Source organism: Vigna umbellata, chromosome 4, assembly GCF_029865625.1.
Source record: "Vigna umbellata cultivar VRB3 chromosome 4, Vumbellata_1.0, whole genome shotgun sequence".
NCBI lineage: Eukaryota > Viridiplantae > Streptophyta > Magnoliopsida > Fabales > Fabaceae > Vigna > Vigna umbellata.
This window is the reverse complement of record NC_142168.1, coordinates 32,276,162-32,346,671: the sequence shown is the minus strand read 5'-3', so window position 1 is coordinate 32,346,671 and position 70,510 is coordinate 32,276,162. Positions and strand designations below refer to the sequence as shown.

Genomic DNA, 70,510 nt, shown 5'->3' with positions numbered 1-70,510 from the left:
ATAAAACACTGGAAAAAGGAAAATCTAGGAACATTACCTTAAAAGCCATGCCATTTCAACGGGTTCTTATTTGTGTTGATCAGAAACAGCAGAATATAATATACCCTTGCCAGTGCAAATAACTACGCTGTTGCCACTGTCCAAACGAAAGAATGACATCGTTTTGTCTCATTGCCGAAAATATGAAAAAAAATTGTCTTGAAAACAAGAGTTGATTTTTAGAAGAAAAGAACGAACATAGGATAATGTTGGTCTCCTGGAAGTCTCACATCGGTTTGGATTTTATTTTTATATAGTTGAACTTATGTTGAGCCCAATCTAACATTTATTTACATGGTTTCTCTCATGTAAATTACAGTTATCATTACTTAATATAAGATTTTTAATACACTTTTTTCAAAATATATATATATATATATATATATATATATATATATATAATATATATATATATATATATATATATATATATTATCATTCCATTACCGACTTACAAAAAGAAAACTCTCCTACCAAACATGTCAACGAAAGCCATTGAGATCAGTGTGAAAATAACAAGTTAAGTTTAAATCTAATTCATTTCTATAAAATTTATATAAAATTGCTTATTATTTGTACCGTCCGGTTAAATCTAATTCATTTCTATAAAATTTATATAAAATTGCTTACTATTTGTCGGTCCTCCTGATTCATAAACCGAGCGTCCACCCAGGTCGGTCTTCCAGACCGAGCGCCCACCCAGGTTGGCTTTCCAAGTGACGCTACCCGACCACACATGGACTGAACGTCCACCCAGGTCGGCCATCCAGACCGAACGTCCAAGTAACATTGCCCGACCTGTCCAAGTAACATTATCCGACCACACATGGACCGAACGTCCATCCAGGTCGACCATCAAGATCGAGCGTCAGTGTGACCGATCAGGTGGCCGCCCACCCAAGTTGACATCCTTGGCCGACCACCCTTCATACCAGCCGTCCCGACCGACCCTCACTAGGTCACCGTTAAACACTAATGACTCATTAAAGCCCTTAATGAAGATTAAGGTATGATTGGGCCGTTATCAGGTCCACGAAAGGTAAAAGTCCATTAGAATCAGTATAAATAAAGGTTCCAAGTATGATTTCTAGACAGATTGCTTACGACGCAATGTATATATGCATTACAGACCACCCGGTCATGTTACTAACTTAAGCATCGGGGTGTCTTTGATAGGTACTGACCGCCCGGCTTGGAGAATGAGGACCAGAGCAATCCGAATCCGAAACACTATTGTTTTTTATCATAATTTTTTACGATTTTGAAATAAAAAAAATAATGTTTTAATTTCTTTTAGATTTTTTTATTATGATTGTACCTTATATCGTAAATTTTAAATTTAATTCTATTTCACAAAAATCAGTTTATAGTATAAATGTAATATAAATTAATTCATCTTCTCCAACACCAATCTTCCTTTGTGAATTCTGTTGTGTTCCACAAGACTTTGGGTGTCTGATAATGTCATAAACATCCTCCAATGTTAAATTGTACATAATTTAGATTTATGATTCTCATTTTTTTTTTAATTTGATACCTTAAATACTTTATTCATGTTCTATTTTAATAAATTTTGTGATTATGAAATTAGAAATCCATTGACTTTATTGTTTGTGCAATAACAAAATCAAAAGTATATTTCAACTAGGAATAATAATAGATTGAGTTAGGTACTCACAGTATTTACCAACTATTCGATCTAAAAAAAATTATCTTTTACTTATTTTTGTTATAAGTTGAATATCCTTTTAAAAATTATCTCTCAATATTTTTATACTCGTAGATATTTATAAATACACGTAAATATTCAAAAAAGATATTTATAAATTTAAAAAATATATAAAAAATAAAAATTTAATTTTAATTAAATTTAATCTAATAAAATATAAATCATTTTTATTTTATTTAAATTTAATTTAATAAAATATAATCTTTTAAAATTTCTTTTTTAACAATGGATACTTGCTTATACTACACATCCTATCTATTTATAAATATATATTAAAATACATAATAGATATATGTGAATACTAATTATATTACGTGAATTTAACATGCTTATTCGAGGAAACAAACAATTTTGTAATTTTAATTTCACTTAGTTAGTGTTATTAGTGTATTGTTTCTAAAAGATATTATTCAATTTTTTGTGTAATTCTTTATTGAAGGAACCTTTTTTGTGAAATCTCATAAAATTTGTAGATTAGTGAAAATAATAATAATAATAGTAGTAATTTATTATATGATAATAATAAAATAATTTCATTAATATTACATTAATTTTTTTTATAACATTATTCCTTCTGACTGATTTAAAACAATTCCATTTATATACTAACTATTTCCTTATGTAATTGTATTCTACATTATATAACCTTTTTCTTTACATTTCTCAAACCCTTTTTAGCTTGACTTTTGTATATCTTGTTTCGGTAAAGGAAATTTTATACAATGGATTTTAACATGCAAATCTTTCTTGCAGTTTTTTTATGGTTTTTTATTTTATTTCAAAATTTGGTCTACATAAATTTTAAGCAACTGTGCTATATTATTTCCTTGGATTAATTGAAAAATACACATAATTAATTTATGTATTCTCAACAAATTTTTTTCTCACTATACATATATAACTTAATGCTTTTCATTATTAAAAGACAATTTTAGAAATGCATAATAACATTTTCACATTCTTTTGTTAATTAATAATACTATTTAATTATAATAAAAATAAGTTTAAAATCATTATTAATATGAGAAAATAAAATGTATTTTTTTAAAATTTCCAAAGAGTAATAAATGCATGTGTGTGTATGACTTTTGTTTAAAATTTTCAAAGAGTAAAGTTGGATGGTTTTATTATTTGTAAGAGGGTAGAGATAAAAAAATAAAAATACATTTTTCGTTCACATTTTTTTTTTAATTAGGAACTACTGATAATAATAGTCGAATTATCCAACTATATATAGAGATAAAATTATATTCATAACTAAAACCAAGTGTAAGTCATATTTAACTTTATATTTACTACTGTATTATATATAATTAAATGCGTTATACTTTCATTATGTTAATTTGTATTATATTGCATTATGCATCGATACTGTCATAATATTAACTCGTAATAAATATCTTTTAGTCAATGCTAAAATCAATAAATAATGTACATAGTGTAATAGCTAAAATAAAAAATGTAATATAATAAACCGAAAAAAATAAAGGAAAATATAAAAGTAAATAAACATGTCTCATCTACATTCTGAAATAATTACTTATGGGTAAAAATGAAATACAATGTAAGTTATAAGAAGTTAAATACTTGAGATATCTTGTAAAAAAAGACTGCAAGTTGATAAAAAAAAACAATTGTATATAAAAACCTACTAATATACTGAACAAGTTTTCAGTTTGTTAAAAAAAAGGTTAAAAAATAGTTAAAATATTTAACCAATATACTAATGAATTATTTCGGTTCTTATTAAAAAAAATATGTTTTTTTAGTTTTTCTTATTTTGTAAGCATATCAATTAATAATATTTCTATCTTGAATATATTATAAAATACGAAATCAATTGAACAAAATTTTAGTTTAAATAATATAAATTTAAAAGAAATTAGTATTATATTAATCTGAAGAAACTACGCATTATGTTGATGCTATTAGTCTCTTCACTCCCCTGCCTATTCAAAAATAAAATCAAATAAGGTTTTTAAACTCTAAAGTTGGTCCATATATTTAAATTAATTAACACTTCTAATTTTGTTAACATTTTTATATTTAGCATTCAATAAATAATAATTTGATCTTTACCATTATCTTATTATCGTTCACATAATTTTAACATGTTAAATGTCCATTTTTATTGAATTAAATTATTTCCTTAAGAAAAACATTAAATTAATATTTGACTCATAAATTCATGCATTTAAATTTTTATTAAAAAAATTGCAATTCGAGATCTCCTTATAACAAATATGCGATCTATGTTATATGTGAATGAAATGAATTACTCTTTTTTACATGTGATATTGAATGAATTACAAATAGAAAACAATTTAAAGTTATTTAATTATTAAAGTTTAATTAACAATTTTGAAAATCAAAACTAACCTAAAAAAAGGATGAAAAATGTTTTAACATCTCAAGATTTATAAACACTGCCCAATATAAGAGATAAAATATGACAAAAGTATGCCATTAAAATATGATTTTTATTTTTATATAAAACTAATTTTCTGCTTAATAAACAGGGTCATCTTGTTGTTTCAAACTTTTTTAAATGGTATTATTTTTTTACCTCCAATACATTTTTACATACACTTTATATTTACTATTGATACTCTAATACATATAAATCATATAAATTTTTTACATTTATTTTACATATTATTTTCTTTTTAAAAAATATAAAAAAATATTTTTTATCATCATTTTATCTTTATGTATTAAACAAATGTAAATATGTATTACTTTTTAAAAAAAATTGACAACGTTCATGCATAACATTAATTATCCTGAAGGTTAGTCAAAACTTATATAGGACGAACATTACAACATCACAATATCATTTATTAATACACAATATACCTTTATTTGATTGTGTTTCTTGTTCAGTTTTTGACAAGTGCATGTTTCTAGATTTATAAGCTGATAAGGAAAGACGCATATCAGTTGGCTGGAACAGAATCTACCAATGACAAGATATTGATCAAACACTAAAAGTGAGAGGTAGATCATGTATATATATGTTGCCAATGTTCCACAACCTACACATTGTTTCACCAAACACTTGTGTTTCTCTAAGAAAACAATGGCAGAGGGTTCATCAAGTGATGCAGGGAAGGGGAAAAACATCGTTGAAGACAAAGATTATGAGAGAGAGTTTCAGTACAAGGATGAGATGCAGTTGGAGTTCGTGTTCAATGTTGGCCATGTTAAAGACTTCGAGTTGAGCATGCCATATAGGGCACAATTGACCAACGACAAGTGGAATCTTTTTCTACGTGGGCCCTACTTCGAAGATATCCTCCTGCAGTTCCTCAAAGAGGAAGAAGATGTGAAAGAGGGACTCCCAGTGACAGTGTATGACAAAGGGGGACATGAGTTCCCAATGATGCTAAAAAAATTTGACAAAGATTCCATCACTTACTATGTGCTCAATCGAGGGTGGTTCAACTTTTGCGACCAAAAACGGTTGCAGGAAAACGATGTTGTTGCACTGCGAACTTTTCGACATGCAATAACTGACGAGTTATCCTTTGTTGTTACTTTTACAAAAATGAGGTGAGAAACCAGAAGAATCTTATGGTGTATTAGGGTTTTTGCATTGCACATTTTTTAGTTTTTTAATAAGCCATGTGACTCTTTATATAAGAAACATGCTCAAGTGTATTGTTACAAGAAGGTGTATGAATAAAATAACTGAAATGTGATTGTTTTCTCCATTTTCGTTCTAATCACCTGCATATGCTTATTATAGTTTTTCGATTTGTTTAAGAATGTCTTGATATTGGATACAGGACAAATTTTCAATAATGAAATAGTTTATGGTCTGCAAATTACAAAAATGGAGTGATTGACTTAAAAATTACAATCTAAAGATAGTCATTATATATGAGTTACGACGATTTTTCAATTGAAGTCATTATGAGTACCGACCACTTCTTCATAAAATTTTAAAAAGTGAAATCGTTGAGTCATGATGACTTCTTTATAAATATGTTTAGTTTACAATCTAAAGATAGTCGTTATGAGTTATGACGATTTTTCAATTGAAGTCATTATGAGTATCGACGAATTCTTCAAAAAATTCTAAAAAGTGAAATCGTCATGAGTCATGATGACTTCTTTATAAATATGTTTAGTTTGAAAAATTGTGCACAACTGAAATCGTTACGAGTTAAAATAACTTTAGTTCGATTGAAAGTCGTTATTACTATGGACGACATTCTATAAATTAAAAATCGTTACCACTCCTAACAAGTTTTGTTCAACATATTTATAAAGAAGTCGGTACACACGACGACTTCATCTTTTCAGAATTTTATGAAAAAATCATGAAAACTCAAATGACTTCAACTGAAAAATCGTAAGAATTAATGACGATTTCAAGGATATACTATCTTATTTTTAAACAAATTTCACGATGTAAACTACCTAGGTTTATGTTTTTTAAGAAAACTTCCATGGTTTTTTTTGAAAGGTGAAGACTTGTAGGGATTATTCATGTTTTGACACTGTAGAAGCCTTCATATTCAGTGGAATCCTGTTTTTGAATTCCGTGATTGGAAGTCAAAGTTCATGAGATGAATAATAAAATGTAGGACAAAGTCTAAAACAATGTAAAACATCAATAAATAATTTATTAGATATTAAGTATATTCAGAACACTTGACTGTTATCACATTTTAAAATTTATGAAGATTTAAAATCAAATGAATGCAATCAACTATATTAAATATGAAAACTGAAAAAAGAACTTGAAATTAAATGAAAATTTATCAAACCAAATAATGATATGGAAAATATTAGAAAATTCAATCCTCAGTCAGTAATCAAGAACTCAATATGATAATTTCAAATTTAAAAGATGTCTTTTTTGTCGTTGCAACTTCTAGTCCAAAAATAATCAAATATTAATAAACATCTTCAATTGTGTCAAGATAACTTGACATTTGAAAAAGATTTTTTTTATTTTACTTTTATGATAACCTCTAATCAGAAAAATGTATGAAATATATATTCAAAATTTTGATAACTAATCATTTCGGACTTGTTCTTTTGAGTGGATTTAAAGATAATTTTTTTTGTCGTTTATTTGAGTGAATTTGGAAGTAAATGAGAGTGAATTTGAAAATAAATGTTTTTAATTTATCACGTCAATACAATTGTATACTAATTCTCACAAATTTTATTTCCAAATTCACTCTCATCTATCTCCAAATTCACTCAAATAAACGACAAAAAAATTTATCTTCAAATTCTCTCAAATCCCCTCAAATCTACTCCCTCAAATCCATTCAAAAGAACAAGGCCTTCAAGATTTCTCAAGGGATTACATTCAAAAGCTTGTGTTCTTCTCTTTTCATTGATGCTATAGTTATAATTATTATGGAATCTCATATTATTATAGATTATATCCTTCTAAATGATCTCATAAAGTTATAACGTTTTGATGAAGAAAGTAATTAATTACTTATAATAGTGAATAAATTGTGAAGATATACGAGTTTGTATGTATGGTGTTGAATAACAATATATTTATGAATAAAAGGTTGGATAAACAATTATCATATATGTGGATCTCCTTTTTATTTAATTAATAATATTTATTTTCGTTCAAATCCAATCTTAAAAACCGATATAGTTTAGATAAACTTCCAGTTTTAGACTTATTTTTCTTTGAATAGTATTTAATAATGACAAAATATATAATAGATTCCACAACAAATTTAAAGTTAACCTATATCATTTGTAAGCCATTGAATAGTCCTAATCTTTTTTTAATATATATAGTTAAAATGGCTTTAGTACATTTGACCCAATCAATTTTTTACTCTCTAAAATAACTAAATTTCGTATTTAATACTTCATACAAAAAATAGTTATTCAAAAAAGTTCCATCTTCATCCTCAATCTAATTTGATTAGTTGACATAAGAAAAAATATATGTTTTATTTATAATGAAATCATTAATTACACGTGTACGAGAAATAGACATTTATATTAATTAATTTATGAATAAAAAATCTACATATGATAACATTTTTGTAAATAAAATAAAATAATTATGTCATATATATATTTTTTTCCAACATAAAATAAATAATGTTATGTCAAACATTATAAAGCTTGACATAAATAATTTTTTTTACGTATTCCAAAATGATGTTTGACATAAATGTTTTTCTATATATCATAAAAATGTTCCTCCTCATTCTTTATTGACTTTGTTTAGTTGTTGAGGTTTTTTTTTTTCATTTGTGATGGTAAGTGCGTAGCAAAACCTTTATAGAAATATATAGAAACTTCTGGATACCAAATATATAACATATATTAAAATAAAATAAAAATTAAATTATACATTAATTGCATCAACGTCTCATTTGTTTTTTATTTTGCGATTTTTAGTTATAAAAGTATGTAGGCATTGTTTGTAAAAACACATTAATAAAAAAAACTTCAATTTTTTTTACTGACATTTAAAACCAAAATCAATTCTCTCTTTGGTTCATTTCCACCATTAAATAAAAAAATATATATTAAAATGTGTATTCTTAAGCTTATTTATATTTGAAATATTATTTATCAGAAGAAAGAATTTCTTATAAAATTAGAAATGAATTGGTGAACAAGACAAAAGTTGAGTCATTCTAGAAGATTAAGTTCAACAAATTAAAGGATACCAAGTTTTAAAAGGTAATAAATACCTTGAACTTATACAACTTAATTTACTTTTGGTGTAATCTAACCTTTTTTTTATAATTTTAGCATCTTTATTCACTATTTCTTCTTCAATTTTATCAAAATTATCAAAATCCTTCATTTAATATGCAATATATTAAATTAAAAATGTTCATATCAACGTAACTTTTTTATTGGTTATCAATTTTTTTTTTATCAGACCATACTAGGTCCAACATAATATTGTGCTTTTATGTTAGATACGTGAAAATGTGACAAAAATTTATGTCAGATAGTATCAATTCTAACGTTAACTTTAAGTCGAACACTACCCGACATAAATATACGTCGTGCAGTTTTTATGTATCATAAATTTATGTGTTTTGCAATAACTTTAGACATTTCTCTAATGTAAAATAGTAAAAAAAATAACTTACATAAGCAACTTTCTTGTTATCGTGTTAGTGATTTTATGATTATTTTCTCCATGCTATTTTTCAAAGGATTAAAAATAAATGTATTTTTTGGATGAGTAATTTCTTCAAAATTTAAAGGGATAAAAAAAATAATTATATGAATTTTAAAATCCAAAACATTTTTAATTCTTAAATATATATCATTGAAAATAAAATAATATCTTTAAACTAAAAAAATGCCCAGCAAAAATGATTGAATTGGTAACGGTTGACATTAAAGAGAAAAATAAATATCTAAAATAAAAATAATACTTTAAATTCAAAGATCTTAAAAATGGTTACTTTATAAAACCCATTATAGTCTCTATAGTATTCAAATCCTCACAATAGTTATTCACGTGGTCATGAGGAAGATCCTAGTTCATCAAGAATAACCTAAAATTCGCAGAAAGAATCGTGATTTTCTGCAAAAACATTGATGGCAGGGAGTTCATCAAACTCGGGGAGGGCGAAAAGCGTGGTTGAAGGAAACAAACACGCAAAGGAAATCCAATTCAACGACGAGTTGCATCTGGAGTTCATACTCGATGCAGGAATCGTGAAAGACTGCGAACTGAGTTTGCCGTACGGGGTGCAATTGACGAATGACAAGTGGAACTTGTTCTTGCCATTGTTAGGGTTTGAAGAAACCCTAATAGGGTTTTTGAAGGAAGAAGAAAATGTGAGAAAAGGGATCGAAGTGAAGGTGTACGATAAAGGATGCCATGAATATGAAATGATGCTTTTGAAGGAAAAAGAAGATGTGAGAAAAGGGATCGAAGTGAAGGTGTACGACAGAGGAGGCCATGAATTCGAAATGATGCTGAAAAAATGGGTGATAGACTCAAATCAGTTCTACGTGCTCAACAGAGGCTGGTTCAGTTTCTGCAACGAACATGGTTTGGGACAAGGAGATCTCGTAGCTTTGCGTGCTTTTCGTCATTCCATAACTGATATGTTATGTTTTGTTGTCACTTTCAGAAGAATGAGGTAACAAAAACATAGTACTTTGTTAGGGTTTTTTGTTACAATCGCATTTTCTACTTTATTAATTACCTTACAATATTATATTATTTCTTAACTTACTTGAACAAATTTTCAAATTTACAAAAAATATTAAAATATATAAACTACATTTTAATGTTTTTATTAACTTATTTATGTTTTTGATCACATAATTATTACCATTAACTTATTTATACGCTTGACAGTATATATGTAGAAAAAATATAATAAACTATGTGAAAAATTATGGTTGCAAAGTAAGATAAAATGCACAATTAAGTCTTTCTATATTAAAATTATTGAAATGATATTGATATAGACAGAAATCAATGACTTATTAATTATTCAATTACATTCTATTTTGAAAAATTGATACTTCTTAAACACGTGCAGTTATTAATAATATTCTATTTGTAATTGTTGTCATTTGCCAAAATATATACTTTCTGAAAATGAAATTTATTAGATGCAATTCTTTTAAGAAAATATATGTAAAATTAAATAATATAATTAAGTTAACAATGTACCTAATCGAATATGAAAATTATTATTATTATTATATATCTCGTTAATGATAGATAATTTACTTTGACTATTATCAGCAAAGAAAATTTATATGTATCCACATAAGTGATTTCTCAAATTCATTATTATTAACAATCAGAAAACGCATTATAAACCCTCACTTACGTGAGAATGAAATATAACATGTTAATTTATTTTTTTTATGGTTAAATATATTTTTTATCCATAAACTTAGATATAAAATTAGAATTCATTTTGTCTAAAACTTAAAAAATAAATATAAAAAACTTAATTTAACCTTACAAAATCATCTTATAATTAAATTTAAATTTATATTCATTTATATAAGTAAGTCTTATAAGACTCCATCAAAGCTAAACGTAAAAAAGTTTATAATAATTTTGAACCAATGAATGGTACGTATAGAGGAAAAATCAAAATAAAACAGAGATTGAATGATGAAAGGATCAATACAAAACTGGAATTAAATAAATGATATTTAATTCCCTAATTCTGTATTTTAATGTGTCTGAATTTCAATAAACATCTTTTTGTCTTAAAAAAGAAAAAAACTGAATGAAGATGAAATTTTTAATACCATAATTAAAAATGTTATGTATAAACAAATCTTTAAAGTTTTTTAAAATGAAACATGTACAACATTTTGCAATAAATCTAAGTATATATCTTCTTATTTTATTTGAATTATAATACATACATATATATATATATATATATATATATATATATATATATATATATATATATATATATATATCAAAGTTATGTTTTTGTTTAGTTTCTTAGTGGATTAAAGACAGAAGAAAGATGGTAATAAAAGTTCTCATTATCAATAAAAGTCTTCTTATTTCATTAAAAGGTTTTGAGGTAATGCAATATTCCTCGTATCTATTTCAATTACAAAAACAATAATATTTGAAACTATAGATTCCAGAAAACCTGATTTAAAAAGTTTCTGAAATAAATGTTCTTAAAATCACTTTTCCAGACAAAAAAATGATCATTTTAAAAATGTATGGGATTGCAAGGAAGAAATTATAAGTAAAAGGCCAAAATAAATTTATTAATATGAGATAAAATTATATTATTTTTCAGTCATTTGTAGGCAACGTGGGTAATTAACGTAGGACGGTTTGTGGGATGAGTTTTGTCTGAAGCTGATGTGACTTTGGTGAATGAATGAATGATAAAAGGAGAGAGGACATGCTCAATGGAATGCCACTAATGCCTCTTCACCCTCACAAAATGATAAAAATAGATTATGCACAAAATATCTTATTTTAATCACTTTTAAATAAAAAAAATTATCATTAATTTCAAAAGAGACCATCACAAATACTAAAAGTTATATATAATTACCTTGTTTTTTTTATATATATAATGATCACAAATACATTACTTAATTAATTACTTATTTTCTCAACTTAATTTTAATTCAAATATTAATGATGTAATACATGTAATTATATTTATAGTATTTATAGTAAATGTGATCATTTATTTTTTTTACCTCATGTTTTGGAGTAATTAGTAACTGCTAAATTATAGTTTAATTGTTGGTAATATACTTTATTTTTAAGTTATTTTAATATAGATAATGATATTTGACAACATTTTTTTGACAATATTTTAACACCATCTACGTGTCATTCTGTGATTGGTTCATGTTTGTGTTTATGATTATTATTATTGATTGTGGAATAATTTTGGATCAATCATAGAATAACACGTACATTTTGTTAAAATATTATCAAAAAAATGTGGTCAAAGTATAATTATCTTTTTAATATTAGAGTTAATTCTCTTGACTATCTATCTATTTGTCAAGTTTCACCATTGTTTTCCCTGATAATTAATTGTTTAAATATCTTTAATATTGATTGATTATCTGTTTTATGATTAACCGCTCAATCATACCATAAATTAATTAATATTCTCATTTCAAATACTAAACTACAATAATAATTTCTTAAAAGTAAAAGAAAAACACGAAATCTAAAACATTTTGCAAGAATTAAAATTGGATAGATTTCATATATTATAGGATTTTAAACATATCTTCTAACTTATTAGACGATTTAAAAATAATAATGTTAGTTTAATATGGTGACATTGACTATTATAATTTGTACTATAATAATCAGTCACTTTTTCAATTCAATTACCATCTTTTATATATATTGCATTAAATTGATTCAAGAATATCCTTCGTGCCCAAAAAGTGTCCAATGATAAATTCTTAGATAGATAAATCGATAAGCATCAAGGTCAGAGAAGAAGAAAAGAAAGAGTAAGGGACCACTTTTCCCAAACTAGAAAAGGAAATGATGTGAAAAATTACACTTTTTAAATATCAATTTCTCATATTAAATAATATCAAAATTATTTTTTTTATCTCTATTAAACCTTCAAAAACATATTAATTTTAATATATACAAAAAAAGTCAGAAAAATCTAAATTAATCTGGAACTATCATGCATGGTGTGTGAATGGTCACTTTGTAAGGGGTCATGATTCAGTGAAGATGAAACATGATGAAAAAATAACACTGAAACCATCAATGAATAATGACCCTACAAAAGTTGATCAATCATACAGCTCAAAATTCATTGCCATCACCACTAAATTTTTAGCGGGTCCCTTTTCCTATCATCATATTCATTATTTATTTATTCATTTAAATTCCAACTGCAACGTTATTATTCACACATTTTCTTTTGTGAAATCAACTAAATTAATGTCAGTTGACTCAGAAAAGTTATTACATTCAAATTAAACAGTTTCGTTTGAAAGTTAGCGTACGTTTACATTTTTTTTTCATTTTTATTCTACGAAACCAATAAAAACGAAAATACATTAAATTAAACATTAAATGAATTAAATATATTTTCATTACTTAACTTTCATTAAAATTTAAAATTAATGATTTTGATTCAATTTAGACTCTTAACTTTTTGAAATGTGTGAGTTTAATTATGTAAATCATTTTTTTTATTAAATTTATTTAAATTCCACACCTATTTTATGATAATATTTGAGCATTGTTTGATATATTCTTTTTTAATATTAATTAAGAAATATATTTAAAATTTTAAATAAATTAAACTAAATTAATTAGAAAGATTAAATTCACATAATTTCAAAGATTGAAAATTAAATTAATTTAGAATTTTAGAAAAAAATAATTCTACTTTTTATGAAAAATTAAAAGATTAAAAAAATATTTAACCTAATATATATTTAATATTTGTCTACACATATAAATATATAAATTAAATATATTTTTATTTATTAAAATTTAAAATAAAATTAAAATTTGTGTCAAAATTTTTATACATTAATACATTTCTGTATGTAAAAAATTAATAAATTTACTTATCTTAAGTCAAATATATTAATTTTTTTCATGTTAAATACGTTTTATTTTATATAAAGTATTTTAATTATTTATATCATTTGAACATAATCTATTTATTTTTAAATTTAGATAAATAATATATTATATTATTGGTTTATGTTAAAGTGAAAGTTGGCGCGTGAAGATGTTAAACACACATGAGCAGCACCACGAAAACAAAACCTGTGACTCACTTTCTCTCTCTCTCTGACCTTACACACATCACATGCACCAGTCTTCGTTCTCATCCACTACTAATTAAACACTGCAAATTCTTACAAAAACTTGTTCAAAACTTAACCTAATCCTATTCTTCTACTGTAATCTTTTTCTCTTTTGCCTTTCGCTTTTAACCAACCACTAAACTCCATTCGGTAGAAGCCATTTTAAACAAAACAAAACCAATCGCAATGCACGAAAATCCGATATAGACTAATTTTTGCACACTGCATCAGTAAGCATAATCTCATTTGTCATGCTTCCTGCTCATTTATTGCAAACAATTTGTGGTTCGAAATTCCTTCCTCCTAATAATTGAGATTTCAGATTAGGACACAACTTTTGTTACCCACACCACTCTCTCTCTCTCTCTTGATGCCAAATTTAGCATCTCAGTTTATTACTTCATTCTGCTTCTTCTTCTTCGTTTTCTTTTACTCGCGATGGGTTGCATTTACTCGCGAGTTTGTATAGGTGACAACTGCAGAGGTTCAAGCATCAACGGAGACCCCATAGCCAGAACCACCGACGTTGGTGAAGTGGCTAATTTCTCGCCCACCTCTTCCGACGTTGAAGAAGGTGAAATCAGAGACCAGCTTAACCAATTGAGCATCACGAGGGACTCCGAAGCGGGAATCCGGAGATTAGCTAGGGTTTCGGCGCAGTTCCTGCCGCCGGACGGTTCACGAATCGTTAAAGTGCCTTCTGAGAACTTCGAATTGCGATACTCGTTTTTGTCTCAGAGAGGTTACTATCCCGATGCACTTGATAAAGCGAACCAGGATAGCTTCTGCATCCACACGCCTTTCGGTACTTTTTTTTTGAAGTTGTGTTTTCTGCTGTTTCTGTTTGTGGCTTTGGCTGGTTCTTTTTGTGGAGTGTGTCTTTGGTTGTCATTGTGTGTGAGGGTTTTTATCTCGACAGGTACGAGTCCTAATGACCACTTTTTTGGTGTCTTCGACGGCCATGGTGAGTTTGGAGCTCAGTGCTCGCAGTTCGTGAAGCGGAAATTGTGTGAGAATTTGCTCAGGAATTCTAAATTCCGTGGTGATCCTGTTGAGGCTTGTCATGCGGCGTTTTTGGCGACGAATTCGCAGCTGCATGCTGATGTTTTGGATGACAGCATGAGCGGGACGACGGCGATCACGGTGCTGGTGAGGGGCAGGACGATATTTGTGGCGAATTCCGGCGATTCGAGGGCGGTGATCGCGGAGAGGAGAGGGAAGGAAATTGTGGCCGTTGATTTGTCTATTGATCAGACGCCGTTTAGGAGTGATGAGCTTGAGAGGGTGAAACTCTGTGGGGCGAGGGTTCTTACTTTGGATCAGATTGAGGGGTTGAAGGACCCTGATGTGCAGTGTTGGGGCACTGAGGAGGGTGATGATGGTGACCCTCCGAGGTTGTGGGTGCCCAATGGGATGTACCCGGGGACGGCTTTCACAAGGAGTATTGGTGATTCTATTGCGGAGACTGTTGGGGTTGTGGCGAATCCTGAGATTGTTGTGTTTGAGCTCACGCAGGATCACCCTTTCTTTGTGCTTGCTAGTGATGGGGTGTTTGAGTTTCTCTCTAGCCAGAGTGTGGTTGAAATGGTATGGCAGATCTCTTTTATTGTTGTGTCCCTCGCTTTTCTTTTAAGCTAGTTTTTTCCTTATTCAAAGGCATACATTCTTTTCTCTCTTTTTTGAGGGCTTTCTGTTGTTGAAATTTGCTTTTATGTGTACTAAAGAAGTTGGTGGCAGATTATTATTTCGTTTCAGTGGCAATCACGATCTGGCACAATTAATGTTGGTTACTGTGTCTCTCTCATATATGAAATTAGAATCAGGAATTAGGGACTAGGAATCTTTCTGAAAATTAGGAGACCCAACTTATGCAACTGGGGACTTTTTGACAGAAAATTCAAATTCACTCCTTTGCATAAAGCCACATGGATGTCAGGGGAAACAGAATTTTCCATATAAGGTTGTCGGGAAAGAAATTTTCAGCTAATAGTTATGGATTTCTAGAAATTGAAATTATATTCCAGCCCAACTTTAGCATCAGAAAACAAAGTTCCAAACCACTTCATTATTCCTTCTACAGTTGAAAACATTATTTAATAAGGAAATTATTTTGGGTGAGCATTGTTTGTAATAGTCACTTTGGTCATAATTCACTAAAACATATTCTTTTCATATATATATTTTATAAAATGGGAGGGAGCAATTAGTCTTTTCACCATGAAGCTGTTTTTCTGTTTCATGCAAGACTTGCTTTCGTAGAATCGCAAAAACACTATCCAATTGAAACCAAGCTCACCATTTTGTGACTGTAGTTGATTTTAATGAGAAGTGATTTTTAGAAGGGTGCAATGCGCCTGCAATAGTTCCAACAAGTTTAACATTTCATTGGTTTCAGTTTTAAAATTTGATATTCTGCTATTAGTCTAATTTCAACTGGTCAAATTGGATGCAATTTTGTGCTGAAATTCGTGTCTGTTATTTAAGCCTAGTAGTTGAAACGTTTAGGATTAACTGAATCCTAAGTTTGAGACGTAAATTACTTAACTGCATCATACTTTTGGTGATTCGGGGCCATGTAAGTGGAGTTTTATGGAGTAAATTTTTCTCCCTCATGATAGATAAGGATATTAAAAAAACACCTTTTTGGGTAATGGTATTGTCAAATTGTACAGGTGATGTGGAAATGTATCTGGGCATGTCTTCAATCACAGAAGCTTGGTCAGAAATTTCTATGTTCAAACTAGGTTGATGCATCATTGACCTTGGAACTATCTTTCCAAAGTCTAATCCTTGCAGATTTCTGATAATAATACGTGTAAATAATAACCATGTGCATTTGATCATGGAATTGGGTTTTGTGAATTTAATTTATTGCAACTTTAAACCTAGATATGGTGTAACATCCAATTGAAGTAAAATTGTCTCTTAATTGCCATTATGTTTCCAGGCTGCAAAATTCAAAGATCCTCGTGATGCTTGTGCTGCAATTGTGGCAGAATCTTATCGACTCTGGCTGCAATATGAAACTCGTACAGATGACATCACAGTCATCATTGTACATGTAAATGGGCTAACTGCTGAAGTATGGTACTTTTCCTGTTTTATCCTGCTTCTCTTCAATTATATTCCTAGAAATAGTCTCTCTTTCATTTACTTTATTGTTAATAACTGATCTAATCTTCCAAATCAGTCTACTGTTGCTCAGTCGGCTAGTTATGGTGATGTTTTGCGAAAACCTGTGCCACAAGTCGTAGAGGTGACAGGTTCAGAATCCCCTTCCACCTTTGGCTGGAGTGCTAGAAACCATCGTGTAAGACATGACTTGTCAAGGGCACGCCTCCGAGCACTTGAAAATTCCCTAGAAAATGGGCAAGCTTGGGTTCCTCCCCCTTCTGCCCATAGAAAGACATGGGAAGAAGAAGTAACCCCCCACTTAATCTTTTAATTTTACAATTGATTTAGGTCTTTTATTTTTCATTTTTTTATTTATTTAAATCGATAACAACATTGGTACTACTATTAAGTAATAATTTTAGTTTCTCCCTCTGGAAAGTTTAATGACTTTGAACCTTTGCTGGTGCTTTTTCTTCATATGCCACAGGCACACATAGAGCAGGCATTGCACGATCATTTTCTCTTCCGAAAACTTACTGATTCTCAGTGTCATGTTCTATTGGATTGCATGCAAAGAGTGGAGGTCGAACCTGGGGATATTATAGTCAAACAGGTGAGTTTTTTAGTTGAAAGTTGAAAATAGAATTGTGCACAGTCCAACCTGGGGATATTGTAGATTCCAGGGGCAGAAATTGATGTTTACCATTCTTGAACGGAACATGTCTTTGGATCTTGTTAAAAATTTCTCTTTATATTGACTTTGATTATATTATATAATTGCACAATTGTGACAAAAGTTATACTTTGCAGGGTGGTGAAGGTGACTGTTTTTATGTTGTTGGTAGTGGAGAATTTGAGGTCTTGGCAACTCAGGTTTATAAACTTTGTCATTTGATTGCTCTATTGATTTGTGATGACTGATATTCTATTAGGAAAATATTGAAAATTGTACTAGCCAGAGGCAAAAGGCAAGGGTCGTGGCACCTTCAGGCTTTAAAAACTTCTTTAAATGTTTCTTAGATTTCCATGCTAATAATTTTTTGTTCGTGATAAAGTTCTAGGATTTAACATCTTTCAATAACCTGCCTTATTTTTTTCTAAACCCGAGTCCATCATTTTAGCTCTTCTAATTGGATTTTTCCTTGGTTTAGTCAATGAAATCATGTTTTGAAGATCTTCAGTCATGTAACCGAATGCTGCCTGTACCTAGTCTTTTCTAATATGTTGTGTGTTTCTATATTGTCAATGAGATATGTTACTAATCCTGTTCAACATTCATTACTATGGCAGGAAGAAAAAGAAGGGGATGTACCTAGGGTTTTGCAGCGCTACACAGCTGAAAAACTCTCATGTTTTGGAGAGCTTGCTCTAATGTAAGTCACTCAGTCATACATGTTAGCATCTTGTGGTTCTTCCACTCAATTGAAGTTATTCTTTTTCGCATGAAACATATCTAGTCATTGAAGTTTCCTCTCGGTTAGGTATTAATATTTTTTTGAGGACTGTTATCCAGATAGGCCTATGAAGTTCAACTATAATTATTCCAGAATATATGAAATATTATATAAATTTTTCAACCAGCTTTAAGAACTAAGTTTTTGCAACCTATTTTTTACTGAAAATGTGCAGAGTCATTTTTATGAGGGTGCCTTAACACAACAAGGCTTAGTCTGTTGTTGTTATTGTATTTAAAGTCATTTTTTTCTCTTACTCTTTTTTTCATATGTAGCTGCTATGACAATATTAGCTTTTTGCCTTGCCAATTTAACACTTTTTTGTTTTTCAAAAAATGGCATTACAGGTACAACAAACCACTCCAGGCTTCTGTACGTGCTGTAACAAAAGGAACTCTTTGGGCTTTAAAACGAGAAGATTTTCGTGGGATTTTAATGTCAGAATTCTCTAACTTATCCTCATTGAAGTTGCTTCGATCTGTAGATCTCCTCTCAAGGTTATCAATTTTACAACTCAGTCAGATTTCTGACTCCCTTTCTGAAGTTTCCTTCTCAAATGGGCAGACAATAATAGACAATGTAAGTTATTGCTTAATTGCTTTAATCCCTTGTTCTCTTATCTTTTCTTAATGACTTTCAGTATGTCTTTGCAGAATGAAATCCTTGCATTGTACATTATACAGAAGGGATGCGTAAAAATCACTTTTGATTCTGATTTGTTGACGAGTCCAAATGCCTACAGCCTCAAGCCTGACATCCAAAACGAGGAGAATGATGTTCAGAGCAGAACAGAACTATCTATAGAGAAGCTTGAGGGAAGCTATTTTGGTGAATGGACCCTTTATGGTGAACGTATTGGTTCCATAAATGCTGTTGCTGTGGGTGATGTTGTATGTGCTTTGCTAACAAAAGACAAATTTGAATCTGTTATTGGCTCCATACAAAAGATTTCTCCGGAAGATCACAAGTACGTTTTAGTATGTGCATGTGTTACCATGTGTCAGACGACAGCTATGCAGTTCTGCTTATATGCTTATACACTGAACTTAAAAACAAAGTTTCATATAATTGATACCATTAGTTTCATCATAGGTCAAAGGATAATTCCATGGAGTTGACTGGAAGAAATTATGATTTTTCATCCCTTGATAAAGTCCAGCTTTCAGATTTGGTAAGAGTTTTCTGTTGCATTCAATTTTTTGGAAATGAGATCCTCAAATTAGCTTATGGACCATTTTTTGGCAGGAGTGGAGAAAGACACTATATTCCACCGACTGTTCCGAAATAGGGGTTGCAAATTTAAAGGAATCAGGTACAAAAACATTTCTCCTATTCCTGCATGAAAAATAACTATAGAATTATTTGATCCTGGAAATAATGGACTTTCATAAATTTAATTCATCAAGTGATCAACAATCAATTTCCAAATTTGATTCAATCAAGTCCTTTTGTAGATGAACTTGATATAAACCTACCAAATCTTTGGAGGATTTGTTCCCTTCTTAATTAATCAAATTTGAAGAATGATGTAGTTAATGGATGTGAAAAATATTTGAAAAAGGACTAAGTGGATGTAAGCCTAATGTTTTAGTTGCCAAAATATAAATATTTTCTTAAAATTGTGACTTTTTTCTTCATAGGTATCTTGGTTTCCTTTTCCTACATTGATTAATAGCCTTTAAATGTATTCCATAGTGATAAAAAATGTCTATGCTGGATTTCTTTTTCTAATGAAATTTTCTGCATGAATACATTTTGGTGCAGAAAATTTGCTTACTTTAAAGAGATTTTCTAAGCCAAAGATCAAAAGGCTTGGAAAGGAATCACAGGTCTTGAAAGAGAAAGATTTGATTAAGGGTTTGGGCTCTTCAGTTAGTATACCACAGGTTTTATGCACTTGTGCTGATCGCATGTATGTTGGAATACTGCTAAATACTCACCTTGCTTGCCCTTTGTCTTCCATACTTTCAAGTCCTTTTAGTGAATCAGCCGCACGGTTTTGTGCTGCATCTGTTGTCACTGCTTTAGAAGACTTGCACAAGGTCTTGTATCTAAATAATTATTGTCTTTGCTTTTTGTGCCTTCTTTGGCTAGTCGCTAAGTTGCCCTTTCCTTTATTCATTTCATACTTGAATTTCAGAATGGTGTTCTCTACAGAGGTGTGTCACCTGATGTTTTGATGTTGGAACAAACAGGACAGATACAGGTTTGGGAACTTTTGTTTGATTGCTTTTCAACAAATCCATGCTTATCAGTTGTATTGATGGTAAATCTTCTATAGTTATGGCAGATGACATCGCGGTAAACGATGGATGACGTTAAAGACTAAAAATATGCATAATATAGATACAACAGATCTAACACCTCATCATTAATTATGAAGATAATTCAAATGTTCTCTAACATGTCAAACTAAAATCTTCACAATTCCCTGACTGTAATATAAATGCAATCAGAGGTGATACCAAGATTTTAATGCAAGTGTGACCCAGAATAAAGTCTAGTTAGAGTCTTTTAAACATTTGAGTTGAAGGAAACTTAGTTATAATACAGTATAAGTATAAAATGAAATAAACCTACTTCTTAATTATCATGTAAAACATTCATAGTGAAATATAAGATACCATTAATACATACCTTCAGCTCTTAACCTTTGATGTGATCGGTGTTGTTTCATGGATAGAAGTAATCAATTATCATGTGTAGTAACGTATTTTGGGGGTATTAATCCTTTAGAAGGGTATTAATCCTGATACAGGGATATGTATAAACAGTTATTCATAATATAGCAGTATCGATTAATTATTTTGGTGTATGCACTGATTGCAGCTGGTCGACTTCAGATTTGGAAAACAGCTTTCTGGCGAGAGAACATTCACAATTTGTGGGATGGCAGATTCTCTGGCTCCAGAGATTGTTTTGGGAAAAGGCCATGGTTTCCCTGCCGACTGGTATAAATAAAACCTTGTCCAAACACATTAATTCTCGTTAAACTACACAAGTCCTCGTCAGTAGCAAGCTTCTGTCTTTATTTCCTCAATATCAAGAAACCTAAATTAGCATAGCATTTACTGAGTGTATAATTAAAGCTTTCTTTGAATTGTAATCAATAAGATTGTAGTTACAACTGGCTTTCATTACACCAAATTGGATTGAAAAGTTTTTAATGCATGGTTCTTGATTGCATTTTATGGATGTTAAGGTGGCAAAGTTTTCTTGTGATTATGCAGGTGGGCATTGGGGGTTTTAATATATTTTATGTTACGTGGTGAGATGCCATTTGGATCATGGAGAGAAAATGAACTTGATACAGTTGCCAAAATTGCAAAAAGGAAGCTACACCTTCCCGAGAGTTTCAGCTCTGAAACGGTTGATCTTATCTCCAAGGTATTGCAAGAACCAAGACTCTCTTTCTCTAAAGATAGTCTACGTAGTTTGCATTGCTTGAAACATACGCAATGCATCATTGGGAACATCCATGCATACTTTCTCTAATTGGATTTTATTTGACTGATTGGTTCAGCTACTTGAAGTGGAAGAAAACAATAGACTTGGAAGCCAAGGTCCTGATTCTGTCAAGAGTCACCCATGGTTTAAGGGTATTGATTGGGAAGGGATTAGAAGCCGCACTTTTCCTGTTCCTCAGGAAATTATTTCTCGTATAACACAGTACTTGGAAGTTCATTCTGAGGATTGTAGTACTCTCTATCCGGGCTCGCCTTTGCAGGAGGTAGAAGAACTTAATGTGCCTGAGTGGCTTGAGGACTGGTAGAAGGATGACCATTACTTTTTGTTTTCTTTTTGAAGTTTGGCACTCCACCAATATTTACCATTGCTTATCTGGACAAATTGCAATCCAAGAATGCAGTTAACCAGAAAATGTGAACAGCGCAACAGATGCAAAATATTCCCTATAGTTTGAATCTTAGTTGCAGACTGGGTAGACTAGGTTTATTATCTTCTCCATCTCTTCTTCCCTTTTCTAAATTTTTTTTGGGGTAATTCCCTTCCCCTGTAAATATTATATAAAAGTGTAAATGATTGAATTTGAATTCAGTCAATTGCAATTCAAGCAAGTTAGTTTTGTCATTGACCGAAATTCATACCAACACATAAAAGGGAAACTTATTTTTGTTCTCACGCAATTTTTGTTGCGTTCACATCAAATTTGGGGACAATTTCTCTTTCTAACACCATTCTCATTTGATTTATCATTTTGATAAACGTGATTTATTCATTTGATCGTTTAAGTATTTATAGAAGAAAAATTCATGATATATATAGTTTTATTGTTGGTTTAATATGTTTAGCAAAGCAACACAGTGACAAATATTTTTTCAGTCAGTAGTAACAATATAGCAACCCAGTGTTACGGTAGACTGATCCAAAGTTGTCCCATGAATTAAAGAAGTCCTTCCAATTTTCAGTAACATACTCCAACTGCTTTTCTTTCATGCAAACGCAAGTTCATTTTAGTACTTATCTCCTTTCTTCTAATATACTAGGTGATGGTGGCAATTCAAAGTGAGTGATCTTTCACATCAACATTCAAAATGCATATTTTCTTGAAAATAAAATAAAAATAAGCCTCATTATTAAGAGAAAAAGTAGGGGAAAAGGAAATAAAATGTACTTTAGCATTCAAATTGGTAGCATAGCCACTAACGTCATGATGTATTAATTACATGTTTTCAACTTTGTTTATATTCAATAGCTTTCCCCCATAATCCAAACCAAAATATTTTAATCTGACAACGACAAGGAGACCTACCCCCTAAAAAAATGTGACCAATGTAAAACTACATTGACAAATGTAACAATACTTAATGTTAACATGGTACATAAAATACTCTTAAAATAAGTTTTTATGCAGCATGTAAGCACCTTGTCTATGTAGCACCTAGCCGACTTTGGATCTGCTTAATACTAAACTATTGCCATAGCAGACAGAGTTAGTCTGTTACTGAGGTCACATTTTGGCAATGGCATCCTTCATTTGGGCTTCAAGACAGTAGAATAGGGTTTATTTTTTGCGTGTTGTATTGCCTCTCTTTCGCCATGAATTAATATGCACACTTCACACACAAGAAACTGACAAAAACTACCTCTTATTTTGAAAAGCTTCTTCGGGTTATGCATATTATGGCCAATTATTCAACCTGATCACAAAAATTGCAGACTTCTCTTTTTTTGTTTTTCTATTGATTGACTTGACGCAAATTGGTTAATTGGCAATTTTCCACTGGTTATTACTTGTTAGATTTGATCCTAGAAAAAATTGAAGAGAAGATATATGTAACGACTGATGAATTTGCTTAATCAAATATCAGTACTTTAAATCTTTCAACTTTTGGGATCGATCCATTTTCTCCTCTTGTTTGATAAAAGTACTTACAAAAAAAAGTAGAGATGTGAAGCTCACACAAGTTGAGTTAAAATTGAATCAATCCACTCGAACAATTTTTTGGTAATCAATAAATTTTATAGCTTTGTTCATTACCTATTTGATGAGTTATATAGGTTGATTTACTTAAACATATTTTATTTTTCCAATTTATTTTATATATTTATTGTGGTATAATGAGAATAGATTGACTAAACTCATCTATCATAAAATTAAATTATTTACTTATTTTATCAGTTATTATTATAAAGATGATAAGTGAAAATCAAATTGTCTGCCTATATATAATTGGACAACCAAATAAATTAATCATTCAAAGCATTCAAACATTAAAAAAACATTCTAGTCTTTGAAAAAAAATCAAAATGTGAAACTACATTATTAAAAATAGTAAATAATTATAATGAAAAAGTGATGAAAAAATATAAAAGATTATTATTATGATTAAATTCGAATTGATTTAAGATAAGTCAAGTTTAGTTTGATTCACATTATAAAAAAAAACAACTATTTTTTCCAACCTTCAGGGTGGAATAGAAAGAACTGGTTTGATTAATGAAACCATGGCGTTATTCAGCCATTTGTTGCATAAGTTCAGTTGTTAATAATGTGCAATGTTTATATGTTAGCAAAAAAAGAATGGAAGGGATATAAAATATGACCAAGATGAACATATTTAAATTAAAGGGCTGACACACATATACACAGCATTATTGAGCACAACGGCATGAAGCTGTCTTCTATTATTCTTGTTGAAAATCAATAGAAAATTGATTATGAGTTGAAAAAGAAGATACAATTTTAAGTTTAAAAGGGTTTCGATTACTCTGCTCACGAGGGCTCCTTAAATTTTCTGCCATAGAAAGATTAAGTTTTTATGCAGATCATAAGAATTGATTGAAACGAAAAAAAGGAATCTGTACCTGCTTTGCTTAACTGTATACTATTCAACAACAAAAAATCTGACATCTATACGAAGTTGTTGAACAAGGACTGAAACCAAACATGTGTACCTCAGAAAGGTTGCATTGGTTATACATCTAATGGTAGTTGTTTATCCAGAGATAGCTGAGACCTTCTTTCTCTATTCACAAACCATTGAGCTGTTCTTTTAGCTATTGGAAACCAAATCTGTCTCATTTTTTCCTCTTTAAGGTTGTTTTGGACAGAAGAAGAATCCTTGAAGACCCTCATTTTCGTGCCAAAATCTCCAAATCTAGAGACAGCAGTGATTTCTGACATTGACCTTTTCTCACCTGGGTTTGCATACTTTGGTGTATGATTTGATTTTCCTGCAGAATCTGATGTAAAAGGAGGATCCTTTTCTGAAACTGATTTGAAGTTGCTAAGAGCACTAACTTTGCTCTCGAAGGAAATCTTCCTCTCCATCTCCTCCTTGATGTTCTTAATATGATCATTTTCTACCACCTCTCTTGGGGTTGACATCAGGTCTGCATTTGATTCGAAGTTGCTGAATCTGTTGCTTGATGTAGCATTCAGCATCTCCGAGTTCAAAAACATGAGGTCTGAAGAACTGACGTTGCTCCACCTGTGCTTGAACACAACATCAGATATAGTAATCATGTGGTTGTGTTTATGATACCCCTTCTGGTTACCATCACTATCTTCTGCTCCTTTTTGGATGAGCAATTCTTCTTCCTTGACACCCTTTCCCATTTTCCGAAAGCTGCTTCCAACACTGAATCTTGATGAACCATTATGATCTTCCTCTCTCTGGACAAAGATCTCTAAGTTAGATTCTTCACCTAGACCTGATTGGTTTGCTAGCCTCCTTAAACTGTTTGAATATGTGAAGGTAGTGTGGTCGTCAGGGTTGACCTTGTGCCTGCAAATAGGACAGCTAGAGTGCCTTTCAAGCCAGTGGTCTATGCAATCAATATGAAAAGCATGCTTGCACTTTGGTAGAAGTCTGAGAACTTCGACATCTTCAAACTTTGATAAGCACACTGCACACTCCAGCCCTTCCTTTGACCCTTTGAGTGAAGAGAATCTAAAGAAGGGGAGTGATTCAATGACAGTCTTGTCAATTCCTGAAAATCTAGACCTTGATCTCACAAAAGTTGGTAGATTTTCTTGGTCTCCAAGAGAAGCTGAAGCTCCGCGGTGTTGACAGAATTTTGCATACATGAGAAGAAAGAATGTCAATAGAAACATGACACCAAGGATTCCTATGACAACAGCAAGACTTGGTTGGAAATTGGACACAGCATCTCCTGAAGGTGCAACAGTCTGTGCTCTAACATGGAGGAATAAGACTGAGAGAACAGAAAGGATAACACCAAGCTCATTCATGGTTCTGGTTTTCCTCATGCATTCTGCAGCAGAAGTTTCCAATTGATGAGTTGGAGGCTTATGAATTTATAATGGGGTTGTTGTGCATGGACATTATTCAATGATTCTCCCCCAAATGGTAACCTTTCCTTATGTCAGTTTTCTTGGTTTCTTCTCAGGTTACGTTTTGCGTCTCAACTTGATTCTTCATTTAAAATATCAATTAAATATTCGGGACTCAGTAGTGACCACAAGGTGGTGGGGTTGGCCTACAATTGTATTTAACTTGGGCTTTTTCTGACTTGGTATGTGTGTCTCAATGACATATGGTATGACAAAACAAAGTTTTGTTGTTTAATCCTTACGCCACCTTGCTGGTAATAACATGGAATATTACTCCTTAATCTCACCTTGCGTATGAAATTGAAATTTGAACTTAACCTCGTTTTGGTTTTGTCTGTACTGTTTAATCTGATACATGAAGAGTCCATATCTTTCAATAATCAGTACATTAGTCTTTTAAGAAAGGTTAATATGCATTCCATATGAACTAGTTGAAAATCTTCTTAGATATGACTTTTACAGTAAAAATGACAGACTTACTATATAGGATGATTTGTGTAATTAAATCACTTCGTATAAGACATTTACACTTTCTATATATGTATTGTTTATTTTTCAAAATTTACATATGGGATTTGACAATGTCAAAGGTAGGAAACCCCACAAAGGATTGGGAACAGTGGTAGGTAAAAGCTGTGCTTCAGGGGAAGAAAAAAGTCATTTTGTGAGGAGGGTTTAGGCCATGCCTTCATGACCAAATGGTGGGGTAATAGCCTTGGAAAACCAGGAAAAAAAATGTCAAAGGTAGTTATCACATCACATTCCATTAGTCAAGGTTTAATCTACCTTTGCAGCTGCTCTTGCAGCTTTGGCAAACCTTCAAGACATGGATTTTAACTCACCAGAAATGCCACACGTTTTTTTAAGAGAGTTATTATGATCTCATTATCAAAATAAAAGTACTTGAAAAATTAGATTGAGAAGAAAAAGATAATCTGATCTGTCTGCATCTACTGTAAATCCGCAGTTCTGTTTGAAAATATGAAACTGATATAGCTTTTGTGAGGAATTAAATATTATCAATGCTCAATGATGATCATGAATCCTTCACTGACCTTCCTAACAACCTGTTATATTCCTCTCAGTACTTATATTTTACTAATAGCGGCCAAGTTAACTGCATCAGTTTCGCTGACCCTGCAAAAGAAACTTAAAAAAGAAAGTGTTGAAAAAAGATGTTATTATACATATTCCAAGTTTGATTTAGTCAATTATAATAAAGCAATCAATAAAGGACATGCTTGTCTTGCTGCTGCATAATAAAAGCTGTGATGTTGCTAGACTTCGTAGCAAAGAGGTAGAAGGTTATGTAACACGTTTGGTCAAAGCAATGCTTTTTTTTTTCCATGCTTGTGTGGTGACAGCAGCAGCTGAAAAGATAATGCTAATGATACGTGGTAAACACGAAAGAAAGGGTGATATTATTGCCCTTTGGCATGATGCCATATTTAAGCTCTCGATTTAAAATGAACTGCTAGATTTGGATGATTATTATTTATTACATGTTGCAAGATAAGCAAGATAAGGAAGAAAGAGTTAAAGTAAGAGTTTAGTTCAGATATGGTATTATCCATGTTGAATCACGTGTTACTACACTTTCAAACACATGACTAGATAGGAAACTAATACTGTAAGTTTGCCATGGCAACAAAATGATATCAACAATAAAAGAAAAATTAGGTGAATATTTAAAGATTTGAAGCTCCCTATCTAAAAATGGAATTTGCCACAAAAACTCTTCATCTCTTATTATATCCTCTGGGACAAGTGAGGCTCCGTTTGAGCATGGGGAAAACAAAGGGAAATGGCAGTTCAGGAGGGTCATTAATTCCCTCGAGAAATGGAGTGATCTAGAACTGATTTTTGCCCATGCCCCTTTTGAATGGGCTTGCCACGTTTCTAGAATGGGGAATTTGGAAGACAAAAGCATTGGTTGAAGAGGAAAGTGGGTGCAGATTTTCTGGAAGTCTGACGTTCGATAATTGAAAAGGAAGCATTACTTTCAGCAGCAATGACAATAATAGTATATACCATTCAAATTAATGTTTAATCTTAACCACAATGTCGTGAAATTAAACTTCGAAAAAATATTCTGTATAATAGCATCAAATAATGAATTCGAAATAAGTCTTTCAATTCTTAAGGTTGTTTAGATAAGGAATCATTACTAACTGCTACGTCCTTGAACAGATAATGCTAGCAGGCCCATTATTACATACAAGTGCAAACTTGATTGCATTGGCTACAAGTAAATAAAGAGGAATAGCCAAACAAGTTATCAAAGTGTGTACAGAAAAATGGTAGGAAACTCATTCATCTATACAAAAATTAAAGCCCGATTTCCCTGATTCTCCTGTTGGGAACTTCAATACTAAGGTACAAATTAGACGGTACAAGACTAGCCATGGGAAGGGGCAGCAGGATTGCCGTTTGCTACTGCCCCCAAAACTCCGTTGCCCTCTGCAGCTGCTTGGTCTTCATTTGCATGGCGAACAAACTCCTCAGGGGTCATGTGGAAACCATGGCATGCACAGACAATTCGAACTTGGTTAGTGCTGTATCGGTAAGTAACACCAGATATTGTCCTGCCATTTGGACCTGAACCTGAGGTGGATACCCAAGGCAGATTTGGATAGGAACCACATCCGCCAAATTTAACATCTGCAGCAAGACCGGGCTTAATATTTGAAAAATCAATGATGGAACCTTCTCCTGCTGATTGGTCTGATATATCTTTGGCCCTAAGGTTTGTGCTTCTTCCTTTCGCATCTTCAGGTTGCGAAGAGGAGCCTTCTTCAGTGACACGCTGTTTACCATCTCCTTTGGAACGATCTAATGGCCTTCCTTCGTATGGTATTGCCTCGGATATGTTGTTTGAGATTACTTGGAGTGCAGCTATATCCATACAATAACATTATAATTGAGCTTGCAATTAATACAGAAACATATTAATACAGAAACATATACAAACATTTATCAGTGATAACTTTTCTGACATAAACGGGTTATAAGTTTAATATTTCAATCTTATATGAGATTTAACATATTTGGTTTAATTTATCAATCTTGCAACCATAATGCACTATAGATTAAATGCACAGTCCAAAACATTTTAACAATTTATCAATCACTTTTACGGAGGAGGTTTGAATTAGAAAGATTTTACCAATATGTTCGATTCATATAAAGAGTACCTGGGTTAGTTGGACCCCTGCCAACATAAGGGTGTAATTGTTGAGGACGAGAAACCAAACCCCATGGTTGGTCCTCCAACAAGGGAAGCTGAACAGGCGGATATCCAAACATCACCGGCAGGTTCCCATTATTCACTGGTTGGGTTCCTGCACGTTCACCAGTTGCAGCAGGCATTACATGCATCACTCCATGTATCTGAGGGCCTGGTGCCCCAACAGGGCTAGACTCTTGTACTGAAGAAGGGTAAGATACATTCATCATATTTACAGGTTGAACAGAAAAGGAAGCACCGTAATTCATGTTTGTGTGCTTAAAATCTTTTTCTGATGACCCATTAAACCTCTTCTGCCCGTTAAAGTCAGCAGCATTTGAGTCAGCACTTCCACGAACCTCTTTTGCTGCATCAGAAGAAGAACCAACTCTGATGAATCCTTTGGAACCATCACTGTGGTGTGAGATGGGCCTGGAGGTGGAGTTCTCAGTTTCAGAGTCAGCCACATCTTCATTTTCTGCAGTTGAACCGTCCTCTGTTATAGATATATGAGATGTTCTAGCCCTGTCATGTAAATCAGGGTGGTGGACATCACTGTCATGCTTCTTTTGACTATGTATCTCATCAAAAGGCATTTTCCGCTTATTTGCTGCCTCTGACCGTTTTTCATCCTCAATTTCAAGAGGTTTACTATTCTTTGCTACCAGAAATCCTCTTCCATTTAAATTCAAAGAAGCATTCTCTTCTTTGGCCTTTGAAAGGTCACTAAAGAAGTTCTCCTCAGGCTTTGGGGAATCAGTTCTCCGCGTCCCACTAATAGATTCAGGCTTCTGAGGAGCATTATCAAACATGCTCTTAAAGTCATCCACCATCTTGCCACCTCTACCAACTTCTTCAGCCCTACTATCTGAGGAGCTACCATTCTTACCTTTGGGTTTGGCAGACGAGCCACCACAAGACAAACCCAGGCTGAGCTCAAGCCCACTCTCATCCTCCATATTCTAATATCCAAGCCTATCAAAATCAAAACAGATCAAACAGCTTCACGTTGTATTTTCCATAATAATTCATCGGATCACGCACACCTTTTCACCACAAGCAACCGTCCTCAAATATCTGCATTTAAGTTTGAAGTCAAACATGGCAAGCAATTATCAATGGCACAACGCAGGTTTAATAAATATATGCAATTTTAGTTCGAAATCAAACAAAACAAACATTACCAATGGCATATAACAGGTTGATGTAGTGAAAATTATTAACATAATCATGGTTTTCACTAAGGATAAAGCTTAGATACCGTTCCTTAAGCACTGTTTGTATTGTTCTCTGATTAAAATTGAAATTTCACCTCAATAATCCACATCATACATGAAACGATTAGGTGGTATATTAAGATGAAAATCAAATTCTGATTGGAGAACAGCACAAACAACACCTAAAGAACTATATCTATGTTTTATCCTTTCACTTTAAGAAAGGAAACATAATAACAAAAAACTTATTCCTATCTATATGACCAAAGATGGGACAGATATCATTAAAAAAAATGGGGAAGCTAAAGACCCCTTTGAAGCATCATACACCATTTAAGGTACTTCACCGTCCAATAAACAAATAATTAAAAAAAAAAACACCAAAACCAAACACTCTCAAATAGAACTTCAAAATCTACAGCAGATTATAAGAATAACAAATTTTCAAATCAGAATAAAAAACACATATTCAGTCAAATTTACTGCAAGCAATGATGTGAATCAAGTGAAAGACCTCACCTTACTCGTGATCCAAATCTTCCCTCTCTCTCATACTCTCCCAAGGGGTGTGGAATTCTTGCTTCTGATCCCCCAATCTGAAGAAGCCAAAAGCCATAGGCCAAATCAGCAGCTACAAGAGAGTGCCTTTTCCCCCCTCAATTTGGAACCTTTGATACCCCAAAGCGTTGCTTGAAGGATAAGAAAAAATGGGTAAGGCTCCAATCGAAGATCCAAAGCTTGCTCTGTAGATGCACGTGGGAGAGGACGAAGAACCATCAAAGCAAATTAGAATCAAGGAAAATAGGGTTCACATGCCAATCATTGAAAAAACAAAGAAAGTGATGGTATAAGGGGAAGAAGTATATATATACCCGAAATCGGGAAGATGGATGATCAAAACCCTAGGTCAAGTCTGCATCTCTCTGTGTATCAGTGGAAGATTGAGACTGTAATAGAGAAAATGCTTTAAAGGATAATATATTTTTTAAGAAAAAAAAATAGCAAATTTTTAACGTTGGAATTGCCAGTGTGATTCTTACGTTGGATCCCATTTGATATATTCACATGTTTTTCTTTTTTCTTTTTTTCATATTTTATAACAAACATATACCAGTATTGAGTAGGTGGGTCAATCAGATGTCTTTTTTAATCAATTCAACACAAAAAACTTATTAAATTAGATATTGATATATATTGATAATTTTATATTTTTGTAATGACGTTTTAATAAATATCAAAGAAAAGAAAAAACATCACATGAAAACGTGTTTGCCTATTATTTATTGGCTTTAGATTTTGGAGGATTATGGAATTATACATAATAATTATTAACCATCAATTTTCAAATAATAATGAAATATTTATATTTTTCCACATTTTAAGAAAACTCTAAATTCAGTTCACTCATTATGGTGATTAGGATTTTGCAAGTTGAGTTCATTAACTCATGATTTCAGCCAGAATATTAATAAATTTGATTCGAATATTTTTCATAAGAAATATAAATATCTTCATGAGAGATGTGATATATATATATATATCAAGTGACAAGGTATATTGATTTAAAAGAAAACAAAAATAATGTAGTAGATAGATCTTATAATTAATATAGCGTGGTTTAAAGTAGAAGCCACCTACCACTTTATTTATTTTATTTTTGGTGTTTTGTTGTTGCCATTATTGATTGACCAGAAATAAGATAGGAATATAGCAAAGGTTAGAAATTTGAGTTAATTGCCAAAATTAAGTTTGTTTGGTTAGTAAATCAATACATATTTAGTATGTATTAGGTGCTAAATAAATAGTTAGGTTGTTCAATTTTTTGTTGTAACTGATTTTTTAGTTGTGATGATCATGTTGATTATTACTTAATATATATATATATATATATATATATATATATATATATATATATATATATATACTTAAAAATTACTTAATATATATTAGTGGCTAGACTTAATTTGTAATTTTTTAGTTATATATATCAAGTAATTTTTTAATTTTCATTTTTGCATTTATTTATTGTTAAAAAAGTCTTATGACACAAGAGAATATAATGAAAAACTTGAGATCTTCATGAGAGAGTCTTCCTTTTTATTTGTCCGTACGACATTTCCTAAATTATATAGAACGAATTAGATTACTAACTCTAGATTTTCTTAAAATTTTGTAAATACAAGTCTCACCTTTTCTGTTTTACTTCTAGACCTCTTGTAATTATTTTAAGAAAATGTTTTTTAATTGTTTGAATAATTTTATATTATTTTTACTTCTAATATGAATTTTCTTACTTATTTAAAAAAACTACACTAATATTTTTTTTTTCTTAATTGCTTGATGACATTGTGTGAAATATCATGTAAGAGATATTTAAGTAACCAATAAAAAAATATTTTACTACATATAAACGTTACTTAAAAATACTTACAATTTACTCTTACACCTACTTATTTTTTATAGATTATATATATATATATATATATATATATATATATATATATATTATTCATAATCAAAATAATTTAGTTTCTAAGAATTAAATGAAATTTTAAATAATATATGTAAGAACTTAAATATGTATTTTTAAATAAACAAATAATCAAACCATAAAAAAAAATTAAGAGTTATATTATAACTATTTTTCTTAATTTATTCTCTAAAAAATATTATTTTAAGTTGAAATAATTTTGTTTTAATTTTAAACCATTAATTTAAATTTAAATATTTTTTAAATTAAAATAAATATATTATTTTATTATTTTAAATCATCAGTTATTTCAATTTTTTAATTTTTAAAACTAAATTAATTATTTATAATATTTATGATACTTGTTTAATATAATATTTGTGATACTAGTTTATATATTATATACCATTTATTTTTCTCTAGAACTTTAGGTGTGATATACCATTTCTCTCATTGTAATCCCTTTCATTAGCCTAATATTATTCTTTTGTTTTTCTACCTTCACTTCACTCTGTTTTCTTGCCATGGCTTCTTCCTTTCGTCCCTCAATTTCTTCCTTCATGTTACCCTCCCTTTCTTCTTGCAACCCTTCTCAAAAGTTCTCTCTTTTTCATCTGGGTAGCGGTAAGCCATAACCATCTCTCTTTATGTCTTTGACCCTTTTGCAAATAGTCCCCAAAGATGCCATCTTTTTCCTCTACCATGTGATCAATCAAATATTTTATACCCAATTTAAAAGGGATTTAATTTTTTCCTATTTTTATTATTAAATCGTGCTTGTTTGCATTAATGTTGCATTTGGTATGTTCTTGTCACATGTTTTTAACAAGAATTAACACTCTTGCACGATGAGGTTGTGTGTGTGATTTTTATCAACTGAGATTGTTCTTGGATTGTTTTTATGTAGGTATTAGACGGTTTCATGATTTTGGCCTGAAACCTTCTAAGTTTTTGAGGCATGATGATGATAACTGCATGAGGGCGAAGGCATCTGGGAACACGTCCTCAATTGCTGCACCAGAAAATGCCCTGGATTGGGTCAAACATGACAAGAGAAGAATGCTTCATGTTGTGTATCGTGTTGGGGACTTGGACAAGACCATAAAGTATGTCCAAGATTACGTAGTTAGAACCTAACGATCTATATAATTTTCTACATTCGTCATTCTCATGGGAAAGACAAACTTCTTGTCGAGATTTCAGATTTTATACAGAGTGCCTGGGAATGAAGTTGCTCAGACAGCGTGACATGCAAGAGCAGAGACATACTAATGCCTTTCTTGGATATGGGCCTGAGGATGCACACTTTGCTGTTGAACTCACATACAGTAAGAGCAGTTGGGATTCCTGATAATTGCAGAACTTTGCATTTTCTGAAATTTATTTTACATTATTGAATAGTGGAAACCCTTTTGCTAATGTTGCTTTTCCTTTAACATGTTCCAGATTATGGGATTGACAAGTATGACATTGGAGATGGATTTGGTCATTTTGGTCTTGCTGTTGATGATGTGAGTTTGCCAAACTTGTTGCTATGATTTGTAAACATTCTTCACTAGTAAAAAAATATGTTTTTGTGAACTATTCCAAATGTGTCACTTTGTTGTTATTATTGTGGGCATGAAGATTCAGTTGTGGTTATTACTTGGGATTTCTATGTTCTTTCCAATCAATGTATAATATAGAATTATCTAGTCTTTATAATTATTTATTAGATCTCAAGAATAGTGGAACTTGTCAGAGCTAAGGGTGGAAAAATTACTAGAGAGCCTATGCTTGTCAAGGGAGGCAACTCAGTAAATGCATTTATTGAAGATCCTGATGGTTATCAATTTGAACTTTTAGAAAGGGCTCCCTCTCCCGAGCCTTTGTGCAAAGTAATGCTTCGAGTTTGTGATCTTGACCGTTCCATCAAATTTTATGAGAAGGTGAAGGTCAATGCAATTTTACGTTGGTTTGCTGTGTTCTTATTTTCTATACAAAACATTTATTCATTTGTGATTACTTGCTGCTCAGGCTTTTGGTATGGAGCTACTTCGAACACAGGATGATCCAGAATCCAAGGTGCCCTTGATACTCATTCTGTTACAGATATTTGGAACTGAGATTTTTAATGTATGTTGTGTATGCTCAGCACTTTAAACTAAAACATAATAGATAAGCAAGAATTCAGGGTTTATATCCCATTGTGGGGGCCCTGCTGTCTTTGTTTCTGATACCATTTTATCTGGGTGGAAAGTTAATCTTCAGGGCATGAGGGACAAAATCCCTTTCTGATCTATTCTTTAAGGTGCAATGATCTCTTTCTGGGGTTGTACCACGAAAAGTTAAAAGTGACATTGCGATTGTATGAGCTATGGCATTTTGGTGTGTGTTTTCAAAACCCAATTCTAATAAAGCATGCTGTACTTGTGGCCTATTGTTTGGTGGTGTGCAAAAATATGTTCAGTTCAGCACTATCCTCAATCAACTTATTTAGAATGGAAGAATTCTGCGTATGTGTCCAACCAAATGACTGTTTGTGTATTTTATTGTGTGAAATCATGTATCTGAGTGTGCAGCTATCAACTTGATATAATTAAGATTGTGGTTATCATGTAGTTGGTGGTGAAATTTTTTCTCTTTTTCCCTGGGGCTATCAGAGGTTTGTTGAATAACTTGTGCCTTAGCATAAAAGTTGTATACAGCATCTTTTTTCTTCTTTTATCGATTTATGATTCCATAAGTTTCTATCTATGTTTTAAATACAAAACAAGAATACCAACGTTAAACCAATGATTCCTTTTGTTTCTGCTTCCCATACAATCCATCTGTATCTATATGGTTTTAGATGTCACTGAAACCTTCTATGTACGTAATTGTCCTTAAAATCACCTGTGAAGGTTAGCAAGCCCTTTTTTTGTGAGCTTACAATTGTCCAAAAGACAGACACCAACATTAAGAATCATCATCCAATGTGATTATGGACATGCACCCGTATGGCCTATAAATTATAATCCTGCTTTCAATTTATTCCCTCATATTTTTGGAAAGATTCTATATATTTTAACTAGCATATGCTTTCAGATTTATGTTTCTCTTGAAATACATGTATCATCCATTAGTCTTTTGAGGTTTAAGCCAGTTTTGCCAGTTGGTTCAATCTTGCTTGCTTTGTTGGCCTAAAAATTGTTCCCATGGCTTGTTTGATGCATTGGCATGTGATTGTATAAAATTTTCTTCCCTTTTTGGTAGAACACAATAGCAATACTGGGATATGGTCCAGAGGAAAAATGTACTGTCCTGGAGTTGACTTACAACTATGGAGTCACGAAATATGATAAAGGAGATGCTTATGCTCAGGTAAGCAGAAGTTCCTAGTATTTTTCATTCGAATCTGCTAAGTAGTATTCATTCTTTCAATTTTGCCTTTTGTTTTCTGATGTAAAGATATGGCTGAGTTTTCATATGAATTTTTTCATTGAAATGCTTGCTACCATGTGTTTCTTTGTTAACAGTTTCTTTATGTTCACAGATTGCAATTGCTACAGATGATGTGTACAAAACTGCCGAAGCAATTAAACTTGCAGGAGGGAAGATTACTCGGGAACCTGGACCAATACCTGACATAAAGACAAAGATCACATCATGTGAGGATCCAGATGGTTGGAAAACTGTATGGTTCTGTGGACATTTTCCTCACTACTTCCAATCTGTTGTCTATTCATCATTTTTATTAAAATACGCTTTTGGTCCCTCCTTATACTTGGTTTTAGTTTAGTCTCAAGTTTGGAAAGTTTTCACATTGGTTCCATAAAGTTTCTCTGTTAGACCAAATTAGCTTTTTCATCAGTATACCACAAGTAGTTCACCCTAACTAATACCATTAGTATGACACTTTAAGGGAGTTAAAATGGAAATTCTTAAACCTAAGGACAAAAAACTAAAAGAAAAAAGATAATGAACTAAAAGGGTATATTAAATCATTACTTCTTATAGTGAAACATTTGTGACTAACTTGTTTTTATCACCTCTTATGTACAGGTTTTTGTAGATAATATTGACTTCAGCAGGGAGCTGGAGTAGTTTTTATGAGTCATCATGGCAATTTTGAGACTTGCTCAAAATTTGGGGCGAGGAGAATATTTGTTTAATATTTTTTTATTTAATTTAGTTTTTTTGGAAATCTTTCATTCTTTAAAAACATCTTTTATACGAAGATAAAAATATATTTATTTATTATTTATGTTTAGGAATTTAAGATTGAGATATTGTAAATAATTAATATTCTTTCACATTTTTGTTTTATATATAAAGTGCATAATGCATGAATAAACTAAAACAACAAGCTTCTTATAACATTTTTTATCTCTTATATTTTCAAAATCTTGAAAAAATTCAATAAAAATGTTTTTTTTTTGAAATTGTATATCATGCAAGTCCATTTTTTATTCATAGATAACTGAATAATGACTCTATACAAATGATCCTTTATGTCTTTTTGCTTTAATACAGTTTCAATTATTTTGGTGATAACTGATTTTATCTTAAGACATATTTAAGGATTAAAAGAGGAAAATCCATTTAAATTGTTCTTGATTTTTATTTTTAAATAATGTGAAACTATTAAGATACCAAAAGATAAAGAGTTATCAACACATCCTCTTATGGCATTATTAATCAGGATTCTTAAACTCAAATAATATAAGATTATTCAGATACAGAAACAAAAAGTATTATCAATCCACCTTCTGTTAGCATTATTTATCAGAAAGAAAAGTTACATAGCTAATCACAATCTATTTTGTTGACTTTTATGAGTAATATTAAAATCATATCAATGATGAACTGCAATTAAATGGTAGGTAAAACCATTTTGCACATACATGGTACTCTGTTTATTATGTAGTTAAAATATATTTAGGAACAAACTTGATTGAACAAGTTTGGATATGAAAGATAGCCAAATTTGATATGGAGAGTGAGAGTGGACTTGAATTGTGATAAGATTTAGTGGTTGAAGTGAATGAGAGAAAGCAATGATATTGAATCAGTGTGAAGTGAAGTTTTACCTTCCTAGTTAGTAGTATACATCATTCTTTAAGTGCTGCACAGAAAAGGACAGGTTTGATTCCCACTCATGCCTCTGCTTTAGCCACTCATTATTCCTCTTCCTCCTTTACAATGTCCATTCACATTTATTCAACCATTTCAATCTCCATTCCTCACATTCTAAGAAAATTGACATGATTGAAGAAATTTGCAAGATTACTGTTCAATGGCATTTGAACATGTTTATAAACACCCTTAATCAATCATAACACACCCACAGAATAATCACCTTTATCTTTAAACCTATACTCAACCAGTTTCATCAATCATGAATGTACTCAATTGTGTCTGTTTGTAAGTGTGAGTTAAATGCCTCAACAAGCATTCTTGCCTGAACAAGCATGTGTGTTAAAGAGAAAGGAGTGGTTCAGTGGAACTTCAGATTATAGATGTTAATCAAATATGAAGTACCAAAAGGGAATATAACATGTTCTGCAAAACTACAGAAGTCAAATATACTATATAGTAAAACAGCAGTGTGCAGAAGATGGGACCATACATAGTTAACCAAAAAATATTAAAAGTATTAGGCCTTACTCAGATTTCTAAAATCAGGGTCCAATTGAATTATGGCCATAATTACCTTGATTTCTTTCTTTGGTCCATAATCACCTTATTACTTTTACCCTCTTGGTTTTCTTCATTTGGCCAAAGGGCATGCACTGATTTACTTATATATCAACTTCCTTTGTTCTTTCAAGTGTTACTCCTCAGCATCAACAATGAATCATGGCAGACAAAGCTCAAAGGTACCCTTTGGAGAGAAAGAACTCTTCACTTCATCATTTTTTTCCTTCACCCTCTTCACACCAAATAATCACACCCTCTTCAGTTTCTGCCCCATGTTTTCTACCATTGAATTCAATGAGCTAAACAATTCCAATTCCTTCACACCAACTGAAGATTCATCTGGCTATTGTGATGTTCTTGAGGACCTTTCTTATGCCAAGTCAGACACAGATTCATGCAATGAGGCATGTGGTGATGAATCAGATGAAGAAGTGAGTTTGGAGGAGTTGCTGCAAGATGGAAAAACAAAGGAGAAAGTTGAAGTATTGGCTGCAATGGTTGGACTTGAAACTACTGATCCAGCAACTGTGCTGAATGAAGTAGTGAGAGTTCTTAAGGTTTTGAACAAGATAAATCAGTATCAGTTAAGTGCTTAAATGAGGTTAAGAATTTCAGTTCTTCTCATATGATGGCCTCAACCATTTTTTTACTTGTTGAAATGTGACTTGTGCACTATTTCTCATGTCTTTGAATCTAACACTTATAAAATATTGAGCTTCATAATTTTTCAGTTGGTTATTTCAGCTTTGTATCTCTCCTTTTCTCAGAAAGTTAACACAAAAATTTCATCATGAACAGTTAAGAATTTGTGTGAATAATTACTTTAATAATCCCAACAAGATCTTCATGCGAAAAAATGTTCTGGATCACAACGAGAAATATATACTGAAAGACAATATTAATAGTTTTGACTTTTTCATTCTTTATCATGCACCAATATTTCCAATAGTTTACTTTGATTCTAGAAAATACATGTAAATGGTTTAAAACTAAACACGGTCTAGCAAATATATTGTATTATAATTCACATTGAGATCTATTAATAGTTATAACATGTGAAAATTCTCACAAGCTTAAAAGATGTACACTTAAGAGGAACGTTTAGATATTTAAAGAATGTTAATTTTTCAACATTCTTTTAAGATATTATCTTCAGCTCACAAGATTTTTTTTTTTTTTAATTTTGTGACAATTAATCAATGTCGTTATACATATGTTTGTCTAAATTAGAATTAAAAAAACAGGTTTAACAAGGGGATCCTAATACTAAGAATAATGGAATTAGTCAAAGTTAAATAATACAAACCTAAATTGAAATGGCCAAATTTTAGGTTGGATTAATCTATCTTCAAAAATAATAATTATAATTTAAAAAACTTAAAAATGATATTATTTTATTAAAACATATATACATATTAAATTATTACATCTAAAAGTTGAAATTAATTTATATTTTACTAAATTTTAAAAAAATAAGTATTTTATTAATAACTTTAAATTATTTTAATTTTTTTATTTCTTTTAAATCTAGCTTGAATGAGTCTCTAGCCTCATTTAGGGTGAAACCAAGACAAAACTTTTTAACACATTTAAATTGTGAATGATAACAATATTATTTTTCATTTAATCCCTTAGATTAAACTGTTACCCATTTCCCAATTTTAACATTAAGTTTACCAACCATTACATTTTAATTTGGTATCTCACATGTTTAGATCTTTATCATAAATAAAAAAATTGATATACGTTAAACCACTTTTATATATATATATATATATATATATATATATATATATATATATATCTATCTTTTATGCACGCTTTAAAAATAGATCTCCATCTTAGTATTCTGCAGTAAAAATAGTTGAGACAAGAATTTCTGTGTTTGCATTTTATTACCTAATTAACTAATCATGCCTTGTACCAAATAATTACTTCAAAACAAGAATTTATTTTTTTTAATTACACAATAAAAATAGTAAAATTAAGAAAATTACATAATTGCAGTTTTTTTTCCTTCAAAAAAAAACTGATTTTTTTTAAAAAAAAAACTTGACAAAAATAACTATAAATTTTGTTGAAAATGAGATAAAGGAGAGGAAAAAGTTATCCTTAAAACTTAAATTTTTTTCATTAGTTTACTTAATTAAAATATTAAAGTTTCCTGGATCCATAGTGAAAGATAAAATTAAGAAATTCATCTTAAAAAATTTATGTAACGGTCATGATTGGTCAAGATGTCCAAATGGAGATATTTGAATTACAAACAGTTAATATAATCTAAATATAAAAATGCAAGTTTCATTTAGCAAAGAGTTATTAGAAGAGACCAATCAATAGTCAGTTACTTCAAACTTTGCTTCTAAGAGAATATCTACAAACGTTAAAAATGTCTTTAACTGAAATAACTTACACAAGGAATTAAACTTCGTTTCTATGCATGTATTTCTCACTCTACGAAAATGATCTTCCTTTCTATGCATATATTTCGATTTAAGAGGCCTACTTATAACCAGCAAGAATAAACTCATAGACCTTCGAAAATCTTAACCAACATCCATATCACAAACAACATCAAAATCAATTGTCAAGCTTGTCACAAGTACTTCCCCAAAGTGCTATGTACGAATAGGTATGTTCCCGTTGACAATGACATCCGTATAACACCAATTGTCACTCATATCTCACCCTTCAGACAATATAGGTTGAAAAAAGAAATCCTGCAAAAGAGAAAGTGTGAACTGATTGATAATTAAGCTGCTCATGCAATTAGTTCTATCATGCACTAAAAAAAATACAGCAATCCGAACCTTGAACTACATTGACACAACCAGATTTCATTCATCCCAAGAATGACTATAGTTAATCTGGCTGACCGTCAAATTCAAGCTACACCTACAAGTAAAAAAGTGCTTTTTGAGCAACATAAATAAAATTTTGAAAAATAAGAAATATGAAAAGAGGTAATCTAAAAGAGCAAATCGTTGTTTATCAACCATGGATAATTGAATAAAATTCAAAATTTGACAGTGACAGGTCCACTGGAGATTTTTCTTGAATAGCATCCAGATTTAGACTAAAATGGAAAAAACCAATGATGAAATACAGATCTTAGAAATTAGTAATCTCAGACTAACATAAAACTACAAGTTGGAAGTATTAGGTAGTAACTGCTACCAAAAACTACCTTTGGTTTCTGTTAAGAAATCATTATTTCAGGAATCATTCTGCAATGATTATGCCTCTGATTTGATAGTTAGATTCTCTTAAAACATGATCACTTTGACAGGAATAGCAACTTACCATCATCGGAGGCAAATGATCTGACAGTGATAGAAGAAGTCAGAACACCAAAATAGTTGATAAATATTTGAGAAAAACTCAGCTAAAAATTAATGGCTAACAAAAGCCAAAAACTAAAAATCAAATATATCTTATCAGACCCACCTGAAAATATACTACAATTCATAATATCATCAATCAATTTAAACGAAACTGTGCACCATATATATATGTATTTATATATCATATGGCCAAATGATAATTATCATCAAGTAAAAAAAGGGGAAACAAGGCTACATTCACGCATTAATTTTACATAAAAACATGGATACACAAGATTGCTGCGTGTCACATTTGAATTCTATCTACATCAAAGCAGCCAAGCCTGGGTAGTCTGTAATTTATACCAAACAATCATTTGCAGTCACCTTAGGAAAAAAAGTAACACAGATGGTCTCAGAAGATGACTAGCGTTGAAATTTATCATCCTGGCAGCACATTTGCAGTCTCCTGGATAGATCACTTGAAAATTCTTGACCAAAAATGTAAGGTTGAAGCAAGCAAATATCATGAATTTTTGCAGCTTCATAAATGTGTACGGGAATCTTCTATATCAGAACCAAACCTGGGAAACAGCATAACAGGAAGTCAGCGATAGATTGGGGCACAGTGATAATAACACTCGCTGCAACACATTTATTACGAACCATAAATTACCATATCCGTTTTCATTTGGCAGAAGACATGCGCTGAACAGATGAAATCCAGCTACTTGAAGGGCCAATTTTATTACTTCCTTGCCCGTTTACTATGTTTGCAGCTTCAGTGGACAAGGCAGGCTTCAAAGAGTTCCTTTTTGAGGTGCCAGCAAGAGAGTATGAGGTAGAGGGTATATTTGCTTCACCAAAAATCTACAAGTAAATGAACAAAATAATTAAATCATGCCTGTTAAATGTTAAAAACTGATCTCTTCCATATTGAAACATAATAGCCTGCAACTGCAACTAATGAATTGTCTCTTAAGTGTTCTAAGACGATCATAGCAAAATTCATAAATATTTATTCAAAGATGACTTACATTCTTGTCAAGAGGCTTTTCAGAACCCAGATTTTTTAAACCAGGTGATTTAAACTGAATTTTAACACCGGAACCAGTTACATTGCCTGATTTAATTCGTTCTGCTGAGACATCCCCTGAATAAGCATTAATGCAGGTCAATAAGTGATAATGAACAAGACATGTTTAAGCAGAATCACAAAGTTATATAACTTATTTCAGATGAACCAACCTCGATTGTTGTCCACATCCATTGGCACTACAGGACTGCTGCTTGCTCCAGGGACCGTCTGTAATATGACAAAACAGTATTATAAGCACGGGCGCACTCAAACCCCTATACACGTAAGGTAAATATACTTACAGACATGCGAGGTTGGGCCCTATTCTTTTGTGCCTGCTGGTACTTTAAAATAGTCCAATCAAATACATAATCAAAATCATAACCTGCACATACCAATAAGGATAAGTTACATAACTGTAGATAGAAAACAAAGACAAATTATTGGACACGAATGATGTTGCTTAGTGCTTCACACTAAGTATGTGTGTATAACATAAAGATTGCAGAGTTACAGATAGCATCTATATTGCCTTTTTTTTCCTTTTTATTTTAAAAACTCACTTCCTTTCTTTTGATATATTTAAAGGACATGTTGAATCTCAATTAGTAGTTATATTAATATCTTCCATGCCTAAAGATGCTATTCCAAAGGAATATAAACACAATCCTCCAAGTATGATTCAATATTATTCAAGAAATCTTCAAAATAATCACCTTCACGTGCAAATAGATCCCGAAACAGGCGCTTCAAGAATCCATAATCAGGTCGCTGATCAAAGGTCAGAGAGTGACAATAATGAAAGTATGAAGCAAACTCTACGGGATGAGATTTGCATAAAACCTGTGGGAAATAACAGACAAATAAGAATCATGACACTTCACATCGATAAATGTCCAAAATATCCAAATACTAACCTCAATAGGAGTTGCTACTTTCTTCTCACAGATTTTATCATACTTTTGCTTCTTTGTTGCAGCCTTTAGGTTTTGCCAAGGAAGGCTAAACACAAAAGTTAAGTTATTTAAAGTTAACACATTTCATTGTACTGCTCTCAATAGATAAATGTTTGTGGAAGAAAAGTATCATGAGAAGAATGTCTACCTTCCTCTGAGAAAATACAGAAGCACATACCCAAGTGACTCCAAATCATCCCGTCGACTTTGCTCTACAAAATAAAATACAAATTGAACATAAGTAAAATTTGCATTTTATGCGCAGTGAAGAGCTTAAATAACCTTTTCCGACTTACCAATCCCAAGATGAGTATTGCAACTTGCATAGCGAGCAGTCCCTGTTAAGTTTTTGTTTTCCCTGTTCAGTACAATTTGTTAGCATTAATTCTGGCATATTTATCAGGGAAAAGAAGAGAATAAACAAACAAAGAAATACTCTTAAAAATCTTAAGTTTTATTCATGAAAAATTACTAAGAAATCACTTGGATATGCAAGTAGAAGACAGGACGAAAATTACATGACTCAAACATCACACACTAAAGAAAAAGGAAAGAAAACTAATTCAACAGAATACTATAGTATAAAGTTAGTGACCTGTAAGGAATGTGGCGATTAGTTGAGGAGTCCCTATATCGTTTTGCAAGCCCAAAATCAATTATGTAAACCTGACAAGTACAACGTGAATACTCTTCAGTTGATGCCAACAGATAACTGAAGGAATAACAGTGCAAGTCAACCACAAATGAATGAAAACTTTAACATGACATGCTAGTCACCTGGTTTGCCTTACGACCAAGTCCCATGAGAAAGTTGTCAGGTTTTATATCCCTGTGTAGGAATCCTTTAGAATGCACATATTCGATTCTAGTCATCTGCACAAAATTAAAAAAGAAAAGCAAATTCAACATCAAATGCTCACTTCACCAACCTAGTATCACGACGCACAAAAACTTACAACACAGTGCCACCGACGGCAATTTCTTTTTTCTAAGAGACTAAATAACAGAACAAGGCTGTAAAAACAGGTTTTGCTGTCCTTTGAGATGAACCCATGGACAACTAGCAAACGACACAGTAATCCATATGTCCAACAATAATAGTTTAAAGAGATGGCCGGTTACCATTTGATCAGCTAACATCAACACGGTTTTGAGGGAAAACTTTCTTCCACAGTAAACAAACAGATCCTCAAGACTAGGTCCCAGCAAATCCATAACAAGCACATTGTCCTCTCCGTCGACACCACACCATTTTATGCTCGGGATGCCACCTGGATGAAACAAATGTAAAACTTCCAAACCTCACCATCTTCCTCACAGTAAAACCCTCGACCTCACACACATGCACCATACGGACAATAAAAATTAAGTCAAATCGCTTAAAGCAATCAAGAAAAAACATACTTCCTCCCTGTAGAATATTGTAGAGCTTGGCCTCGTAAAGCAATTGCGGATGCTTCGTTTTACTGTTCTCCTGCAATACCGAACAATTTTTTTTAACAGAATCGAACCTAAACCTCAAACACGAAATAACGCATCCAATAACAAGCGAATTGAGCAGAAACAACAGGACTTCAAATTAAACAAAAGAGCAGGAGTAGAAAGCAGCGTACGATCTTGACCGCCACGATTTCGAAGGTATCAATATGCGTCGCTGCGTAATTGAATTGAATCGCAATCAGAACCCAATAATATTAACATCATCAACAACAATTGCAACAATAATAATTAGGAAACGAGATTCGTGATGAAAAATCGAGTGAGAGAGAAACCGAGGTAGATTTCGCCGAAGGATCCGCTTCCGATCTTGCGACCTAGCTTGTACTTGGCGCCAATGATGCGCTCCATGGCCTTAACCCTATCGACGGCTGCTGCTACAACAATACAAACAAAGGCACGCTTGGATCCCAAAGCAGCAACACCCAAAACCAAACCAAACGAAATCACTGGTGGAGAACAGAACAAACAAATACGCACTACAGGGTATTTTTGTCTTTCCACCTCTTCATCCTATTTCCTTCTCATTTCCTCCAGCCCATATTTTTAAATCCAATATACTTAATTAAAAGTTTAAATTTCTTATTTTTGTAAGCTTTAAAATACATAAAAAATCAAAATAAAATATGTAATCATAACAAAATTAGTTTTTCAATCATTTTTATTACGTGTTCAGTAAAAAAATTAAGTTAACTTTGATTTTTAATTAATAGTTTTTTTTAAGTAAAAACTAATTTAAAAATAAAAAATTACATTAAAATAGAAGAGATAAAACAATGACTATCTTGCTTACAGTTTTCTTTGTAGAGTTTCTTTATTTTTTTATTAGCAAAATTGTACAGATTAAACGATGATTACTCTGCTTTATTACCTTGAGATGTGAATGTGTCATGTTTTGCTGCAGAGCCAACATCTTTTTGTTTGCATTATTCTGATTTGAGTTTGTGATTATTTGAAGATATTGACACAATTATGGAGTGTGACATCCCTTATATATTATTATACTATGATAATGAAAGCCTCTATAGACATGATAGTCAACCTAGTAAGCTTTTAGATAAATGTATCAGTAAAATCATTGGCAACAGTACAAATTTCTTCCAGAAGTGGTAAATTATTAATTTACTCTTTATTAATATTGGTGTGTGACTAAGTACCAATGACATGGAATGAATATGATGCTGATTTGCAGTACAAAATCCAGAAGGGAATCACAGATTGAAACACATACAAATGGAACAAAAACAAAAGCAATAATTGAATGAAAAAAAGCATTTTTGATCTTGCAAGTCTCTCTGGTGTTTAGAATTGTGACTTGAAGCATTCAGGAGGCATCTGTCCATGGAACCTTTTGGTATCTCTGCAATAATCATAGATCATGTAATTGTTTCTGACCCAATTCAGCTGACCCTGTTGAGCATAACTCAGTTGCTTGTATGTGGGAGAAGTCCACCAATTGGCAGGGATATTTGAGGAACATTGGTTGATGCTGATTGCTCCATTCCACTTGCAAGCCCTTGCTCTAAAATGATTCAATCTAGCTATGAATGGTGCACCATTCCAATTGGTCTTAACAAGTCCACCTCTTGTTGCCCAATCATCTGCATTCCATAGACTGGTATAAACCTTCATTCCTTGCTTGTTTGGGAAAGCAACCCCCTCATTTTCATAGTTACGGTACACCCTGATTGGTATACTATCAATGTACCACCTGAGGTAGCAAGCAAATAAATAACATAGATCATGTAATGACACAATTGAAAGTGAATAGTTCCTGTACAAATGATGTAATTAACTCAGTGCTGGGAGAGTTTTGATAGTTTATCTACTCACACAACTTCAACTGGGTTCCAGTGAATGGTGTAATTGTGAAAATCAGCAGTTGGATCAAACCAGAGATAGAATTGTTGTTCCCTGCTTCCATTTCCTAGTGTGAATATGTTTGTATGGACAATGTATGGTTGTCCTGAAATGTTGCCTAAGAACTCAAAATCTATCTCATCATGTTGGCTTCCTGTAGATGAAAGCTGCACAAATTTATGTGTCAAGTATTTGGTCAACACTGCAATTTGATGAAGTTAACTGATTTGAAATTCACTACATGTTTTTTCAATAGGAAAAGATCAGGTGTTTCATAATCTGCACCATTGAACTTACATAATATGCAGTAACTGTTCCTGCAGAATTACCAGGAACCAACTTGATTCGTGATTCAATACTTCCAAATAAGAATGCTTTCTTTGTTTTAGCTGCAGATCCTGAAATTCAAATACAACACCAAATATTTCAGATTAAGATGATAATATAGAGTGATTAACTTCTTTTAACATTGTTTGTATTGGTTGTTAATCTTTTGCAAAACCACTAGAGTTTTTTCACCTGAGGTTTTATCCAACACAAGCTGGAGATCTTCACCCTGCATTGATGCATGTTGAGAACCCCAAGTGATATACATGCTTTTGGAGAAGGTGGCATCTACCATGACTATGCTAGATGCCACAGCACAGAGGAACAAAACCACCAACAATTTTTCAAATTGTGCCATGTTAACAGACATGAACATGTTTGATGTTTTAGAAGTGAAAACTCCAATGCATTGTCTCCTGGTTCTTGATGTCTTTATATAGCAATAGCAATGTCACATTCTCTGAGAAATATTTGACCTTCCCTTAGGATTTTGTTTTTGAAATTGTTATTTTATAAGATAGTCAAAATTCCAACAGAATTAACCTCAGCTGTCATAAATAAGTTTGACAACATTAGCTGTCCTTTTGGATTGTAATTATTAATGTAAAGATCAAACTCAACTTTTAATACATACATTCAATATTCTTGTATCTCATGTTTAAGTACTTTAGACAGTTATCATGAATGGATCATAATAGTAAAGTTTATATTTGAAAACAAATATGCAGTAAAGGAGTTTAATCAGTAAAACAAAACACTGCACTTTGATTTTGATGATCAGAACTTGAAATTTTGTTTTGTGATGAATTGAGAACATGAAAGCAAAAGAAAGAAAACAGACTTAGCTGGAACGCGGAGAAAAATGTCGTGCCAAAGTGTAGTGCAATGGTGGTAGGAAAAGTTATATCCAGCTACCATTGATGAGTGACCACCAAGGTCGTGCACACCTGATACAAGAAAATATTCTTTTTCAGGAACTGTTTGTGCTCTTTTTTTAAGATTAAGAACACTTTTTGTTTTTTAGTATATTATCTGGTGAAGTTGCAATTCATAATTTCTTTTTCTAAAGAAAAATTATTACCTTTTATTATTTTCTTTCTTAAGACAAAAATTTATTATTTTATGACCATTTTACTTTTTTTATTGTATGTCAAATAAATATAAAAATGTATTATTATACCATTATTTTATTTTAAAAGAAACATTACCTTAAAGTTTAAATGAACAAAGATAACAGTACACGTATTTCCATTTATTTGATAAGTATTACAAGATAAAAATAATCATAAAAAATAAATTTTTATACTTTTTAAAAAAATTTAAAAAAATAATGATATCAAATTAATGTAAAATTTTTGTGTATATGAAAGCATCATTACTCATTTATGGTTTTCCATATTGGGATTTCTTTTATCAAGAACAAATAATGCAGAATTGACTAAGTCAGTGCAAAATCTCTCGTATACAATCCCATCTCAAACTAAGACACTGCAAAATCTCTCATATTATTGATATGATAAAGAAGTGCTAACATTTTTCTATACCCTAAATTTATTAAAATTAATTATTGAAGTCTTGCAGCTATATTTCTTGAGTTTCTTCTTCATGCTTCATTTTGTGTCTGTTAGTATTTCCATCTTATCATAATAATAAATATTCCTTTGCAAGTATTCAACCTTAAGTAATTAAGAAAAGTGTTCTATATATTCAGTTTATTAAAATTGAATTCATGATTAATTTTTGAAAATTCAACTGAAGACAATAGGTGAATACCTCTATAAAATTGATAGTGATGGTTATCATTGATATTGAAATTTTGATTTTTGTTTGGAAAAATAAAGATGACTATTTTATTTAATTTTTAAATTTAAAACTCTTTAAAATTAAATGAACTAAATTAATTTAATTTGTATAAGTAAATCTTTTAAATTTTGTAAAATTGTGCTTAGAGTAAATATTAATTAAATTGTTTAAAATATAGGAATTAATTTAATTTATTTCCAAGGAGTAAATATTTTAAACTATTTAAAATTATAGGAGTGAATTATTTTAGTCCTTTAAATTGTTTAAATTTATAGGAGTTAAATTATAAGAAATTGATAAAGATTAAATTGTAGGAAATAATATATGTTTGTCACTATTAACTAATAAGATTTAAAACTTGAAATTTTGTTTAAAACTATGATTTGGATCTTATAAGTAAACTTTTTAAATTATTATAAGAACTAAACTGTAGGAAAATTATTGGAAATAAATTATACATTTACTTCAAAGACTAAATTATAAGATCTAAACTTTGATAAATGATATATAAATTAATGTAAAGTTTTATATTTATTTTAGTTGAACTAAGTCAACTGTGTCAAAATATATATGTCCATATGCTTTATATTTATTTTAATAATTTTATATTTAATTTTGTATTTATGGTATTGAACTTTAAATTTAATAGTGATTGGACATTTAACTTTTGGAGATTAAGTTTATCATATTAACTTTGATAGGATTTTGATTAAAGTAATTTATGTTATTCTTTGAATACATACTTGACTCTAGTGCATTATAAGTTATTATTTTCATTTTTGTGTAATTTTAAATTTAGTGTGAAAAATGCTATCATCTAAGAAAATAAACATAATTTATATATCACAATAAATTATAAGAAAATGTTAGACTTATTATATGTGTTTTCAAGAAGAATTACAAAAGTAAAAATGACATTATCGTATTATTACAGTCATAATCAGTATTAATAATTTAAGTGAAAATCTTACAAACTCTATTATTCACCAACTTCAACACGTGCTTATAATAGTTGTGGTGAAGAAGTTGAAAAACTAATCATTAAGCTTGAACTAAAATACTTAAACTTTTACAAAGACTAACAAAGGGTGCGACAACAACACCATTTTTGTTCTTCAAAATAACATGATTCTCTAGATATGAGAAACTACAAAGAAAAAAAAAAAAAAAAACTCCATGTTTGCCCTACTGAAGATGCACCCACATTGCCTCGCTAGGAACCCCACGGTTGACAACGGACAACAAGTAATATCCTGGAGGAGCCACCTGAGGGAACGACGGTGCCTTTGCCAAAGCCCTGTAAATCCCTTCGGAGCTTGGAATGATGAGAGTTTCAAGAACCAATAACCTCTGACTCATGGAGTAGCCATGAGTGGTAAAAGGAGGAAAATACAGGGTGATCTTAATGTCGTGCATGCCCAACTTCTGATTCATATATTTCATCCTGAACTGTGTCTCAAAGTTGTTTCCATGTCTCAACCACTTCACAGAAGAATCCTCAATAATTGTGGGTCTATTTGCATCTAGGTTTGGGTCCAAGTAAGGAGGAGAGAATGCCTCGACCCTAGTCTCAGTTGGGAACTTATCAACATCCTTGTAAGTATTATGAGTATTGCTACCACCAACCCAGATTTTGCCACTGGGAAGCACTGCTGAGGTTGAGTGATACATTCTGGCTATCGTGGTTGGATTCAATGTCTGAAACCTTTGACCCTTAGGCTTCTCTGGCTTATACAAAACTGGTGTGAAATTAGGATCATCAGCATCCCACCATGCAGCTGTTCCTTTCTGTGCACCATTGATGAACAAGAGTTGTCCGTTAGGTAGAACAAGAAGATCCCCCAAGGTTCTTGCCGAAGGCATGTCTTCACGGTCCCACTTAGGGTGCTTCTCTGTGATCACCATTCTATTGCAGTCTCTGAGAGCTGGAAGGAATTGTTTTACTGTTTCAGCCAAGTGGAAACTATCATAAGTGTTGCCACCACATACCATGACCTCAATCTTGATTTTGGAACTATCAATTTCAGTAGGGTCAAGATTTATGGGGAGCATAGCAGACACGCCTGAAGCAGGGTAGTTTCGAGAACCTCCGGGGAGCACTGGAAAGATGCGAACCACTTTGTTAGTGTTAGGGTTGAGGAGGACGGAACGGTTATTGGCGAAGACAAAGAGATTGCCATCACTAGAGAGATGGACAAAAGGGTAAAGGTTGTTCTCATCAATGTCTGAGGTCTCATAGAGGAATGGAAAAAAGATTGATTTTTCAGTTTCTTGCCCCTCCTTTGGAAAGAACTCATAGCTAAAAGATCTACGACCTCCTATCACTATGAACTCTCCATTGGGAAGAATAACTTGAGTTGCATACCTAACATGCAAAAGTTCAAAAACATGTCAATAATACTGGTTTATGCAGAAAAAGGTAAAAGATCAAACCTGGTTTAGTTTTACACTGACATCTTCTTAACTGAGTTTGGAAATTGAGCATTATTATATATTTATATTTATAGAAGTACATATATATATATATATACCATCTGTCTTCTTTAAATTTCAGAGGATATTCCCTCCAGTCACAAGTTTTGCAACCATAGTAGTATCTAGAAGTTTTTCCTCCGTCACCGAAACCACCAGCAACCAGTAGGCTACCATCAGGCGCAAGCCCACCACATGAACACCACGGATCTGTCTTCACCTGCACCATGGTAAACTCTTCACATTTGGAAGTGTCAAAACAAGGAAAAAAAGGATTCATGGTAAACATTACATTACCTATCACTCCTATTAATTTTATGTGATAAAAGTATCAGCTTGACACATGAAAAACATTAAACCAGCCTGGGATTTTGTGAGATCATACAAGTTTCTTTACTTGCATGTTTTCATTCTTTAAAGATAGTTTATTTGTCAGTATAATGTACAAAAGGTATAGTGTTACTTTAAGAAAAAATACACGCATGTTTTAGTATAAGAAAAAATGATAAATAACAAAGGAAGACATAAGAAAAAATGTATAAGAATATAGTATAAAAAATAAGGATTGTTTTCGATCTCTAAACTATTACTTTCTTTTTACCACACTCAAGCAGTTTTACATAGCTTGCTTTTAGGAACTTTAAATTTTTTTTCTCCTTCAATGTTTCAAGATATCTTTTAAAAACAATATAGGTTTAAAAGCGAATAATATATCATATGCATGATGATTCATCTTAACGATATCAGTGGACTTGAGATCGAAACATTGACCACACCCTTATATCAATCTTTTAATGTTCTCATTTCCCTTAAAAGTCGATATCTATGGAGGTTTGAAATTGACATAATTTCATATCTAAATTTAAATTTAACCCTTCAAATAATAGTTTTTTTGCATATATAATATGGTACATTTTGATGTTATGAATTATATTTTAGTTAAACAACCTATGTAGGTAAACTTTTCTAATGATCATTAATAACGACAGAAAAGAAGTATGGATGGTACCAACCGTGAGTGCTCTAACTTGATTTGTCTGAATATCGTATTCCATTGCATGAGCATAACAATCTTCTTTGTTTTGTTTAAGGTTTTCATCATAGAATTGAACACATGGCATTTCTGGTGGATAACGGAGTCTAGAGAGACGATAAATAGTGGCATCATAGACATTAACGGTGTTATCAGGCATCAATTGAACCTGCATGGCAGAAACACCCGAGTCTTTTGAAATTAATTCCCAGCTCCCTAAGAAATTTGTTTCATAATCAGGTCTGTCACCACCACCATCCGCAACACCAGAATCTTCAATGGCTGACAGAGGGAAAGGCTTCGTATGCTTTGGATGTGCAGCAATCTTATGGAAAATATTCTTCAATTTATCTTTACCTTTATGTTTCTTCGCATCCACCACAAGGAACAAGACAGTGAGAAACAAAAGAACTATGTATAAACGTGTCATTGTTGGATCAGTGTGTTTGTTTGATTTCATGAGAAACCTCGAAGATCTAGGAATGATGGACTAGCTCGACATGTTCTTTGTTGAGAGAACTTGGGTGTGCCTAAGTTCCGTTCTATGGTCTATGTTTCTATCTAATAAGCCTTCTTGCATATGGGTTTTCCGATGATCATTGGTTGTTCAAGCATTTGCCAAAAGTAGTACATCAATGTTAGCCATTGGAGATAGCATTATAATATATGGTAATTAGCATTTTTCTCTTCTAGCATTGGAATATAACACACGAGGTAGAACACTCGTTTTCTTCCTAACAAAACATCCACTTTTAGATAATTGTGTTAAATATCTCACATCAAGGCCTTTAGGAAAATAATACTATCAAGTAGGAATGGATTCATAAATCAGCCCAGCAGAGGAAGCCAACTAATTTTTTTTAAGTTATTTACAAATAAATTTCTATCACCATATTTTAATTTTAGATTATATACTTATATATAATGATAATAATAATTAAAAATAATAAATTCTTTTTTTATTAGCAACAACTAATATATAAATAAAAGAATGGAGTATTTAGAATGTCCCATTTGTATAAAAAAGCAAATATGTAAAAAGGACAAGACTCCTCACATCTAGACTTACGATCCTACTTGATCATTATCATGAGTAGGTTAATCTTTTGTCCTTCTATTTTATCTTTTAAAAAATTTAATTGCATGTAATGTTCAAAGGCAGAAAATGAATCTCTATTCAGTTAAGATTGTTAGAGTGTGTTCTATCAATGATCAAAATTCACTATATGTTGGTAGAGTAACTTGTGTGAAGTATAGTCTATAGAGTTTGTGAGAGTTGAACATGTGTAAACTACCTTTTGGGAGTCTTATAAGAGCGTTTATCGAGGTAAAGGAAGCTAGTTATTACATTTAAATAGTTCTATTAACTTGATATGATGAACTGATTATGTAATTGTCATTTGTATAGTAAAATTAATCTGCTTGAGTTTTGTTTTGTTTAATCATGTTGATGTGTGAACTATGAATTGTGATTTTATTGATTGAAATGTTGTTTTTAGGTTGTTTTAGTATTGTTGTTCGTGGAGCTTTGATTTGGCTAGGATTATCCAATATGATCTATTTGATGGTTATTTTGAACTAAAATAAGGTATTTTAAGCTAAGAAGGAACTAAAGTTGCATAGATATAATCAAGTTGGATAGTTTATTTAAGTCAATTTGAGAGTTAAAACTCTGATACAACATCGATACCACAAAATCATTGAGTGCCACTTGTAGGATTTAAGTTAGTGAACTCTGGTGGTCCACAAAATTGGGTGCAACTTTAGGATCGTTGAACACTCGACAATGAACTTCAGGGTATTGGATGGTTCGTTGGTCGTGTTAGGCACTCACTTGATAGTGAGCACCAGGGAATTTGGTGTTAGGCACCAAGTGTAAGGCGTTAGACGCCACCTTGTTTTAGGTTATGTGTTGTATCAGTGAAATTTTGATTTCTGATTTGTTAGCCATTGGATTTGGCTTAAATTTTGATAAATGGTACTTGAAAATAGTTCTTCGCTTTGATGGCTCGGATTGTCAATTAGAGGTTTGTTGTTGAAGAAATGATTTTTACCATTTAGATATACTTAATGGAAATATTGTAATTGAATATTGTTCTAATGCAATAGAAAATAATGAGGAATTATTAACATGTAAATTGAAATAAGTAATAGGTGATTGACGCTATGAGATGAGTTTGGATTGCGATAAAATACATATGTAAACATGGTGTGATGATTTAATATTATATGAGAATGTGATTTATTTATTTTTGTTTACTCTGAATTAAGATTATTATGAATGGAATGATGAAGTAGTTATTCTTAAGGTGGGAATACTATAATGAGTTGATTTTGTGTGAGATGTATTGACGATAAGAACTAAAATGAGATAATCTTGACGCTACCAGTAACTGAATTCATATAGATGAAAATAACTAGTTGTGAGAATCTAAAGAAGTTCATGTCTAGAGTGTCGACGAACTCGTGAGATGTAGAATTTACCCTACTTTATGCTTTATGGATTGGGGAACACTTCGTACATGTTATAGTTATAACTCTTGAAGACATGAGTAATTGAACAATAACAAGTATAGGGTCTTAAGATGTTGTTTAATATATTAGTCCTCTAGAGGTTGTGATTATGGTTCTTGGTATATATGAATGAGCTATGAGAATCTTTAAGTTTAGATGTATTGTATAAATTGATGTAAAGTTATCTAGTGATTTTATTATTATTTTTATATAAGCTAAGTTTTTAAACTACACTAACTTATCATGTTGTCTGTTGTACCGTGGTTTGTCCACCTATAATGATAGTATATTATACATAAGTATAAGATAGTACAATTGGGATATTTAGGTATATAATTTTGTATTGTATAGATTTTCTGATTAATGAATTATTAGTTATCTTTCAAGTTTGTTTTATTTTTTCATTAAGGATCTCTAAATATATTTTATGTACTTTATATTGGTGGATACTTTTTATTAATTATATCATATTTTAAATTAGTAAGATGAATTCTATTAAATTGAGATGTTAGAAGCAATCAATTTAATTTATCCATAGAATTTTTTCTGAAGAATTAAAAACTTCAATTATATTTTAAATTTAAAATATAACTATTTTTAATAATAATATAATATATCACAAAATTTTCCATCAAAATTTTAATTTCATGCAATTTACTACATTTTTTCATTTTCCTCATATTTAAAAAATACATTTTTTTTTGTACAAATGGATGAAAATATAATATTATTTTTTAGTTTCGTTATACATATTTATTATTAGATCGACAGAATACATATAAAAAATTAAAATATATAAATATAAGAGCAATCTAAGTAATAAAATTCATAAAATATAGTAATTTAAAGATGGAGTATACAATTAGTTTTTTTTTAATAGAGTGAGATTAAATATTTAGCTTCCATATTTATAATATTATATGACAAAGAATGGATTCTCTTCTTTTCAAGACGGAGACATGATATAAAAAATAGAAATAAAAGGGAAAAGACGAAGGTAGAAAGTGATTATGTGAAAGTGTAGCTTTAATTAAGATTATTCCCAACCTTCGGTAAAAACATAAAAGAAGAAACGAGAGGATGATGATGCACAATCCCCTTCTTATCTTTGGAAACAGTGTTCAGTTCATAAATTCACTCGGACATTAATTATTATTTCCGTCGATATTTTTGTGAAATTGTATCCTTTTATTTTTCATTGCATATCCAATTGTTTTATGTTATCAACAAATGTTTCAATTAATATCTCGTAGTTTTGAACTTGAATTGTATTTAATAATGTTCAATCATTAAAAGACGAGATTTACATTTGATTGAAATATTTTTTTGAAATAAAATTACCTGAAACTTAAAGGAAAAAAATTGAATAAAAGATTTATAGTTGAAGGTTATTTTATAATATATATAATTATGTTTTGAAGATTATTTTGTAAAATATAATCATATATATATATATATATATATATATATATATATATATATATATATATATATATATATATATATATATATATATATAACGATGATACACTTGGTGTACACTTTTATTTATTTATTATTTTACTTCTAATAATATAATTCTTAATATTAACAAGAGCAATTATATAAAATTGAATTATTTATTATATTTTATCCATTTATTCAATTGATTTTTATTTCTTCATTTTATTTTTTGGTTTTTATCCTATGTACTCTTTAATATTTCCATTATATTGGTTATTTTTAATATTTTTTATTTTTTATTTATTTTATTAAATTTTATTCTTTACTATATATTGTTCACTTACCTCGAAGAAATGAGAAGAATACTCAAATAGAGAGATAGAGATAGAAATTAAAAATGAATTGTAATTTATAAAGAAGAAAAACCATACATCCACAAAATTAAATAAATGATAACGAAATACATGTCAAATATGATGTTCAAATGCAACGATTACAAACATGAGAACATGAATAACAAGTTATAAATTCACTATGAAGGAATTATTGTAAGATCCATACTCATAATATTAGTAAAAAAATATGGATTTTAACTCGCGCATATAATATCGGTTTGCAACCAAAACATAAAATTGCGCTACAAATTTACAATTATTGCAAATATATATGTCTTAGTTCACAAAGAACCAAAGCCTACAGGATCTATGACCTTGGTTGTTTAAAGAACCAAGGTCATAGAGTGCTTATGTTTCGGTGATGCCACAAACCGAAATATAAAATAATTGAAAATATTTTTTAATTATTTTTTTGAGAAGCTTTAGGCAGCGGTTCTTAACAAAACCGAGGCCATAGAGTCTTTATTGTCTCGATTAATAAAATAACCGAGATAATATCATGTTTACACTTTATTTTAACCTATGATTCCCTCATTAAGCTACATTTTTTAGGGAACTATAACCTATACCAATATATGCTACAAATTTATTTGAAAAATAGTGTACACTTTGACAATATTTTAAAAAATGTCATCTCGTTAACATAGGCTACATTTCCCTATAACCATAGTTTATCTGCTCTATTGAATAAAAGGAAGTAAAATATTAAAATACATTCCAAAATTACTTACGTGATATATATATATATATATATATATATAACACATTCTTCAAAATCTCTCTTAAAATATCTCTCCTTAAGTTATATAATGTAAACAAAATTTAAAATTTCATAAGTCATTATTGTTAATGTATTTCTTAGACTCCTTTTCTTTTTATTATTCAGTAGGCATAATCTATCCTAAATAGATATTTTTTTTGGGTCTTGTGTGTTTAAAATGCTGATTTTTAACCTTGAATTATGATATGCAATGCACTCTCATTGAAACTGGTGTACACATTTTTTATTTATATATCTTTTGAAAAGTATATATTTGATGTGAAAGCAAAATTGATCTTGAGATTCTTTGAGAATTATGTGCAAGATATGCACAGAATCAAAATGGAGTTAGCACTAATAATCAATTGGAAGATATAGCCTTTATGATCATTCATGTTTGATCTAATAGGATCCACTTGCAGTGATCTCTATTAACTATTTTGTCTGCATTACTCTTTTCACTGATTGACATTAATACAGCTGGTTTTCCATCATTTCCCTCTACAAATTGATTCATTCATAGCTTTAACACTCTGGACATATGTTACCTCGCTACGGAAATATTGTAAAAGTAGCTTTCTTTAAGATCCATTCACACATGTTTATCTCAACCTATAAACAACATCCACAGTCTTCAAACTGTTTTTTTCTGATAAAAGAAAGAAACACTGTGTTCAAACTTTTCTACGCAGAATCCAGCTTCGTTATCACCATGGTTCTATTTACGATAGATAAAATCAATTTATAATATATAAGTAGATCTAAATTTTATTTTATAAACTAATTTTATGAGATTAAATTTGATTTAAAGTACACTTCTTATAATATCAGAATTATATTAAAATTTATTTAAATAATATTTATTGTTGATTGGACATATTGTTATATTAGATGTCATCATTATGTATGTTAGTCATTGTATAAAAAAAAAAGTCACCTAAGAGACACTTAAAGCTACTTATAATTAAAGTAAAAAAACTAGCATATCAAGAAAGTAACCAAATTAAGAAACTTTTGATCTGTTCATATGTACCAAAACTTCCCTATTTGTCAAAAATCTTAAACTTGATTAACTTCCAGTCTGCACGTGTCATCTGCAAAGACTTTTCTTGCTTGAGATGTGTTTTCTATTTTCATTGCCTAATCTTTGTCATTTTCAGACGTGAGAAACGAATTTCTCACTGGCTGCTCATGAAGCAGACTTTTGTGATGTGAGAAATTTGAGGATCTTTGCAGAAATTTATTGGCAAAGAATTATTGGTATTATCTGCACTTGATTTTTCGTGAAAAATATCATTATTCATCATCATCAGTTAATGAAAGAAGAAGTTCATTATTCAACAAGTTGACATACACTTTCACAAACACATAATATTACAAATATGAGAGTTTTTCTTTCTCTTAAACATGTAATATATAATTTTTATCTTATAAGTAAATTAATATATGAAACAAATACACTTTTCTTAGTCAGCAACAACATTAATTTTGATTTTATTCTCTAAAAAAACGACAAATGTGGTGATGAAGTAGAGACAAAGGGGCCAAGACCACATGTCCCAATGAAACTCCACCACTACTCATAAATTATAAGACCAAGAAGAAAAATCTTCTTTGTATTTAGTTTAGATTTTGTCTCTCTTGAGTTTAACCGAAAATATTTTGATTGGATTAAATTTCTATATATCCATTTTCATGTTGCTCTTGCATAAGCTTCTTAATGAGTATGACTTCCAAAAATCCATAGCTCAGCTGTACTTTGATAAAGTTCTCACGAAATCCACTTTTTGCACAGTAATTTGCTAATATTTTAATCTTGGTAAAGGTTTAATTTATGTTCATTACTCACGTTTTTAAATGTTTGTTAAGATATTTGTAAAAGAATTTAAGTGGTTTTGATTTATTAATTGCTACAGTATAATGTTCTTAAACATAAAATTGAAACAAAAGTAATTTTGGATGACCTTCTACAGCATGCATCCAAATTTGAAGAAAATAAAATGAAGAAGATATTCAGTTCTGTATGATCTTTTCATGATCATTTCAGTACCATTTGTCACATATGGAGCCTTGAATGCATGAAAGATTCCAAACTAAGAGAAATAAACCAAATAAAATTAGAGCTAGCTATAATAAAAATAACTTCTCTTGAGTTTCTTTGATGATTTACGTTAAAAGAGAAGTTTGCATTGCTTTTATGCAAAGAGTAGTCAATATCTATATCTTCCATGACACAAGAGTATGATCCCAATGAAACTTTAAAACAAACACATTGGCTTGTTCATGTGCTTTTTCAATTCATAATTGTAAACAAAAGCATTACAATTACTAGAATTTGCCACTCAGTGGCAGCAGATCAAAGAGATAGTCTTAGCTCCAAATCTGGTTCTTGAGTGTCACTTGATTCAGAGTTCTGACTGCTTGCGCCCACTGAACCACTTCTATGCTTCTTGGTATCTATGTGTTGTGAGTCCTATATGATTATAGAAACCACCATAATCAAGGTCATTGTGAATTTAATGATGGATTCTCTATTGGGTGCCAAGCCAAATATATGTTCTATGATCAGAATATCAAATGAGATATACAATTTGAAAAGGTTGCTTACATATAGGTTAAGTAAAGGTCTTGTTTGAGCAGTGGAATTGGCATGCTCCCATCTGGTTTTCAACAAAGAATTTAACATATATATATATCAGTCTAGAAATTCTTCAAGATAAAGAACAAAAATCCAACAAGTATAAACACATTTTGCAGTTTAGTCATATCAACCAAAAGGGTCTAATAGGGCTGAAAGGTTGAAGTACCTTGCAGTATTAGTTGGCTGAGAATCTCCATATCTAATGCTTGTTCTTTCATACTCGGGTAGGGACATCTGCACAGGCAAACAGTGTTGTCCAATTTCAAGATCCACGATCCAAACTCACTCTTTCAATATATATATGTGTGTGTGTTACTACACTCACATGGACATGTTGGAAGTAGAAGAATTATTACTTGTACGTTTTTGCAACATTAGATGTGAAAGTAATCAGCAAAACTGTAACGACAGAGATGATTTGAATGACATTTTTTTGGTTCTTTTGATAACTTTTTGTAGCCCAGATGCTTTTCAATTAGCAGAACACCCCACACACAACCCTAATTAGCACTAACCTTGCACTTTCACATTCAACCAAACATATATACAGGAGAAAATGAATTCAGATTCTAGGGTTATATATATGCTATCTATCTATATATATAGTTTCCAATATATAATAAGAAGATAAGTATCATGCCAACCATTTCCAGGAAAATAAAACAATGGTTAATCAAATTGCTTTGGGGATAACTTGAGTCTACTTGCATATATATATTTGCTTTCAGTTGTAGTTACTGACAATTATTATGAAAATATGTGTGAAAGATGTTTACTCATAGAAAGAAAATCGAAAACGAATAAGTTAAACATATGTGTACAAACAAAGCTATAGTGTGTCTGTAGAAGTGTAAAATCAATTGGGATCGGTTGAAGAAAAAGGCAAAAACTACACATACCACAATGTTGGGTTGGAAGCCATATGAAGCTGAGTATGAAGTAGATGAGGAGGAGTAAGAAAAAGATGATGAAGATGGTACTGATGAATAGGGTGTTTGCACCCTTGGATCTTCCTGCATGTTGACCAGGATCAATGAACAAAACCCCCCAATATTGGAATTCCGAAGATCCAAGCCAAAAACAGTGGCAGTTTTTGAGAGAGAAGAAAAAGGGTCTTACATTGTTGAAGTTAGATGGGTAAGAAGCGTGCAGAGGAGGATGATAGGCACCACAACCCATATGTAATCTGATTTTCTCCAATTGAGCAACTCCTAATCCTCTCTGTGGTTGCTTTGGCTTCTCTTGATTGTTCTTCTTCCCTTTCCTTGAAGAAGAAGAAGAAGAAGAACCACTTACTCTTTCATTTCCCATGTTTGCCTCTCCAAAAAAACTGCCATCCATGCTTCTTCTCTTCTCTTTTTCTGTGTTGGCAAATCCCTCAAGAACAGCTTCCACTTAATTTTCTGGCTGGGAAATCAGAGATCTCGTGTGGTCTCTTTTAAGCTTCTACCAAAACTCAGGAATAATTGCATCGCTGGATCAGATTGTGTATAGATTTCAATGTTAAGTTATATATATACGCCTAGATTCTATGCTCCTTATCTCTCCTTTCTCTACCCTTCAACTTCATTTTTTTAACTCAATAATGATTACATTTTTTATTAGTTTTCTGCCCCATTTGTTATACGGACTTTGGAGACTATCTCTGAAAGCGATTGTCTCCCATTAAAAATCTTAAATAAGCTGTATTGGAAGACTCTACGTAGCCACGCGCCACAAGGTTGGTTGCAAATTATGTATGCACATTTTCTATTCACATCTTTCTTTAATATTCTCCATAAAATAATACACCTCTCATTGAATATTCGAATACATTTTTTTTTTCTCACTAGTGCAACGCTACGATTCTTTTCAACGTTACACTATGTTTTATAAAATTCAAGCATAGTAAAAAAGAACTAAAGTTGAAAATGGTAACCTATAATCAAGTATGGACTACAATTCTATCAAATAATTGTTCTTGGGAATGCAAGTACAAGTAAAAGTTTCACATTAGATAAAAATAAAAAAATAGGACATTATATAAAGGTGAAAGACTAGTTCACTCATTGTCTTAAGGTTTTTGGTAGAGAGTAGTGTCAATCCTTTATGTGGTTGGACACAGATCTTATTGGTATTGGGTCTCTCCGTAAACTTACTTCGTGTCACGTTAAGATGACAAGAGCTTTTGTATGTGGTTTAGATAGAAATGAGAAAATAGGACACTATATAAAGGTGAAAGACTCATTAATTCATTGTCTAAATGTTTTTGGTAGAGAGTGATGTCAATTTCTTATGTAGTTAGACACAGATTTCATTGATATCGGGTCTCCTCGTAAACTTCCTTCGTGTCCCGTTAAAAGTTTTTGTATGTGTTTGATGAAACTTTCTTTCTATTAAAATATTGATTAGTGTGTGCTACGCTATATATGCCGAGGATGATGATGAGGTTGGCACTTCTGAGACTCTCAGCAATCAGCATATATAGCCTCCTTCTAAAGTGGCATGTAGGTGATTAAATTATTGTCTTTGATTCTTCTCTACTTGATGGGTATTTTTAGAGGCCTTTTATATTTTGATTACACTGATCAAAGTAGATTACAAAGCTCTGTGCACCAGCAAAAAAATATATAAAAAGATAACAAAGCCTTAAGTAGGTTCCACTCTGCATGTGGTTTCCTAGTTCTCGGTCAATTTGTCTCAGCTGATAGTACCCTAAAGGGCCTTACCTGAAAAGCACCAGCTGTAAAATTCCATATAATTAGTAACTTATTGAGAAGGGAAAGTAATTAATAAATCATATCAGTAATGAATATTTTAGAACATTGAAAACAGTTCTGATATATATCAGTAATGAATTTCTGCACCTTTATTACAACAGTTAAGTTAACTTCTGATACAGTGAATAACCAGAATCCAGAAAGTTAATTATGTTATCTTGATCTAAATCTAATAAAAGTAATAACATATTGGTTAATTAATGAAGGGAGACATAAAGATTGAGATATATATAGCTGAATCAAACAATGCAGAACTTGATGAGATACGAAATATATATGATTATAATAATAATGGGGTTATTATTAATTGTTTAGAGATGATACCAAATGATCTAACTGAACTGTTTCACGCATGGTTTGTGGGTCATATTTTATGAGTTGTTTGTGTGGTGGAAAGTTAGAATATCCTTCAATTTGTTAGCCAGACATGTGAACCCATACAAATTACAAGAAACCCCACTAACCCCACCAAAAGTATGTTATTTGTTGCTTAAGCAGATGACAGATTTATAAACATTTACAAAGTGTTATGGTTAAAGAGAGAAATATGATTTTGTTGCTTTACGTTATTTGGGGATCTGCTTCCTTCCCTTTCTTTTTCTCTTTACTTTCTTTACCTTTTCGTTCTTCATCTTCTTCTAATCTTCTAATCTTCTTGGGGGCTGATGGAATTGCTGACCTAAAAGCCACTCATTCTTTTTTTACTTTGTTTTTTATCCTCCATTTGCTGCATCCACTTAGAACTAATTGGTTGCAACTTCAGAAATGTTGACAATCAGATTGAACTATATACCTATCTGGGACCTCTACTCATTTCAATATTCAGTTTTCTCTTTACAATTATCATCAAACATATTTTACTCTTTTTTATATTAACAAATCTTATTACTTAATATGTTATGTAGTATCTGTCCCCGGTCAGTTATGGACTGAGTGGTCAACGCACCTTGATTCATTGTGGAAGATTCGATCGACTAGACGGTCGAACCATAAACAAGATTAACAAAAATAATATTCATGTTAACGGTAATTCAGGTCACCGTAATTAGATCGATACTATTCAAAAATTCATTCCAAAATTTATAACAGAGGTTTAATATTGAGGTAGTTGATTATTTTTTTATTAAGCATTTATTATCATAGTACTCAAACAAATACAGATTTTGACATTAGAGTGTTTTCTACAGATAATATCTGACATATCTAATCATACCGAAGGAGAGAAGAAGAGTGGAGAGCTGAAACATTGACCTAAGCTTGGAACTTGAAAATTATTCGTGAAAGAAGATTTAATCTATGTCCCCATAAACCAAAACATGTTACATCTGTAAAGTCAATTTAAAATTTTTTCAAATATTTTTCATGACACAGTATATGTTTCACTAAATAGTGGTAACCATATCAGAAGTCATCATCTTTAGTGAAAAAAAAATTACTCAGATTTCTTTCTGTATCAATCCAATTATAGTGACTTAAAGTGCTTTCTGATAATAATTTAATCTGGCATTTAAAAGGAAGAATCGATTGAAATTTGAAGGCTAAAAAATGTCAGTTCAGGCAACAAAAGTCACTAATTGACAGAGATCAAACCCTATTGGATATACTGTGTATTGAATTGCGTAAACAATTTGAGGAAAGAAAAAATGATCTTCGGCATTCAATACAAAATTTAAAAGCCAGCCAAAGTCAACAAACGAAAGTTTCTTATTCCCTTTAGTCAAAGTTTATCAGCTACAGTTTAGGTTCTGTAATTATGCCAATATAAAATGTTTTGTCACGTTTCAAAAATAAAAATATTAAGTTTGAATAAGTATAATAAGTTGAACCAAAATTATAATTTTAAAAAATATTTTTTTACTATCATGTTCTCGCTATAATATAGCATTCTTGACTACTATATCCTTTTTAATTTGTTTATAATTTTGAATGTAAAATTTTGAAAAATTTTACATTTATAATCGTTTGTAAATCCTCATAATTAGGCTACTCGACAATTTTAAGATATAATACAACCTTCTTCGACCACATTCATTTTCAACTCAATATACAACTATAAAATAAAGTAAATTTATCAGCTTCGTTTACCTCTTGGACACTCACCTTCCAATAAAGGTCCAAAAAGGCCTCCTAAAGAACTCCAAAAACACCAAACATGGTTAACATCGTTTTTCGTATGAAGATTAATAACACAACAATGTTGTTATATGAGTAGGATTTTTTGTGTTCTAAAAGTAGAAGGCAGTATAAACTTATTCAAAGTAGCTTTGTGGCTAAGTATGCACTCTTATCTCTCTACGTCTTTTATATCGTTGAAAATCTCTTATCATTCAGTTAAAAGTATATAAGTAAGTAAAAACTTCATTTTAGAAATTCGTTTTCTGATATTAAGTTAGACTTAAAATTCACTTCTTAACATATATCAGAACGACACATTTATATTTCAGTTTATAACTATTAATTGGACAAAAGATAATTTTTTAAACATGGTTAAAAAAAACCATTTGTTGTAGTCTAATAATATAATATATAGTCTTGTTAATGATTGAGTGTGCTTGTTGTTGGATGAGAAAATCACGAAATGACTTTTTTTTTCAATCCTTCTTTACAAAAATAAAATTATACGTAAGATAATAATATATAAAAGATAAATATTTACAAGAATAAAGGAATTTATTTTGATCAAAAGAAACACATTTTTAGTTATTTTTAACCTATTTTTCAAGTCTTAATTAAAATCATTAAACTACTAATTTTTTTCTTCTTTTTGAAAATCACGTTTCTTGGGAATTATATTTTCCGGAAACTAGAAACATGTTAAGTACATAGAAGATATTTTCAAGAATGAAAAACATAATTGTATTAACAAAAATTCCTCTTCATACGAATTTTCTATAGGGAGTTTTAGTGAAAAACTATTATTCGGAATGTTAGATTCCTGAAATCGATTTTTAAGATATTCATATCAAACCAAAAAGGAATTCAAAATTTCCAACTTAAAATGAACTCTCTTTTTTAAATGACTGAACAAATTTGAGAATGGAAATAAACTGAATTAAACTATAAAAACCAACTTTTTTTTATAAAGAGATTCGAACTTATTATAAACTTACGTATTAGAACTTATTTTCACCCCTCTTTAACAATTTACCGTAAAAATTTCTAACTTTTTAAACTAACTTTTAAAGGCTTAATACCCTATTTTGTCTTTAGTTTCGTTCGAAAATGTCAAATTAGTCCATTCTTTGAAAAATGCGTCAATTACGTCCTCACTTAATAAAATTTGCATAAATGAAATCTCTTCCGTTAAATCCGTACAAACGGCCTTAATTATTTTTCTCTCTTAATAATTAACGCCGTTTGTACCGATTTAAGGGAAGCGATTTCATTCATGCAAATTTTATTAAGTGAAGATGTAATTGACGCATTTTTTTAAAAATTGACTAATTTGACATTTTGCAACGAAACTGAAATCAAAATAGGATATTAAGCCAACTTTTAAACTATGACTAATTTTTCAAGAACAGCAAGTCTTGAAAGACTTAGTCAAATATATGAGGCTAGTAAAAATGGTTTCAACAAGGATCATTATTGTATTGCGCGTGATACTAAGCATTAAGATAATCAGAGTCTACGCAGCTATTATTTATTAACGGAAAACGTATTCAATCAAATCATGAAACAGCTGGTTCAATTTTATAATCCTTTTTCCCATTTCGAAATAATCTCATTTGTCAAACTTCTAATACATTCATGACACGTGCACTCTTTCTCATCATCTTCAGGTGTCACTAAAAAAATACCTTTTTTTTTATTTTAATTTTTCTCATCTCAATTAATAAATTGGTTGGATAAAAACATAATTTTAGTATTTTTGTAGTTTGATTTAGTTTCACATTGTTTAATAGTGTGAGATTGAGCTCTTTATCTTGTTTATATAAACAACTTATAAGATTTATAAACACATCAAAATAAACATACTTTTTAATACAGTGTAAATAAATATACATATTATACGTCAAATCATGTTAAAGTTTTGTGGTGTTTATTTTCTTTCTATTTATTTTCTTTCTTTTTTTTATTGTCTTGTTTCTAGCAATAATTTTGCGTTTCTTTCACTGAGTTTCAAGGTTTTGATTTATAGCTTTAAGGCCATGTTCTTTTGAGTGAATTTGAAGGAATGAATTTGAAGAGATTTGAAGATAAATTTTTTTGTCGTTTATTTGAGTGAATTTGGTTGTAAATGAGAGTGAATTTGGAAATAAAATTTGTGAGAATTAGTATAGAATTGTATTGATGTGACAAATTAAAAAAATTTATTTCCAAATAAACGATAAAAAAGTTTATCTTTAAATCCCGTCAAATTCACTCTCCGAAATCCACTCAAAAGAACAAGGCATAAGGAATAACATAGAATACTGCACATTTATTCATCCTATTAATTGTTGAATAGTATTTTGGTAAACCACAATGTCATCCATGGAACTTGCTTCTAATTCAAGATGTTGAATGCATGCTTCGTTAATTTTACTATTTGTTTCAACAAACATATGCTTTAGCTTTAACAAGTAACGTCGGATCACACGTGTAAAACGTGGGAGAGGAAAAACCAATAGCTTATATACTTTTTTATTTGCCCATATTCTTGAACGTATTTTATAATTTTTGTTTGATGAGTTGGAGCTTTAAAGTTTATTATTTTTTATTGGTGAATGAATAAAGAAGTATTTGGGTACTTCAACCATTTTAAAAAAACATATTTACATGTCACAAAAACATAAAATACAAAAACCTAACTCTAGACCTTAAAAAAACCCTATTAATAACTTTTTGTTTGAGTAGAATTTAAATATTAATTGAAAATTGTGACATTTTTATTATTTTTTATACTGTTTAAGCTGCTTTATGAGTTATGAATATAATAATGATTGTGATTAAACTGTAATTAAACCATTCAAAAGATAAAAGCTAATTATGAATAATATAAATAGAAAATTTTAGGTAATATATTTACTACTATTACTATAATATTTATTATAATCTTTACTCGAATTTTAACTAATTTAATTGTCTAAGTATCTTTTATAAGTAAAACTCGAATGATGGAAATGATAAGAAAGATTAGAGATTAATTTCGTTAAGTTTCCACCCAACCTTGAAAAAACAACATCAATATACAATGGTATGTGGATTTAGTATTATGTAAGCCAGAGAAATATAATGGAAATAAATGTTTTTTCGTGGAATGCTACATATCTTACATGAAAGATAATCACATTCAACCTTATCAAGAGCACGGTATGAAATAGTGTTTATAGTATTACTTTCGTAATGTTTATATGTACAAATATGATGAAAATAAACATTATAGATGACGTGATATGATTGACACAAATAATATAATCATGTCTGAGTTGGTAAAAATACTCTAAAAAATAATGTTTTATTTTTTTATATCATTTTAAAAAGTTTTTTTTATTAATGAAGATATTTTATGTATATATAAACTCATGTTCATCTCTTGTTTTACCTGATGTGAGATTTTGTTTGAATTCTAACATCGTTTAACGAAAATACTTAATTGAGTCTATGTGTTACCTTAGTTTTGAATCCTTCAAAAGAAAAGAAAAATATAGAATGATAATGATTGTATGAACAAAGTGGAGAAGAAAACATGGGATTATGTTGATTGTGTGTGTTAGAAATAGGGCTAAGAGGACGATTGTGTGGTGATGTGTTGCATTGTAAGAAATAGGAAAAGAAAGACAAAATGAAGTGGAAAGAGATGTTGGGAATATATGGTATCTACTGTAGATTTGTGAGCACATGCAAACTCTTACATCTTCTAAATTGCTCTGTATTAATATCACAATACCACAATCTCTTATTATATCAGATTCTCATTTCTTTTTCCAGATTACACACACGGGAACTTGTGCCTACCTCTCATCATGCTCAAGACATACACTTTAACTATTCAATTCACACTATTACACCCTTTTTCCTCTTACCATTATATGTCATATTTTTAGAAGCAATGCCATTGATCATAGTCTACTTTATATTCTTTCTTTTCTGTTTAGCATGGATTAGTTATAAATTCAATTTATAGTATATATAAAGTAAATATAAATTTTATTTTATAAATGAATTTTATAAAATTGTACTAGAAATAAAATCTATTCTTTAATATAGTATTAGAATATGGATTAAAATCAGTCTCATATCGATTATTAATAAAATTAATTTACAATATATTATGTGATTGTAAATTATATTCTACAAGTTAAGTTAAAATAAATTTAAAGTCAATTTTATTAGTAGTTCTAAATCGACCAGAGATATTTAATATATAAAATTCATTTTTATAGTATATTTTTCCTACAAAGATTAACTGGTAAAAACCTTACATTAGATATAGTATTAATCATTTATGTGAATAAATTATATCTCATTTTTTTCTCAAAGTTTTCTTTCAAAAGACTCAACATGATATTTGTGATTATTTCATATTTAATTTTAAGGAAAACATAATGGTATATATTATAATGAACAAGAGGAAACAAGTAATTTTTGTTTGAAATCTGAATTGGCAATATTATATTAATCATGTGATTATTGGA

General features: G+C 30.7%; 10 protein-coding genes across 12 annotated transcripts in view; 3 read left to right on the top strand and 7 right to left on the bottom strand.

The window, feature by feature from the left end:
- Nucleotides 1-185, bottom strand: part of LOC124825099 (putative glycosyltransferase At3g07620) — a 3,203-nt gene extending 3,018 nt beyond the window's left edge. Inside the window, exon 1 of the mRNA XM_047297639.2 lies at nt 1-185. This exon is cut by the window's left edge and continues 827 nt beyond it. The gene's annotated coding sequence lies outside the window, so the exon portion shown is untranslated.
- A 9,069-nt stretch (nt 186-9,254) lies between these two features.
- LOC148199926 (uncharacterized) lies at nt 9,255-9,890 on the top strand. The gene has a single exon (XM_088112261.1). It carries the CDS (start codon nt 9,335-9,337, stop codon nt 9,887-9,889), a length of 555 nt encoding a protein of 184 aa, XP_087968387.1. The 5' UTR covers nt 9,255-9,334; the 3' UTR covers nt 9,890.
- A 4,124-nt stretch (nt 9,891-14,014) lies between these two features.
- Nucleotides 14,015-22,725, top strand: LOC124829247 (protein phosphatase 2C and cyclic nucleotide-binding/kinase domain-containing protein). Its single transcript, XM_047302719.2, has 16 exons — nt 14,015-14,873; nt 14,988-15,655; nt 17,016-17,150; nt 17,259-17,489; nt 17,670-17,795; nt 17,993-18,055; nt 18,473-18,555; nt 18,984-19,215; nt 19,290-19,603; nt 19,729-19,807; nt 19,882-19,948; nt 20,401-20,678; nt 20,777-20,842; nt 21,466-21,587; nt 21,867-22,023; nt 22,160-22,725. Exons 1-16 carry the CDS (start codon nt 14,507-14,509, stop codon nt 22,406-22,408), a joined length of 3,237 nt encoding a protein of 1,078 aa, XP_047158675.1. The 5' UTR covers nt 14,015-14,506; the 3' UTR covers nt 22,409-22,725.
- A 1,984-nt stretch (nt 22,726-24,709) lies between these two features.
- Nucleotides 24,710-26,649, bottom strand: LOC124829246 (E3 ubiquitin-protein ligase ATL42). The gene has a single exon (XM_047302717.2). The coding sequence runs from the start codon at nt 26,369-26,371 to the stop codon at nt 25,073-25,075; it is 1,299 nt and encodes a 432-aa protein (XP_047158673.1). The 5' UTR covers nt 26,372-26,649; the 3' UTR covers nt 24,710-25,072.
- Nucleotides 26,650-28,637: 1,988 nt separating this feature from the next.
- On the bottom strand, nt 28,638-31,930 carry NINJA (Putative interactor of JAZ). Of its 2 annotated transcripts, XM_047302715.2 has the most exons (4): nt 31,771-31,930; nt 31,418-31,641; nt 29,650-30,758; nt 28,638-29,350 (listed from the first exon to the last, which is right to left on the bottom strand). In XM_047302715.2, exons 3-4 carry the CDS (start codon nt 30,638-30,640, stop codon nt 28,854-28,856), a joined length of 1,488 nt encoding a protein of 495 aa, XP_047158671.1. In that variant the 5' UTR covers nt 30,641-30,758; nt 31,418-31,641; nt 31,771-31,930; the 3' UTR covers nt 28,638-28,853. The 2 variants fall into 2 exon arrangements, with proteins under 2 accessions (XP_047158671.1, XP_087970031.1); XM_088113905.1 differs by lacking the exon at nt 31,771-31,930 and having other exon boundaries at nt 31,418-31,743.
- A 1,898-nt stretch (nt 31,931-33,828) lies between these two features.
- On the top strand, nt 33,829-37,655 carry LOC124829243 (putative lactoylglutathione lyase, chloroplastic). Of its 2 annotated transcripts, none has more exons than XM_088114362.1 (9): nt 33,829-33,992; nt 34,276-34,474; nt 34,572-34,705; nt 34,815-34,879; nt 35,084-35,296; nt 35,385-35,432; nt 36,603-36,710; nt 36,883-37,023; nt 37,392-37,655. In XM_088114362.1, the coding sequence occupies exons 1-9, from the start codon at nt 33,893-33,895 to the stop codon at nt 37,431-37,433; spliced, it is 1,050 nt and encodes a 349-aa protein (XP_087970488.1). In that variant the 5' UTR covers nt 33,829-33,892; the 3' UTR covers nt 37,434-37,655. The 2 variants fall into 2 exon arrangements, with proteins under 2 accessions (XP_087970488.1, XP_047158669.1); XM_047302713.2 differs by having other exon boundaries at nt 33,831-33,992; nt 34,572-34,696.
- Nucleotides 37,656-42,477: 4,822 nt separating this feature from the next.
- On the bottom strand, nt 42,478-46,334 carry LOC124829242 (casein kinase 1-like protein 3). The gene is made up of 15 exons (XM_047302712.2): nt 46,159-46,334; nt 46,000-46,040; nt 45,791-45,860; nt 45,509-45,657; nt 45,164-45,259; nt 44,982-45,052; nt 44,683-44,744; nt 44,535-44,598; nt 44,348-44,432; nt 44,147-44,273; nt 43,733-43,815; nt 43,601-43,658; nt 43,390-43,505; nt 43,029-43,222; nt 42,478-42,936 (listed from the first exon to the last, which is right to left on the bottom strand). The coding sequence occupies exons 1-14, from the start codon at nt 46,232-46,234 to the stop codon at nt 43,040-43,042; spliced, it is 1,281 nt and encodes a 426-aa protein (XP_047158668.1). The 5' UTR covers nt 46,235-46,334; the 3' UTR covers nt 42,478-42,936; nt 43,029-43,039.
- A 643-nt stretch (nt 46,335-46,977) lies between these two features.
- XTH26 (xyloglucan endotransglucosylase/hydrolase 26) lies at nt 46,978-48,495 on the bottom strand. Its single transcript, XM_047302722.2, has 4 exons — nt 48,263-48,495; nt 48,041-48,141; nt 47,717-47,910; nt 46,978-47,594 (listed from the first exon to the last, which is right to left on the bottom strand). The coding sequence occupies exons 1-4, from the start codon at nt 48,444-48,446 to the stop codon at nt 47,186-47,188; spliced, it is 888 nt and encodes a 295-aa protein (XP_047158678.1). The 5' UTR covers nt 48,447-48,495; the 3' UTR covers nt 46,978-47,185.
- A 2,526-nt stretch (nt 48,496-51,021) lies between these two features.
- LOC124829236 (aldehyde oxidase GLOX1-like) lies at nt 51,022-53,808 on the bottom strand. The gene is made up of 3 exons (XM_047302702.2): nt 53,359-53,808; nt 52,405-52,565; nt 51,022-52,238 (listed from the first exon to the last, which is right to left on the bottom strand). The coding sequence occupies exons 1-3, from the start codon at nt 53,806-53,808 to the stop codon at nt 51,059-51,061; spliced, it is 1,791 nt and encodes a 596-aa protein (XP_047158658.2). The 3' UTR covers nt 51,022-51,058.
- Nucleotides 53,809-60,612: 6,804 nt separating this feature from the next.
- On the bottom strand, nt 60,613-62,608 carry LOC124829248 (protein SPEAR3). Its single transcript, XM_047302721.2, has 5 exons — nt 62,251-62,608; nt 62,031-62,144; nt 61,298-61,365; nt 61,099-61,150; nt 60,613-60,963 (listed from the first exon to the last, which is right to left on the bottom strand). Exons 1-5 carry the CDS (start codon nt 62,470-62,472, stop codon nt 60,847-60,849), a joined length of 573 nt encoding a protein of 190 aa, XP_047158677.2. The 5' UTR covers nt 62,473-62,608; the 3' UTR covers nt 60,613-60,846.
- Between the last annotated feature and the right edge of the window lie 7,902 nt (nt 62,609-70,510).

What these genes read in the sequence shown, in the direction of transcription:
- LOC148199926 (XM_088112261.1), top strand. Translation starts at nt 9,335, where the DNA reads ATGGCAGGGAGTTCATCAAACTCGGGGAGGGCGAAAAGCGTGGTTGAA.
- LOC124829247 (XM_047302719.2), top strand. Translation starts at nt 14,507, where the DNA reads ATGGGTTGCATTTACTCGCGAGTTTGTATAGGTGACAACTGCAGAGGT. An exon ending in TTTGGAGAGCTTGCTCTAAT is followed by an intron (nt 18,556 to 18,983) that starts GTAAGTCACTCA and finishes ATGGCATTACAG; the next exon opens with GTACAACAAACCACTCCAGG. An exon ending in CATGGTTTCCCTGCCGACTG is followed by an intron (nt 21,588 to 21,866) that starts GTATAAATAAAA and finishes GTGATTATGCAG; the next exon opens with GTGGGCATTGGGGGTTTTAA.
- LOC124829246 (XM_047302717.2), bottom strand. Translation starts at nt 26,371, where the DNA reads ATGAGGAAAACCAGAACCATGAATGAGCTTGGTGTTATCCTTTCTGTT.
- NINJA (XM_047302715.2), bottom strand. Translation starts at nt 30,640, where the DNA reads ATGGAGGATGAGAGTGGGCTTGAGCTCAGCCTGGGTTTGTCTTGTGGT. An exon ending in CAGGGGTCCAACTAACCCAG is followed by an intron (nt 29,351 to 29,649) that starts GTACTCTTTATA and finishes GTATGGATATAG; the next exon opens with CTGCACTCCAAGTAATCTCA.
- LOC124829243 (XM_088114362.1), top strand. Translation starts at nt 33,893, where the DNA reads ATGGCTTCTTCCTTTCGTCCCTCAATTTCTTCCTTCATGTTACCCTCC. An exon ending in TCTTTTTCATCTGGGTAGCG is followed by an intron (nt 33,993 to 34,275) that starts GTAAGCCATAAC and finishes GTTTTTATGTAG; the next exon opens with GTATTAGACGGTTTCATGAT. An exon ending in ACTCACATACAGTAAGAGCA is followed by an intron (nt 34,706 to 34,814) that starts GTTGGGATTCCT and finishes AACATGTTCCAG; the next exon opens with ATTATGGGATTGACAAGTAT.
- LOC124829242 (XM_047302712.2), bottom strand. Translation starts at nt 46,234, where the DNA reads ATGGAGCGCATCATTGGCGCCAAGTACAAGCTAGGTCGCAAGATCGGA. An exon ending in GGATCTATTTGCACGTGAAG is followed by an intron (nt 43,816 to 44,146) that starts GTGATTATTTTG and finishes TGGTATGTGCAG; the next exon opens with GTTATGATTTTGATTATGTA. An exon ending in AAAAGCCTCTTGACAAGAAT is followed by an intron (nt 43,223 to 43,389) that starts GTAAGTCATCTT and finishes ATTTACTTGTAG; the next exon opens with ATTTTTGGTGAAGCAAATAT.
- XTH26 (XM_047302722.2), bottom strand. Translation starts at nt 48,446, where the DNA reads ATGTTCATGTCTGTTAACATGGCACAATTTGAAAAATTGTTGGTGGTT. An exon ending in GAACAGTTACTGCATATTAT is followed by an intron (nt 47,911 to 48,040) that starts GTAAGTTCAATG and finishes AAATTTGTGCAG; the next exon opens with CTTTCATCTACAGGAAGCCA. An exon ending in TGGAACCCAGTTGAAGTTGT is followed by an intron (nt 47,595 to 47,716) that starts GTGAGTAGATAA and finishes TTGCTACCTCAG; the next exon opens with GTGGTACATTGATAGTATAC.
- LOC124829236 (XM_047302702.2), bottom strand. Translation starts at nt 53,808, where the DNA reads ATGACACGTTTATACATAGTTCTTTTGTTTCTCACTGTCTTGTTCCTT. An exon ending in ATCAAGTTAGAGCACTCACG is followed by an intron (nt 52,566 to 53,358) that starts GTTGGTACCATC and finishes ACCATGGTGCAG; the next exon opens with GTGAAGACAGATCCGTGGTG. An exon ending in AAATTTAAAGAAGACAGATG is followed by an intron (nt 52,239 to 52,404) that starts GTATATATATAT and finishes TTTGCATGTTAG; the next exon opens with GTATGCAACTCAAGTTATTC.
- LOC124829248 (XM_047302721.2), bottom strand. Translation starts at nt 62,472, where the DNA reads ATGGATGGCAGTTTTTTTGGAGAGGCAAACATGGGAAATGAAAGAGTA. An exon ending in GCTTCCAACCCAACATTGTG is followed by an intron (nt 61,366 to 62,030) that starts GTATGTGTAGTT and finishes TTGCCTGTGCAG; the next exon opens with ATGTCCCTACCCGAGTATGA. An exon ending in GACCTTTACTTAACCTATAT is followed by an intron (nt 60,964 to 61,098) that starts GTAAGCAACCTT and finishes ATAATCATATAG; the next exon opens with GACTCACAACACATAGATAC.